The sequence below is a fragment of the Bombina bombina genome, chromosome 4 (assembly GCF_027579735.1).
Source record: "Bombina bombina isolate aBomBom1 chromosome 4, aBomBom1.pri, whole genome shotgun sequence".
In the NCBI taxonomy this organism is placed as follows: Eukaryota; Metazoa; Chordata; class Amphibia; order Anura; family Bombinatoridae; genus Bombina; species Bombina bombina.
Window position 1 is genome coordinate 5,187,103 of NC_069502.1, and position 72,089 is coordinate 5,259,191.

Sequence of the window (72,089 nt, forward strand, 5' to 3'; positions counted from 1 at the left end):
AGCTCACCGCTATTCTAATAAATTGATTAACCCCTAAAGCTAAGTCTAACCCTAACACTAACACCCCCCTAAGTTAAATATAATTTTTATCTAACGAAATAAATTAACTCTTATTAAATAAATGATTCCTATTTAAAGCTAAATACTTACCTGTAAAATAAATCCTAATATAGCTACAATATAAATTATAATTATATTATAGCTATTTTAGGATTAATATTTATTTTACAGGCAACTTCAGAGGAGCCGTAGTTCTAGGAATAGAACGCTTTTTGTTTTTTGGACATTCAGGGCTACCATAGCCCCAGGAACAAGGATTTCCCATACACTGACAGTTCCGGTGAACAGCGGAAGGGAACGGACATTGGGAAAAAAAGAAAAAAAGACAACTAGGCTGTGAAAACAGACCGGAGCAGCTGAGTATTTGGATATTTTACCCTAAAGGAGAAAGCTGTGTTTTTAAACTGCTGTATTATTAATAAAACATTGTAAGTGCATAATTTTAAGAGCAGCAGCGTTTGTGTTATTTATTGCACTTGAGTCTCTCTTTGCGCTTTTTTCTTTTTCAGAGTGAAAGTTTTTGCCCTACTTCATTTGGTGTGAAGGATCCATTTGGTAAACAAGCAGCAGAGGACTATAGTGATTTATAGACTGACATCTTTTGGAAAGTGGTAAAACGTTTTTGTTATTCCATTTGTTTTAATATTGATTTGTGTGTATTCTGTTTTGATTACCCTATAATTGCATACAGGGATTTGATTTATTTATCTAACATTTGTTGGATACCACACATGTTTGTTGTAAAAATTGATAAACAGAATTGACATTAGCGATTTTATTATAATTTTAAGAGGGAGTTAGCGCCACTTTTATTTATTTTTTGGTGGGTTTGTAATTATTTTAACCAGGTACAATAGCTATTAAATAGTTAAGAACTATTTAATAGTTACCTAGTTAAAATAATAACAAATTTACCTGTAAAATAAATCCTAACCTAAGATATAATTAAACCTAACACTACCCTATCAATAAAATAATTAAATAAACTACCTACAATTACCTACAATTAACCTAACACTACACTATCAATAAATTAATTAAACACAATGCCTACAAATAACAACAATTAAATAAACTAGCTAAAGTACAAAAAATAAAAAAGAACTAAGTTACAGAAAATAAAAAAATATTTACAAACATAAGAAAAATATTACAACAATTTTAAACTAATTACACCTACTCTAAGCCCCCTAATAAAATAACAAAGCCCCCCAAAATAAAAAATTCCCTACCCTATTCTAAATTAAAAAAGTTACAAGCTCTTTTACCTTACCAGCCCTGAACAGGGCCCTTTGCGGGGCATGCCCCAAGAATTTCAGCTCTTTTGCCTGTAAAAGAATAAATACAATACCCCCCCCCAACATTACAACCCACCACCCACATACCCCTAATCTAACCCAAACCCCCCTTAAATAAACCTAACACTAAGCCCCTGAAGATCTTCCTACCTTGTCTTCACCATACCAGGTTCACCGATCCGTCCTGAAGAGCTCCTCCGATGTCCTGATCCAAGCCCAAGCGGGGGCTGAAGAGGTCCATGATCCGGTCAAAGTCTTCATCCAAGCGGGGCAGAAGAGGATCTTCCATCCGATTGAAGTCATCATCCAGGCGGCATCTTCTATGGTCTTCCATCCGGAGCGAAGCGGCAGGATCCTGAAGACCTCCAGCGCGGAACATCCATCCGGACCGACGACTGAACGACGAATGACTGTTCCTTTAAGGGACGTCATCCAAGATGGCGTCCCTCGAATTCCGATTGGCTGATAGGATTCTATCAGCCAATCGGAATTAAGGTAGGAATTTTCTGATTGGCTGATGGAATCAGCCAATCAGAATCAAGTTCAATCCAATTGGCTGATCCAATCAGCCAATCAGATTGAGCTCGCATTCTATTGGCTGTTCCGATCAGCCAATAGAATGCGAGCTCAATCTGATTGGCTGATTGGATCGGCCAATCGGATTGAACTAGATTCTGATTGGCTGATTCCATCAGCCAATCAGAAAATTCCTACCTTAATTCCGATTGGCTGATAGAATCCTATCAGCCAATCGGAATTCGAGGGACGCCATCTTGGATGACGTCCCTTAAAGGAACAGTCATTCGTCGTTCAGTCGTCGGTCCGGATGGATGTTCCGCGCTGGAGGTCTTCAGGATCCTGCCGCTTTGCTCCGGATGGAAGACCATAGAAGATGCCGCCTGGATGATGACTTCAATCGGATGGAAGATCCTCTTCTGCCCCGCTTGGATGAAGACTTTGACCGGATCATGGACCTCTTCAGCCCCCGCTTGGGCTTGGATCAGGACATCGGAGGAGCTCTTCAGGACGGATCGGTGAACCTGGTATGGTGAAGACAAGGTAGGAAGATCTTCAGGGGCTTAGTGTTAGGTTTATTTAAGGGGGGTTTGGGTTAGATTAGGGGTATGTGGGTGGTGGGTTGTAATGTTGGGGGGGGGGTATTGTATTTATTCTTTTACAGGCAAAAGAGCTGAAATTCTTGGGGCATGCCCCGCAAAGGGCCCTGTTCAGGGCTGGTAAGGTAAAAGAGCTTGTAACTTTTTTAATTTAGAATAGGGTAGGGAATTTTTTATTTTGGGGGGCTTTGTTATTTTATTAGGGGGCTTAGAGTAGGTGTAATTAGTTTAAAATTGTTGTAATATTTTTCTTATGTTTGTAAATATTTTTTTATTTTCTGTAACTTAGTTCTTTTTTATTTTTTGTACTTTAGCTAGTTTATTTAATTGTATTTATTTGTAGGAATTGTGTTTAATTAATTTATTGATAGTGTAGTGTTAGGTTAATTGTAGGTAATTGTAGGTAGTTTATTTAATTATTTTATTGATAGGGTAGTGTTAGGTTTAATTATATCTTAGGTTAGGATTTATTTTACAGGTAAATTTGTTATTATTTTAACTAGGTAACTATTAAATAGTTCTTAACTATTTAATAGCTATTGTACCTGGTTAAAATAATTACAAAGTTGCCTGTAAAATAAATATTAATCCTAAAATAGCTATAATATAATTATAATTTATATTGTAGCTATATTAGGATTTATTTTACAGGTAAGTATTTAGCTTTAAATAGGAATAAGTTATTTAATACGAGTTAATTTATTTCGTTAGATTAAAATTATATTTAACTTAGGGGGGTGTTAGTGTTAGGGTTAGACTTAGCTTTAGGGGTTAATCAATTTATTAGAATAGCGGTGAGCTCCGGTCGTCAGATTAGGGGTTAATAATTGAAGTTAGGTGTCGGCGATGTTAGGGAGGGCAGATTAGGGGTTAATACTATTTATGATAGGGTTAGTGAGGCGGGTTAGGGGTTCATAACTTTATTATAGTAGCGCTCAGGTCCGCTCGGCAGATTAGGGGTTAATAAGTGTAGGCAGGTGTCGGCGACGTTGAGGGGGGCAGATTAGGGGTTAATAAATATAATATAGGGGTCGGCGATGTTAGGGCAGCAGATTAGGGGTACATAAGGATAAAGTAGGTGGCGGCGGTTTACGGAGCGGCAGATTAGGGGTTAAAAAAAATATGCAGGGGTCAGCGATAGCGGGGGCGGCAGATTAGGGGTTAATAAGTGTAAGGTTAGGGGTGTTTAGACTCGGGGTACATGTTAGAGTGTTAGGTGCAGACGTAGGAAGTGTTTCCCCATAGGAAACAATGGGGCTGCGTTAGGAGCTGAACGCTGCTTTTTTGCAGGTGTTAGGTTTTTTTCCAGCTCAAACAGCCCCATTGTTTCCTATGGGGATATCGTGCACGAGCACGTTTTTGAGGCCGGCCGCGTCCGTAAGCAACTCTGGTATCGAGAGTTGCATTTGCGGTAAAAATGCTCTACGCTCCTTTTTTGGAGCCTAACGCAGCCTTTGTTTGAACTCTCGATACCAGAGTTAATTTTATGGTGCGGCCAGAAAAAAGCCCGCGGATCGTTAACAGCCCTTCTACCGCCAAACTCCAAATCTAGGCCTTAGGGTTTATTTTATAGGTATTTAGATTTAAATAGAAATATTTTAATTAATAATATTAATATTAATTAGATTTATTTTAATAAGAATTTAGTTAGGGATGTTAGAGTTAGATAGGGTTATTATACTATATATATATATATATATATATATATATATATATATATATATATATATATATATAATAACGATATTAACTATATTAACCTTAATATTATTAGGATTAATATAGTTAATATATATAATATAATAACTATATTAACCCTAATATAATTAGGGTTAATATAGTTAATATAGCTGGCGCGGTGTAGGGGGATTAGATTAGGGGTTAATCTATTTAATATAGGTGGCGGCGGTGTAGGGGGATTAGATTAGGGGTTAATACATTTATTATAGGTGGCAGCGGTGTAGGGGGATTAGATTAGGGGGTAATACATTTATTATAGGTGGCGGCGGTGTAGGGGAATTTAGATTATAGGCAAAAGAGCTGATTTCTTTGTGACAATGCCCCACAAAAAGCCCTTTTAAGGGCTGGTAATAGAGCTGTTACTTTGGGGCAATGTCACGCAAAAGGCCCTTTTAAGGGCTGGTAATAGAGGTGATTACTTTAGGGGGATTAGATTAGGAGTTAATTAATTTAATATAGCTGGCGGCGGTGTAGGGGGATTAGATTAGGAGTTAATACATTTAATATAGCTGGCAGCGGGGCAGGAGCTCCCATTAGGGGGTAGTTTAATGTAGCTGGCGGCGGTGTAAGGGGCTCACATTAGGGGGTAGTTTAATGTAGCTGGCGGCAGTGTAAGGGGCTCACATTAGGGGGTAGTTTAATGTAGCTGGCGGTGGTGTAAGGGGCTCACATTAGGGGGTAGTTTAATGTAGCTGGCGGCAGTGTAAGGGGCTCACATTAGGGGGTAGTTTAATGTAGCTGGCGGTGGTGTAAGGGGCTCACATTAGGGGGTAGTTTAATGTAGCTGGCCGTGGTGTAAGGGGCTCACATTAGGGGGTAGTTTAATGTAGCTCGCAGCGGTGTAAGGGGCTCACATTAGGGGGTAGTTTAATGTAGCTGGCGGCGGTGTAAGGGGCTCACATTAGGGGTTGTTTAATGTAGCTGGCGGCGGTGTAAGGGGCTCACATTAGGGGGTAGTTTAATATAGCTGGCGGCGGGGTAGGAGCTCACATTAGGGGGTATGTAATGTAGCTGGTGACAGTGTAGGGGATCACATTAGGGGGTTATACTTTTAATGTAGGTGGCAGCGGGGTCCGGGAGCGTCGGTTTAGGGGTTAAATACTTTATTAGGGATTGCAGCGGGGATTGCGGTGACATTGCGCATGCGTTAGGTGTTAGGTTTTATTTAGTAGTTCGCGGTTGACAGGTAAATAGACATTGCGCATGCGTTAAGTGTTAGGTTTTATTTAGCAGCTAGTTTAGGGAGTTACTGGGCTCCAATAGACAGCGTAAGGCTTACTACGGCTGCATTTTGTGGCGAGATGAAAATGGAGTAAGATTTCTCCATTTTCACCACGTAAGTCCTTACGCTGTATATTGGATACCAAACTGCGCCAGTTTGGTATACCTGCCTATGGCCCAAAAAACTACGGCCGAAGGCAGAAATATACGAGCGTAACTTCTAGGTTACGCCGTATATAGGATACCAAACCCGCGCAAATTTTGGCGTCGCCGGCTTCTGCGGGCGACGCTGTATATCAGATTGAGGCCTAGATGTTTACTCCTGGAGTATATAATGGGTTTGGATATTATATAGAAATGCTTAAATAATGCATTACACTTTAACTAAACTCCTTAGGTTTTAGTTAACAAATATCTACCGGAGATTAAGTCGACTAAAACTAGACTAAAACTAAAACAATTCAGGGCCTCGATCCGATATACAGCGTCGCCCGCAGAAGCCGGCGACGCCAAAATTTGCGCGGGTTTGGTATCCTATATACGGCGTAACCTAGAAGTTACGCTCGTATATTTCTGCCTTCGGCCGTAGTTTTTTGGGCCATAGGCAGGTATACCAAACCTGCGCAGTTTGGTATCCAATATACATTTCAAAGGTAGTGTTCAAATGTCTCCAAATAAAACAAGAAAAATATCAAAAACCTGTGGATAAAAAAATATCAAAAACCTGTGGATAAAAAAATGTGTGGATATTTTTTTTTTTTTTTATCCACAGGTTTTTGATATTTTTCTTGTTTTATTTGGAGACATTTGAACACTACCTTTGAAGATTTGTTTTGAACTCATTTGGATTACAGTCTCTAATTCATTATCCACTATGACTGTGTCATTTTTTACCACTTTTTCCACATTTTTTCATTGTTTCCTTTTTTTTGGACGTTTTTTATATATTTTTTTTTGGTTGCCGTTATTATATCACCACAAATTTTTGTCACCATATTTTTTCACCATTTTTTCATCAATTGTTTTCATCTGTAATTCATCTAACATCACTCACACTGACTTTTATCACAGACACACTAAGATATCCATACTTAGGAGTGCATATTTGGACTTCCCTCTGCTTGGCCTTGCTGGTTTAACAATATGTTAGCCACTATCTCAAGATTTTATACTATTGTTTTATTGTGAATGTATGATGTTCTAATTTTTGTTACATGGATCCATGATATTATATTTTATTGTATTTTTTTTATTGCATTTTTATTGAATCTTTGTATTAAACCATACCTTTTATACACACCATCTTACATATTTTAGTCTAATAATCCGCCACCTCAGCCTTTTTTGGCGCTCGCCTGTCCACTATATCAAACGTTTTATCATTGGGTCCACTAGGGGACCTCTTGAGGGGAGCTTGAGGTGCATTATAAAATAGCGCAGGGTTCACAAACTTGATACATCCTTTATTAGAGAGATATTAACAGAATATATTTTGAATATAAAATCGGAATCTATTGTTGTATCCTTGCTTGGGGGCATAATATTAATAAGGGCACCAATAATAATTAGTGGATATACAGTGGGGAAAAAAAGTATTTAGTCAGCCACCAATTGTGCAAGTTCTCCCACTTAAGAAGATGAGAGAGGCCTGTAATTTTCATCATAGGTATACCTCAACTATGAGAGACAAAATGTGGAAACAAATCCAGACAATCACATTGTCTGATTTGGAAAGAATTTATTTGCAAATTATGGTGGAAAATAAGTATTTGGTCACCTGCAAACAAGCAAGATTTCTGGCTCTCACAGACCTGTATCTTCTTCTTTAAGAGGCTCCTATGTCCTCCACTCATTACCTGTATTAATGGCACCTGTTTGAACTTGTTATCAGTATAAAAGACACCTGTCCACAACCTCAAACAGTCACACTCCAAACTCCACTATGGTGAAGACCAAAGAGCTGTCGAAGGACACCAGAAACAAAATTGTAGACCTGCACCAGGCTGGGAAGACTGAATCTGCAATAGGCAAGCAGCTTGGTGTGAAGAAATCAACTGTGGGAGCAATAATTAGAAAATGGAAGACATACAAGACCACTGATAATCTCCCTCAATCTGGGGCTCCACGCAAGATCTCATGATGTGGGGTCAAAATGATCATGAACGGTGAGCAAACATCCCAGAACCACACGGGGGGCCTAGTGAATGACCTGCAGAGAGCTGGACCAATGTAACAGAGGCTACCATCAGTAACACACTACGCTGCCAGGGACTCAGATCCTGCAGTGCCAGACGTGTCCCCCTGCTTAAGCCAGTACATGTCCGGGCCCGTCTGAAGTATGCTAGAGAGCATTTGGATGATCCAGAATCAGATTGGGAGAATGTCATATGGTCAGATGAAACCAAAGTAGAACTGTTTGGTAGAAACACAACTTGTCGTGTTTGGAGGAGAGAGAACACCATACCTACTGTGAAGCATGGGGGTGGCAACATCATGCTTTGGGGCTGTTTCTCTGCAAAGGGAACAGGACGACTGATCCGTGTACATGACAGCCCCAAAACATCACTGCTCTAGAGGAGATCTGTATGCAGGAATGGGCCAACATACCAGCAGCAGTGTGTGACAACCTTGTGAAGACTTACAGAAAACGTTTGACCTCTGTCATTGCCAACAAAGGATATATAACAAAGTATTGAGATGAACTTTTGATATTGACCAAATACTTATTTTCCATCATAATTTGCAAATAAATTATTTCCAATTTGGACAATGTGATTGTCTGGATTTCTTTCCACATTTTGTCTCTCATAGTTTAGGTATACCTATGATGAAAATTACAGGCCTCTCTCATCTTCTTAAAAGGGAGAACTTGCACAATTGGTGGCTGACTAAATACTTTTTTTCCCCACTGTATATGGAAGTATTTTGTAAAGAATTAAAATCTTTATGTGTCTCATTATTACTAAATATCATCTCATATTTACTTAATTATTATGATTTTTAATCGATTCGTCTGGACTATAACTAAAAACGATAATTTTAAAAATGAAAAACTTTTGCAATGTTACGAGATATATTCCACCTATTGCTATAGATAATAATTTCATATCATTGCATTATTCTGTACACAAGCTTTAAATTGTGCATAATAACGTCTATAAAATATTATATATCGCAGTATGTGCCATATCTTAGCTTCCATCTCAGCCACTTATCGTTTTTATTTTTATGCAGTTGGATAATTATTCAGCTCACTTTTTCAACATGAATTATTTTCCTTTATAAAATGAAATTGTGTATAATAAAGTTTCGAAAATATTATTTTTAGCAGTATGTGCAATATGTCTGCTTCCATCTTAGCCACTTATCCTTATTATTTTTATGCAGTTGGATAATCATTCAGTTCATTTTTCATATATGAATTCTGCTCCTTTGCAAAATTTAATTTTGCATAATAACGAGTGTAAAATATATATAGCAGTATGTGCTATATCTCAGCTTCCATCTCAGCCACTTATCCTTATTATTTTTAGGCAGTTGGATAATCATTCAGCTCACTTTTTCTACAAGAATTATGCTCCTTTTCAAAATTAAATTGTGTATAATAATGTTTTTTAAATATTATTTAAAGGAGTATGTGCTATATCTCTGCTTCCATATCAGTCATTTATCCTTATTATTTTTATGCAGTTGTATAATCATTCAGCTCATTCTTCATATATGAATTCTGCTCCTTTCAAAAATTTAAATTTGCATAATAACAAGTCTAAAATATCTATAGCAGTATGTGCCATATCTCTGCTTCCATGTCAACCACTTATCCTTATGATTTTTATGCAGTTGGATACTCATTAACCTTTTTTTTTATATAAGAATTATGCATGTTTCCCTAGTGCTTGTCTTATATCAACATTTTAACTAGTATAAAAAATAATATATCTTATTATAAATGATAGAATGGAGCTTGTTGACAAGCACTATGGAAAAGATCTTAATTCCTATATAAAAAATTAGCTGAATAAGAATCCGACTAATTAAAAATAAAAAATATAAGTCTGCAAAATTAAAAAGATTATGATGGATGCAGGGATATGTCACAAACTGCTATATATAATATTTCAAAAACGGTATTTTGCACAAATGATTTGTTAATATCATATTTAATTGTGCCTAATAACGTATATTAAATATTATGGATATCAGTATTTTACATATCCATGCTTAGTTTTGGACACTTATCGTTTTTTTCTTTCATGTAATTGGCAAGAGTCCATGAGCTAGTGACATATGGGATATACAATCATACCAGGAGGGGCAAAGTTTCCCAAACCTCAAAATGCCTATAAATACACCCCTCACCACACCCACCATTCAGTTTTACAAACTTTGCCTCCTATGGTGGTGGTGAATTAAATTTGTGCTAGATTTCTACGTTGATATGCGCTTCTCAGCATGTTGAAGCCCGATTCCTCTCAGGAACTTCAGTGAATTTCAGAGGGATGTGAAGGGAGTATCACCTATTGAATACAATGGTCTTCCTAACAAGGATCTATTTCATAGGTTCTCTGTTATCGGTCATAGAGATTCATCTCCTACCTCCATTTTCAGATCGACGATATACTCTTATATACCATTACCACTACTGATTTTCGTTTCAGTACTGGTTTGGCTATCTGCTATATGTGGATGGGTGTCTTTTGGTAAGTATGTCTCATTTACTTAAGACACTCTCAGCTATGGTTTGGCACTTTATATATAAAGTTCTAAATATATGTTTGTACTTATATTTGCCATGATTCAGGTTTATCACTATATTTCCTTTTTTGCAGACTGTCAGTTTCATATCTGTGAAATGCTTTAAAAAAAAAAAAATTCTTATCTGAGGTTTTGAAATTGACTCTTTCTAAATTGCGGGCTGTGTTAGGCTCGCGATAGCGCAAAATGCTATAATTTATTGCGTCATTCTTGGCACGAAAATTACGTTTGTTGACGCATATTCATCGTTTTCTGCGTCTTAGTTGGTGCCGAGTCTTTTTACGAGGTTGCGTCATCTATGACGCTCAAGTTTCGTTCTGGAGTTTTTGGCGCCAAAAATGTTTTTCAGTTTGTGGTGCGTCATACTTGACGCCAAACATTTTTTCATGATTTTAGAACTCATTCCTTTTGCCTCTGGTCTTTTTTTTCTATGTCAGAGGCCTATTCTGTTTGCATTTTTTCCCATTCCTGAAACTGTCATATAAGGAAATTAATAATTTTGCTTTATATGTTGTTTTTTATTTTACATACTGCAAGATGTCTCAATCTGATCCTGTCTCAGAATCTACTACTGGAATCCTGCTGCCTGTTATCGGTTCTACCAAAGCTAAGTGCATTTGTTGTAAACTTGTGGTAAATGTTCCTCCAGCTGTGGTTTGTAATAGTTGGCATGATAAACTTTTACATGCAGAGAATGTTTCCATCAGTAGTAATCATTACATGTTGCTGGTCCATCAACATCTAATGCTCAGGATATTCCTGTAAATTTAAGATAATTTATTTCTGATTCCATTCAGAAGGCTTTGTCTGCCATTCCGCCTTCTAATAAACATAAAAGGTCTTTTAAAGCTTCTCATAGAGTTGATTAATTTTCTAATGACCGACAACATACTGATTTATCTATCTCTGATGAGGATCTGTCAGATTCAGAGGATCCTGCCTCAGATATTGACACTGACAAATACTCTTATTTATTTAAAATGGAGTATATTCGTTCTTTATTAAAAGAAGTGTTGATTGCATTAGATATGCAGGAGACTAGTCCTCTTGATACTAAAACTAGTAAACGTTTAAATTCGGTTTATAAACCTCATGTAGTTATTCCAAAGGTTTTCCCAGTTCCTGATGCTATTTCAGATATGATTTCTAAGGAATGGAATAGACTGGGTACTTCTTTTACTCCTTCTTCAAGGTTTAAAAAATTGTATCCTTTGCCTACTGATAGATTGGAGTTTTGGGAAAAAATCCCCAAAGTTGATGGGGCCATTTCTACTCTTGCTAAACGTACTACTATTCCTACGGAAGATAATACTTCTTTTAAAGATCCTTTAGATAGGAAGCTTGAATCTTATCTAAGGAAAGCTTATTTATGTTCAGACCATCTTTTTAGGCCTGCTATTTCTTTGGCTGATGTTGCAGCTGCCTCAACTTTTTGGTTGGAAACTTTAGCGCAACAAGTATCAGATCATAATGTGTATAGCATTGTTAAATTAATTCAACATGCTAATAATTTCATTTGTGATGCCATTTTTTATATCCTCAGAATTGATGTTAGATATATGTCTTTAGCTATTTTAGCTAGAAGAGCTTTATGGCTTAAATCTTGGAATGCCGATATGACTTCTAAATCAACATTGCTATCTCTTTCTTTGAAAGGTAATAAATTATTTGGTCCTCAGTTGGATTCTATAATATCAACTGTCACTGGGGGGAAGGGAGCTTTTTTGCCTCAGGATAAAAAATCTAAGGGTAAATTTAAAGCTTCTAACCGTTTTCATTCCTTTTGACATGGGGTAATCGTGGGGTCTGGGGTTTTATTCAAATCTGTTCATTGTCCCAAAGAAAGAAAATTCATTCAGACCAGTTCTGGATCTAAAAGTCTCGAATTGTTATGTAAGAGTACCAACATTCAAAATGGTGACTATAAGGACTATTCTGCCTTTTGTTCAGCAAGGGCATTATATGTCCACAATAGACTTACAAGATGCATATCTTCATATTCCGATTCATCCAGATCACTATCAGTTCCTGATATTCTCTTTTCTAGACAAGCATTACCAATTTCTTGCTCTTCCTTTTGGCCTAGCGACAGCTCCAAGGATCTTTTCAAAGGTTCTCGGTGCCATACTCTCTGTAATCAGAGAGCGGGGTATTGTGGTGTTTACTTATTTGTACGATATCTTGGTACTTGGTATTTACGTTCTGCAGAATCTCACACGAATCAACTAGTGTTGTTTCTTCAAAGACATGGTTGGAGGATCAATTTACCAAAAAGCTATTTGATTCCTCAGACAAGGGTAACCTTTTTAGGTTTCCAAATAGATTCAGTATCCATGACTTTGTCTCTTACAGACAAGAGGTGTCTGAAATTGGTTGCAGCCTGTCGGAACCTTCAGTCTCAGTCATTCCCTACAGTAGCTATGTGCATGGAGGTTTTAGGTCTCATGACTGCAGCATCGGAGGCGATCCCCTTTGCTCGTTTTCACATGAGATCTCTTCAGCTTTGTATGCTGAACCAATGGTGCAGGGATTATACAAGGATATCACAATTAATATACTTAAATCCCAATGTTCGACTATCTCTGACTTGGTGGTTAGTATAAGTCCTACTATAAATAAGTTTAAATAATCAACTATTAATCCTTGTACCCATCTTACATAGTTCAGTGGTTCCTTTGAAGTCTATCTTTTATACAGGGTTTTACTTTTATCTTTCATTTATCATCAGGCAACTATAGCGTTGCTGTAAAAGGGGATAGTTTTTTCTTTCCTTTACATAACACTCTCCCCTTACCTAATATGGGATTTGTATATCTTGCAGAATGATACACTGTACCCTTGGACAGCAATGCTGTTATCTCATTGAGGTGGGGAGAGAGTGATATGTATTTAGGTTTCCGATTCTTGGTGTTATACTCGCTAAGTAACAATAATACGGTATCTACTATTATTATATTTCTTCTCCTTAACGGTTTATCGTTAAAATAATGTAAATAGGGTCTGAGTATCTTTGTGGCATAAATGAACTATAGAGTATCTGATAATTGATCATTTAGTTGGTATTTGCATTTGAACCTTTGACTCGTTAGCATGACCTCTTTTTTCCTCTAAAAACTGACAGACATATATCTGCAGTTTCTTATTGCAATGTTAATAGTAACATATAATTGTCTACTTGAACCTGTTTGTTCACTTATTCTAACGAATTTGAACTATATTATGGTCTTAGTACAATTTAGTGTATGTTCACGCAATTATAATATAAAATTATGCCCATTAGCTTTTGATCTTTATTTTTTGTACATATTAGGGACAGATAAAATATTACTTTGTTCACTTAAGTTTATGAGTTTCAATGTGTATCCACTAACAAGCGTATATAGCTTGTATAACAGAATGTTAGCGTGTTAAGAATTTAACACAGATAATGAGAGACAGGTGGAGTTTGTATGAGATAGAATATAAGAGAGAGTAGAACATTTCTCAGTGATATTTGAGTACGGGGCAACCCAAAACGCGTCCTACAGTCTGAGAGGATGTGTGCTATTTTGCATTGTTTTTAATTTCTCTCTATTTTTATTTTTTGTGTATGTTAACTCTTAAACCCTCGTTGGTGAACCTTGTCACTTTTACAATTGGATTTCAATAAAGGATCTTTTCTATAGCCTTCCTAGCAATCACATTTTTTTGCCTGCATAACTGAACCGAGACAGCTATTTGGCTAAAGAAGATCCGCTGGGATTGAAACATGTTTACTATGTCCGTGAACCGGAAGTTCAGCGAAGAATAGGTACACACTCATGATCGCAACTGAACAGACAGCACAGCGGATGGAGCAAAACACAGGTGGTGTAGGGGCGGAGCTAGCCAGCCAAGGAAATGGCCGCGGCTTGAAACTGCTCCTGTGCCCTATCTGGCTGAGAAGTGTAAATCTGCCATAATCGGAAATATAATTTAGCCCAAAGTTGTTATATAGCCCAAGAGAAGAGAGGGCTATCAGATGTGAGTCGGGGGCGCACTCGGTAACCCGGCTACAACAGCAGTTGATGTGCGTGATTTGCTGGGCCTACACGCACCGGAACCCCATGCTAAGCACAGACGCGACTTACACCCATAGCGGCAGCTGAAAACAAGGTAATCTGAGTGTATGGGACATCACCTAGAATAAGAGCTGTCGGCTAGCACACATAATACAGGTCCGAGCGCAATTATTCTGAGACACCTGCAAGTTTAAAACGTTGCGCAGTAATGGGCCACTACTGAGTGAGAGTATAGCTTAGACGCACGTGGATGTGTGAGACATGGATGGTCGAGATTAACATCGGTGAAACCTGTTTATGCAGACCTGCAATATTTGTGACATGCCTATATGTCAGAGAGGCACTATAGGAAGCAACATTTAAGGGAAAATGCTATGCTCAAGACAAGTATGACCGAGTTTAAGGGACTTTACATATCCTCATAATATGCCTCTGAATGAAGGGAACATCTATCTGTGACTACACATATCTGCATGCAAATTGAAGGTGATAATCCTTACAGCACAAGGGGTAAAGTTTTCCACTTTCTTTTATATTCCATTGAAGATAAAGCCTACTTCACAGCCTGACGTTTAAAAAGGAACTTACACATGTCTATCATTTGCAAAGCAGCAATACTCAGGTACTAGGCCCAATCCACAAGAAATACACAGTGGACAGTGATTTATATTGCAGCTCCTAAGCCATAATGAGTAACATAGCTCTGTAAACGTCTGATCAAAATACCTTCATTAGGCACAAACCTTACTGTACAACCCATTAATGTGCTGAGTCCTGACTTGATTTTAACCTGTGCCAAGATTATCTTTTAAAACACAGACTGGGACATTGAACAAGGCAAGCATGTCTCCTAAAAAAATCAACAAAAAAGGGTCTATACCGAAACAAAGCAGTCAGACTACTCCCTCAGTTAATAACTTTTTCAAATCGGTAGAGGTCAAATCTACAAGCTTAAACCCCAATGAAGATCAAGACTCTGCTGCAGCATATTCATCTTCAGAATCGGACTCTGAAACTATAACAGATACCATCACAGTGCCTAAAGCTTTATTTGCATCACTTCCCTCAAAAAAAGATTTCTCGACCTTAGCCCTGCAAGTTAAACAATGCATTAAAGAGGAAATCAATGACCTAAAGAAAGAAATGTCAGAAATAGGGCATAGAGTGGAAGTGGTGGAAACCACACTGGATACGCATAATACGGCAATATCTGACCTACATACCACTATCCACAAACAAAATGAAGTCATACTGGGCCTGGAAGAAAAAATTGATGATGCCGAAAATAGAAGCAGAAGGCATAATATCAGAATCAGAGGTGTCCCTGAATCTATACCGTCTCCAGGCCTGGAGCAATACCTACAAGATCTCTTTAACTTTTTGAAACAAACAGAGTCCCCAGTAAAGATTGAGATAGACAGACCCCATAGGGCACTCTGCCGTAAACCATTAGATACACAACCACCCAGAGACATAATTGTACGATTAACAAATTACCAGGTTAAAGAAGAGCTTATGAAGCTGGCTCGTGAAAAACAACCTATCAAGTATGAAAATGCTGATCTTCAATTTTACACCGACCTGTCGCAGAGGACTCTTTTCAAGAGAAAAGAACTTAAACCTTTTACTATGCTTCTCAGAAAACAAAATATCCCCTACAGGTGGGGGTTTCCGTTCCAGTTAATTATCCCCTGGCAAGGAAAGAGATTCATATGCACTACACCAGGAGACATCAAACAGATCTGCAAGGCCCTAGATATCATACCACCCGTGATTGAAGAGAGAGAAGAAGCACAAAACCAACACAAACTGGGTCCTAGTACTAACCCGCTACCTCAGAGGCGGGAATGGCAGCAGGTACAACAGAGAAGAACACGCAGACTGAACGCAGGCAATCAAAATAACCTGCAGGAGAATGGAGACCCCTGAACCGGATAAGCTATATCCTTTTAAATATGTTCAATGGAACAATAATATTGTCACACTATCTTGCATGTTTTCTTTTTCTTTTCTAGGAAATTTCTGTGAAGGACTCCCTTGTGATAAAGGACAATTCTTACATAGGTAGTCCTGGTAATGTTAAAAATAGGAGTTTGAACACCCAGAGACTTTTACTTGCTAGCAATATATTATGCTAATAGCTATGTTATACAGGTCCTATGTTAACCCTTTATCTTCTTTTCAGAGGCCGTCAGGCTGGTACAAATCAGTTTAGTATTTCAATTCAGAATTGTTTACTGCATTGTTATTGCTTTCTCCTCTCCCTGTTACAATGGGACAACTGTCTTACTTTTACTCTCAGCCAGTTGGGAGATATAATCTCCTATAGTTAGGATAATGTATTGTACCCTTTCAGTTAAGAAAGGGGTAGAATGTTTTGTCACTTACTTTTTTATAATTTTTTCTCTTTTTTTTAAGGTTACTACTATGTTACTTATGTATAATCAGCTGTGCTCGGAGTACTTCAGAGGGAGGTATGTGAGGGCATCATCCAAACACCGGGTCATATAGTACAAAAACAGGCACAATGAATAGAAACACCCCACAGGCTTTTACAATCATATCTCAAAATACAAAAGGGCTAAACTGTCCGAATAAGCGTAGGATGGCACTGTTGGATCTCCATAAGAAAGGGGGCCAGATCCTCATGCTACAGGAGACACACTTTAAAACCAAACACATACCCAAATTCTTTTCATCTAATTATCCACAGCACTTTCACAGTTCGCACCCAGCCAAGAAAATTAATGGTGTCAGTATACTATTCCACAAATCACTTGCCTTTAGCAAAATACATGTAGATCAGGACAAAGAGGGCAGATACCTATGTGTCACTGGCCTCCTTTTTGGCAAACCCATCACGTTGGTGAACCTGTATGCACCCAATAGACGTCAGAGCAAATTTATTAATGCAACCACTAACTCAATATTAGCTCAGACCAAAGGCTCCTTGATCATAGCAGGCGACCTTAATGTCCCTTTAGACCCCCAGATTGATTGCTCCAACCCCAAAACCAGACAAAAAATCCCAAACATGCAAAACATCTGGAAAAATCTTAAATTGCTAGGGGTACACGACACATGGAGATATTCCAATCCTCAAAAAAAAGACTTCACATTTTTCTCGATCCCCAATCGTTGCTATTCTAGATTAGATTACATTTTTGTGGATCACTTGACTCTTTCATACCTGAAAACAGCTGAAATCAGACACACCACCTGGTCAGACCACTCGCTGGCATCATGTGAGATAGCGTGGCCCTCAGCTCCGCTGAGACAATACCAATGGAGACTAGATGAATCACTCCTCAAGGGGAAGCAGCAAGTGAAGAGACTAGCCAAACATATTAAATCATATTTCACAACCAACAACACCCCAGATGTACATTTTACAACAATATGGGAGGCACACAAAAGTACAATCAGAGGCGAACTCATTAAACTTAAAGCATATATAACGAGAAAGAGGAGAGAAGAATATACCACCCTAGCTAAAGAAATGGCAGATTTAGATTATCTACACAAACAATCCCCTGACAACAATCTTGTTTTAGATAACCTTAATTCAAAACGTGCACAACTAAACAACCTTCTCCAGATAGATGCCCAAAGACAACTATTGTCCTTCCAACAGACATTCTATAGGGAGGGTAACAAAGCAGGGAAATGGCTAGCAAGAGCTTTAAAACACAGACAACAAAAAACATACATTCACTCAATTAAAAATGAGTCAGGAAAAAGACTAGAAGACACGCATAAAATAGCTGAAGTATTTAAATCTTTTTATCATAAACTTTATAATCTATTCCCGGATAGAGAAGACACAGCCCACAGTCGCGCATGCCACCAATACCTTTCTAGCATACAAATACCACAACTAAGCAGCGAGCAAAGAGAGTCTTTGAACCAACCCTTCTCCATTAAAGAAGTATTAGACGCTATACGTACCCTAAAATCTAACAAAGCGCCGGGACCAGATGGTTTCTCAGGCCTGTACTATAAAACCTTTTCAAAATATCTTGCCCCACATTTAACCTCCTTATTTAATCACATAGCGGAAGACTATAGATTTCCCGATACCATGTTACAAGCTCATATCTCAGTACTGGAAAAACCGGGCAGGGTGCCTGATGTCCCTGCTAACTTTAGACCAATATCCCTTCTTAACACAGACTTGAAACTATATGCAAAAATTTTGGCCTCCCGAATAAATAAATTTCTCCCAGAACTAATTCATCAGGATCAAGCAGGTTTCGTACCTAATAGGGAAGCGAAAGATAACACCGTGAAAGTACTTAATCTTATAGACCTTGTTTCCAAGACTAATACCCCAGCCCTTTTCCTATCCACTGACGCCGAAAAGGCATTTGACAGACTTGACTGGACTTATTTACAAGCGACTCTTAGTAGATTTAATTTCCCCGACCAGTTTATCCAAAAAATTATGGCCCTATATTCTAACCCAACAGCACAGGTGAGAGTGAACGGGACGCTCTCTGAACCCTTTGAAATCAGAAACGGGTCGAGACAGGGTTGCCCTCTTTCCCCATTGTTATTTATTTTATCACTAGAACCACTAGCAATTAGAATCAGAGAGAACCCGCACATTACAGGAATTACAGCAGGGACTAGACAGCATAAAATAGCAATATACGCGGACGACCTCCTTCTGACAATAACCGACCCACTTAGATCTATCACACATGCAATGACTGAGCTCTCCTCTTTCGGCAGGGTATCTAATTTTCTAGTTAACATGACAAAGTCGGAATTCTTACCGTTAGGGATCCCCCAACAGACGCTAGAGGACATCAGAGCACTCTGCCCGTTAAAAGTACAAACCAACCGTCTTAAATATTTGGGAGTCTTTTTGACTACAAACAGTCAATCAACACGCAAATACAACTATGGGGAACTAATTAATGAGTTTCAGTCCCTGACCTCCTCCTGGCTTCTAAAAAATATTACGTGGTTGGGTAGAATCCAAGCAGCTAAGATGGTACTACTACCTAAAGCATTATATATCTTACAGACCGTACCGGTCCAGCACATTTCCAGGGAAGTAGATATCTTGCAAAAAATTCTGAATGATTATATATGGAGACGCAGGCCACCACGTATTAATAAAAGCACGATTTATAAAGTTCCTGAGCAAGGAGGCCTGGGAGTTCCCCACCTTAACTCATATAAACTTGCGATCTCTCTTCAGCGTGTCCTGGAGTGGTGCAATCATGAGGGAGATAGATCTAAGGGTTGGGTACAAATAGAAACAAACATGGCAGACACATCCCACTTAGGAAACAAATGCTGGAATATCCAGGCACTAGGAATCCCCACTATATCCCAGTCCTCCACGTCTAATAAGACCTGGAGAGACTGGCTATATGTCCTCAAAACATATCCAAAAATCTCTTCAAAATATTCCCCACTTACAAGCTTGATACTTAATCCAGAGTTTCCCCCGGGGCTGATTCAAGAGAGGAACACAGGTGCCACCCAAATCCCCCCAATTCAGATACACACCTTATTAGAAAACAACAAGGTAAAATCCAAGCAACAAATAGACTCACTATCAATTCCCTTTTTTGCCTCCTGGTTCAATTACCATCAGGCGAGACATTTTCTACTCACACACAAAAGTAAAGCGGATTTTATGAGACCTCTGACAAAATTTGAGCAAGCATGCTTGAGTGACTTGAAAGGTCCCAGATCAATTTCTACACTATACAAACTGGTTTTGGAAAATAGATTCCCGAACCTGCCTTCATACACTGCAGGGTGGGATAGAGAGCTTGAAACGAATACACTCACTAAAGACTGGCAGTTAAGATTTGAGAATTTATCACATTCAGCCCATTCGGCAAGAGCGAAAGAAACAAACATTAAAGTCTGTATGCGATGGTACATGACCCCAGCCAAAATAAAGCGCATTTTTAAGGGGAGCTCAGGCCACTGCTGGAGGGGTTGCGACCTACCAGGACATATGACACATATATGGTGGGATTGTGAACCTATTAGAAATTTTTGGTCAGCAATTTTCCAAGAAATTAATGCAGTTCTACACACGCAAATTAACCCGAGCATAGAGTTAGCACTTCTCCATAATGATCCCCCCATAACATGCAAAATACGCAAACAACTGTTCTATATTATGCTAAATACGGCAAAACAAATGATACCCAGATGCTGGAAAACAACCAAAATACCTACCGTTAGTGAATGGGTGAAATTAGTTAACTCAGATATGATATTAGAAAGATTCCATTATCTCCAAATAGGAGGTTTGACCTTTTTTGAAGACATGCTACTCCTATGGGAGTCATATAAATATAAGCCCAAGTAGGACTGACATAAAAGATCAAAGTCACATATGCTATTTAATAGCCTCTCATAGAAGGATCACATTACTTCCCTACAAGCGCTAACCTAGATGTAATGTAGCATTTTCTCTGATACCCGAGCACATGCAACTCCATCTTTAATATTGTAACCTATCATGTTAGTTGTTTTTATTTTTGTTTTGTTTTCTTGTTTTTTGTTCTTTCTTTTTTTCTGTTCTCTTTCTTTCCATTCGCTACCGATGAAGTTTAGTATTGATGCGTAGTGGTTTTGTTAATTTGAGGTTTCATCATATGCACTAAGATTTTTGTAATACTCTTATGTAACAGTCCTGTATTCAAGATCGTAAGCAAACAAAAAATAAGTGAACTAATGGAGTTATATTTCTTCGGTTTGCCAAAGACATTAGCCCGGATGAATAGACTCAAACTCACATGGACTGGCTACTTGAATATGGATGCCTAGGAGGTTTACCTTCTGCCTCTCTAGCCTAAGTACTGTACAACTGCACCATGCTGATCTTTATTGTTGGAATAATATCTTTGTTATAATTTATGCATATAATTTAATAAAAAATAAATATATAAAAAAAAAAAAAAACACAGGTGGTGTAATCCTAATTAGGTTTCCTGGCTGACTAAAAGAGCAAAAGTTGTTACATCGTGTCAAGATAAGTGAGTTGTTTCCTATTTCTTGTATTGACTGTTCATATTTGCTACCAATATTGGGGAACTGGTTATGTCCATGGCTTTACACTAGTGCTACCACTTTGAACCAGTGTTTGATTGGTGGTTAGATCACCATCGTATAGTTCAAGGGGCCTCTTTTGTTTGTCCAACCTGGACTGTGATCACAACAGATGCGAGTCTTTCAGGTTGGGGAGCTGTCTGGGGATCTCTGACAGCACAAGGGGTTTGGAAATCTCAAGAGGCGAGATTACCTATCAATATTTTGGAACTCCGTGTGATTCTTAGAGCTCTTCAGTTTTGGCCTCTATTGAAGAGAGAGATGTTTATTTGTTTTCAGACAGACAATGTCACAACTGTGGTATATGTCAATCATCAGGGTGGGACTCACAGTCCTCAGGCTATGAAAGAAGTTTCCCGGATACTTGTTTGGGCAGAATCGAGCTCTTGTCTAATTTCTGCAGTCCATATCCCAGGTATAGACAATTGGGAAGCGGATTATCTCAGTCATCAAGCTTTACATCCGGGAGAGTGTTCTCTTCACCCAGATGTGTTTTTTCAAATTGTTCAGATGTGGAGGCTTCCAGAAATAGATCTGATTGCATCTCATCTAAACAAGAAACTTCCCAGGTACCTGTCCAGGTCCAGGGATCCTCAGGTGGAAGCAATGGATGCACTGACACTTCCTTGGAGTTATCAACCTGCCTATATTTTTCCGCCTCTAGTTCTTCTTCCAAGAGTGATTTCCAAGATCATCATGGAGCAATCATTTGTGCTGCTGGTGGTTCCAGCGTGGGCTCACAGGTTTTGGTATGTGGATCTTGTTCAGATGTCCAGTTGCCAACCATGGCCACTTCCACTAAGGCCAGACCTTCTATCTCAAGGTTTGTTTTTCCATCAGGATCTCAAATCATTAAATTTGACAGTATGGAAATTGAACGCTTAGTGCTTAGTCATAGAGGTTTCTCTGACCCAGTGATTAATACTATGTTGCAGGCTCGTAAATCTGTTTCTAGAAAGATTTATTATCTAGTTTGGAAGACTTACATTTCATGGTGTTCTTCTCATAAATTCTCTTGGCATTCTTTTAGAATTCCTAGAATTTTACAGTTCTTCAGAATGGATTGGATAAGGTTTTGTCTGTTAGTTCCTTAAAAGGACAAATCTCTGATCTTTCTGTTTTATTCCACAGAAAAATTGCTAAACTCCCTTATATTCATTGTTTTGTACAGGCTTTGGTTTGTATCAAGCCTGTCATTAAATCAATCTCTCCTCCTTGGAATATTAATTTGGTTTTGAAGGCTTTGCAGGCTCCTCCTTTTGAGCCTATGCATTATTTGGACATTAACCCCTTAACGACTGAGGACGTGCAGGGTACGTCCTCAGAAAAAAGGCAGTTAATGCCTGAGAACGTACCCTGCACGTCCTCAGTGTGGAAAGCAGCTGGAAGCGATCCTGCTCGCTTCCAGCTGCTTTCCGGTTATTGCAGTGATGCCTCGATATGGAGGCATCCTGCAATAACCTTTTTAAGTAATCCGGTGCAGAGAGAGCCACTCTGTGGCCCTCTCTGCACCGGAGATCGGTGGCTACCTGCGTTGGTGGGTGGGAGCCGGACCGGGAGGCGTGTGGCGGCCATCGATGGCCATGTGGATGTGAAGGGGGGCGGGATCGTGGGCGGGGGTGGCTGGGGGCGCGCACGGGCGCGCGCGTGCACGGGAGGGTGGGGGCGGGCGCGTGCATGGGGAGGGAGCGGGTGGGAACCGCTACACTGCAGAAAATTTGAAAATAAAAAGATAAAAAATATCGAAAATTGTAATAATCAGCAAGGTGGTGGGGGTTTGTCTGTGGGGGGTGGGGGGGGGGGAAGCTACACTACAGAAAAAAAAAACCAAAGACAAAAAAAGCACTTTTTATTGTAAACTGGGTACTGGCAGACAGCTGCCAGTACCCAAGATGGCCCCCAATAAGGCAGAGGGGAGGGTTAGAGAGCGGTTTTGGGGGGGATCAGGGAGGTTGGGGGCTAAGGGGGGGATCCTACACAGTAGCATATGTAAATATGCTAAAAAAAAATTCATTTTTTTTTTAAAACCCTTTTATTTTAGTACTGGCAGACTTTCTGCCAGTACTTAAGATGGCGGGGACAATTGTGGGGTGGGGGAGGGAAGGGAGCTGTTTGGGAGGGATCAGGGGGTGGGATGTGTCAGATGGGAGGCTGATCTCTACACTAAAGCTAAAATTAACCCTGCAAGCTCACTACAAACTCCCTAATTAACCCTTTCACTGCTAGCCATAATACACGTGTGAGGCGCAACAGGATTTAGTGGCCTTCTAATTACCAGAAAGCAACGCCAAAGTCATATATGTCTGCTATTTCTGAACAAAGGGGATCCCAGACAAGCATTTACAACCATTTGTGCCATAATTGCACAAGCTGTTTGTAAATGATTTCAGTGAGAAACCTAAAATTGTGAAAAATTTTACGCATTTGGCGGTGAAATGGTGGCATGAAATATACCAAAATGTGCCTAGATCAATACTTGGGGTTGTCTACTACACTACACTAAAGCTAAAATTAACCCTACAAGTTCCCTAAAAGCTCCCTAATTAACCCCTTCACTGCTGGGTATGATACACTTGTGGTGCGCAGTGGCATTTAGCGGCCTTCTAATTACCAAAAAGCAACGCCAAAGCCATATATGTGTGCTATTTCTGAACAAAGGGGATCCCAGAGAAGAATTTACAACCATTTATGCCATAATTGCACAAGCTGTTTGTAAATGATTTCAGTGAGAAACCTAAAGTTTGTGAAAAAATTTGTGAAAAAGTGAACAATTTTTTGTATTTGATCGCATTTGGCGGTGAAATGGTGGTATGAAATATACCAAAATTGGCCTAGATCAATACTTTGGGATGTCTACTAAAAAAAAATATATACATGTCAAGGGATATTCAGGGATTCCTGAAAGATATCAGTGTTCTAATGTAACTAGCGCTAATTTTGAAAAAAAGTGGTTTGGAAATAGCAAAGTACTACTTGTATTTATGGCCCTATAACTTGCAAAAAAAGCAAAGAACATGTAAACATTGGGTATTTCTAAACTCAGGACAAAATTTAGAAACTATTTAGCATGGGTGTTTTTTGGTGGTTTTAGATATGTAACAGATTTTGGGGGTCAAAGTTAGAAAAAGTGTTTTTTTTTCAATTTTTCCTCATATTTTATCATTTTTTTTATAGTAAATTATAAGATATGATGAAAATAATGGTATCTTTAGAAATTCCATTTAATGGCGAGAAAAACGGTATATAATATGTGTGGGTACAGTAAATGAGTAAGAAGAAAATTACAGCTAAACACAAACACCGCAAAAATGTAAAAATAGCCTTAGTCCCAAACGGACAGAAAATGGAAAAGTGCTCTGGTCACTAAGGGGTTAAATTGCTTTCTTGGAAAGTGTTGTTTCTTTTGGACATCTCTTCTGCTAGAAGAGTTTCTGAATTATCTGCTTTTTCTTGTGAGTCTCCTTTTCTGATTTTTCATCAGGATAAGGCAGTTTTGCGGACTTCATTTAAATTCTTACCTAAAGTTGTGAATTCCAACAATATTAGTAGGGAAATTGTTGTCCCTTCTTTGTGTCCCCATCCTAAGAATTCTTTGGAAAGATCTTTACATTCTTTGGCTGTGGTGAGAGCTTTGAAATATTATGTTGAAGCTACTAAAGTTTTCAGGAAGACGTCTAGTCTATTTGTTGTCTTTTCTGGTTCTAGGAAAGGTAAGAAGGCTTCTGCCATTTCTTTGGCATCTTGGTTAAAGCTTTTGATTCATCACACTTATTTGGAGTCGGGTAAATCCCCGCCTCAGAGAATTACAGCTCATTCTACTAGGCCAGTTTCCACTTCCTGGACTTTTAAGAATAAAGCTTCAGTTGATCAGATTTGCAAAGCAGCAACTTGGTCTTCTTTGCATACATTTACTAAATTCTACCATTTTGATGTTTTTTCTCCTTCAGAAGCAGTTTTTGGTAGAAAAGTTCTTCAGGCAGCTGTTTCAGTTTGATTCTTCTGCTTATAATTTCAGTTTTTTTTTATTTTCATTATAAGATTAAAATTTATGATTTGGGTTGTGGATTAATTTCTTCAGTGGAATTTGTTGTCCTTATTTTTTATCCCTCCCTCTCTAGTGACTCTTGCGTGGAGTTCCACATCTTGGGTATTGCTATCCCATACATAACTAGCTCAAGGACTCTTGCCAATTACATGAAAGAAAACATCATTTATGTAAGAATTTACCTATTTCATATTGGCAAGAGTCCATGAGGCCCACACTTTTTATGGTGGTTATGTAATTTTTGTATAAAGCACAATTATTCCAATTCCTTTGTTTATGCTTTTTTACACCTTTCTTTATCACCCCACTTCTTGGCTACTCATTAAACTGAATTGTGGGTGTGGTGAGGGGTGTATTTAAAAGGCATTTTGAGGTTTGGGAAACTTTGCCCCTCCTGGTAGGATTGTATATCCCATACGTCACTAGCTCATGGACTCTTGTCAATACGAAAGAAATGAATTTATCAGGTAAATTCTTACATAAATTATGTTATTTTCCAGCAGTATGATACTCGTTCATCTCATTTTTTTATATTAATCTCCTTTCCGTAGTGTTTGTCAGCCAGCAACATTTTACTTACGGCTAGATTTAGAGTTTTGCGGCTGAAGGGGTGCGTAAGCTACGCATGTTTTTTTCCCCCCGCACATTTTAAATACCGCTGGTATTGAGAGTTCTCTGAAGGGCTGCTTTAGGCTACAAAAAGGGAGCGTAGAGCATAATTTACCGCCACTTCAACTCTCAATACCAGCATTGCTTACGGTAGCGGCCAGCTTGAAAAACGTGCTCGTGCACGATTTCCCCGTAGGAAACAATGGGGAAGTTTGAGCTGAAAAAAAACCTAACACCTGCAAAAAAGCAGCGTTCAGCTCCTAACGCAGCCCCATTGTTTCCTATGGGGAAACACTTTCTAAGTCTGCAGCTAACCGCCTAACATGAACCCAGAGTCTAAACACCCCTAACCTTACAATTATTAACCCCTATTCTGCCGCCCCCGCTATCGCCGACCCCTGCATTATATTATTAACCCCTAATCTGCCGCTCCGGACACCGCCACAACCCTATGTTATCCCTATGAACCCCTAATCTGCTGCCCCCAACATCGCCGACACCTACATTATAATTATTAAACCCTAATCTGCCCCCCCCAATGTCGCCCCTACCTTACCTACACTTATTAACCCCTAATCTGCCGACCGGACCTCGCCGTCACTATAATAAATGTATTAACCCCTAAACCGCTGCACTCCCGCCTCGCAAACCCTATAATAAATAGTATTAACCCCTAATCTGCCCTCCCTAACATCGTCGACACCTAACTTCAAGTATTAACCCCTAATCTGCCGACCGGACCTCGCCGCTACTCTAATAAATGTATTAACCCCTAAAGCTAAGTCTAACCCTAATACTAACACCCCCCTAAGTTAAATATAATTTTTATCTAACGAAATAAATTAACTCTTATTAAATAAATTATTCCTATTTAAAGCTAAATATTTACCTGTAAAATAAACCCTAATATAGCTACAATATAAAAAATAATTATACTGTAGCTATTTTAGGATTTATATTTATTTTACAGGCAACTTTGTATTTATTTTAACTAGGTACAATAGCTGTTAAATAGTTAATAACTATTTAATAGCTACCTATTTAAAATAATTACAAAATTACCTGTAAAATAAATCCTAACCTAAGTTACAATTAAACCTAACACTACACTATCAATAAATAAATTAACTAAACTACCTACAATTACCTACAATTTAATCAACTAAACTAAATTACAAAAAAACAAACACTAAATTACAAAAAATAAAAAAAGAATACGAGAATTTTATACTAATTACACCTACTCTAAGCCCCCTAAAAAAATAACAAAGCCCCCCAAAATAAAAAAAATGCCCTACCCTATTCTAAAATAAAAAGTTAACAGCTCTATTACCTTACCAGCCCTTAAAATGGCCTTTTGCGGGGCATGCCCCAAAGAAAACAGCTCTTTTGTCTGTAAATAAACCATACAATACCCCCCGCAACATTACAACCCACCACCCACATACCCCTAATCTAACCCACCCAAACTCCCCTTAAAAAACCTAACACTAAGCCCCTGAAGATCTTCCTACCTTATCTTCACCCAGCCGGGTATCACTGATCCGTCCAGAAGAGGGTCCGAAGTCTTCATCCTATCCGGGCAGAAGAGCGTCCGAAGTCTTCATCCTATCCGGGCAGAAGAGGACATCCAGACTGGCAGACATCTTCATCCAGGCGGCATCTTCTATCTTCTTCCATCCGGCACAGAGCGGGACCATCTTGAAGCAGCCGACGCGGAGCCATCCTTCTTCACCGACGGACTAACGACGAATGAAGGTTCCTTTAAATGACGTCATCCAAGATGGCATCCCTAGAATTCCGATTGGCTGATAGGATTCTATCAGCCAATCGGAATTAAGGTAGGAAAAATCTGATTGGCTGATTGAATCAGCCAATCAGATTCAAGTTCAATCCGATTGGCTGATCCAATCAGCCAATCAGATTGAGCTTGCATTCTATTGGCTGATCGGAACAGCCAATAGAATGCGAGCTCAATCTGATTGGCTGATTGGATCAGCTAATCGGATTGAACTTGAATCTGATTGGCTGATTCAATCAGCCAATCAGATTTTTCCTACCTTAATTCCGATTGGCTGATAGAATCCTATCAGCTAATCGGAATTCGAGGGACGCCATCTTGGATTACGTCATTTAAGCCCCCTAAAAAATTAATTTAGTTTAGTTTTTAGGGGGCTTAGAGTAGGTGCAATTAGTTTAAAATTCTTGTATTCTTTTTTTTATTTTTTGTAATTTAGTGTTTTTTTTTTTTGTAATTTAGTTTAGTTGATTTAATTGTAGGTAATTGTAGGTAGTTTAGTTAATTTATTTATTGATAGTGTAGTGTTAGGTTTAATTGTAACTTAGATTAGGATTTATTTTACAGGTAATTTTGTAATTATATTAACTATGTAGCTATTAAATAGTTATTAACTTTTTAATAGCTATTGTACCTAATTAAAATAAATACAAAGTTGCCTGTAAAATAAATATAAATCCTAAAATAGCTACAATATAATTATTCGTTATATTGTAGCTATATTAGGGTTTATTTTACAGGTAAGTATTTAGCTTTAAATAGGAATCATTTATTTAATAAGAGTTAATTTATTTTGTTAGATAAAAATTATATTTAACTTAGGGGGGTGTTCGTGTTAGGGTTAGACTTAGCTTTAGGGGTTAATACATTTATTAGAGTAGCGGCGAGGTCCGGTCGGCAGATTAGGGGTTAATAAGTGTAGGTAAGGTTGGGGGGGCAGATTAGGGGTTAATAAATATTATGTAGGTGTCTGCAATATTAGGGGCAGCAGAATAGGGGTACATAGGGATAATGTAGGTGGCGGCGGTGTGCGGTCGGCAGGTTAGGGGTTAAAATTTTTTATTATAGTGGCGGTGATGTGGGGGGACCTCGGTTTAGGGGTACATAGGTAGTTTATGGGTGTTAGTGGACTTTAGAGCACAGTAGTTAAGAGCTTTATGAACCGGCATTAGCCCATAAAGCTCTTAACTCCTGACTTTTTCTGCGGCTGGAGTTTTGTCGTTAGAGTTGTAACGCTCACTTCAGCCAAGACTCTAAATACCGGCGTAAGGAAGATCCGATTGAAAAGATAGGATACGCAATTGGCGTAAGGGGATCTGCGGTATGGAAAAGTCGCAGCTGGAAAGTGACCCTTTCCTGACTGACTCTAAATATCAGCGGGCGGCCAAAACCAGCGGTAGGACCCCTTAACGCTGGTTTTGACGGCTATCGCAGAACTCTAAATCTAGGCGATTGTCTAAATACTAATATACTGTATTGTAAATGATAGTATGAGGCTTTTACAAAGCTCTATGGAAAGGAGCATAATTCATAGTGAACAAGTCAGCATAATGAGTATACAAATGCATAACTTTATTAACGATAATTGGAGAAAATTATATCTATTGACATGGATGCAGGGATATGGCACATACTGGTCTAGATAATATTTTTTTTTAAAAAACTTGATTATGCACAACAAGATAACAAAAAACAATTGTGCATAATACCGTTTATAAAATGCTCAAAAAGATAATAAAAAATAAAGTGTGCACAAAAAAATTTAGAAAATATTATCGATAGCAGTATTTGACATATCCCTGCTTCCATCTCAATAATTGTAATTTTTGGACACTGATCTTTTTTAGTTTTCTAAAGTTGGATACTCATTCAGCTCCCTTGTTCGATATGAATTATGAAACTTTAAGTAGTGCTTGTCAGCAAGCAACTTTTTATTTTGACTTAAGATTAATATATCTTATTATAAATGATAGAACGGTGCTAGATGACAAGCACCACGGAAAGGAGCATAATTCATATAAAAAAAAAATCAGCTCAATGAGTATCCAACTGAAGAACAATAAGAACTATTATTCTCAAAAATGTCTAAGATGGAAGCAGGGATATATTGCATATTATTATTAGTGATGTCGCAAATAGTTCGCCGGCGAATAGTTCCCGGCGAATATAGCTTGTTCGCGTTCGCCGCGGCGGGCGAACATATGCGATATTCGATCCGCCCCCTATTTGTCATCATTGAGTAAACTTTGACCCTGTATCTCACAGTCTGCAGACACATTTCAGCCAATCAGCAGCAGACCCTCCCTCCCAGACCCTCCCAGCTCCTGAACAGCAGCCATTTTAGATTCATTCTGATCCTGCATTCTTAGTGAGAGGAGGGATAGTGTAGCTGATGCTGATTTAATAGGGAAATTGATAGCTAGGCTAGTGTATTCAGTGTCCACTACAGTCCTGAAGGACTCATCTGATCTCTGCTGTAAGGACAGCACCCCAAAAAGCCCTTTTTAGGGCTAGAACATCAGTCTTTTTTTTTGCCTGTGTAATTTTGACTGTGAAATATCAGTCTGCTAGTGTAATCTAATTGCAGTTGCCTGCCTGCAGTGCCACCACTCATATCTGTTGTAACAGTAGTGTACATTTTGTAAAAAAAAACTTTTTTGACTGTGAAACATCAGTCTGCTAGTGTAATATAATTGCAGTTGCCTGCCTGCCAGCGTGTGTGCCAGGCCCACTTGCCAACTAGTGCCACCACTCATATCTGTTGTAACAGTAGTGGAAATTTTGTAAAAAAAACTTTTTTCACTGTGAAACATCAGTCTGCTAGTGTAATCTAATTGTAGTTGCCTGCCTGCCAGCGTGTGTGCCAGGCCCACTTGCCAACTAGTGCCACCACTCATATATGTTGTAAAAGTAGTGTAAATTAAAAAAAAAAAACTTTTTTGACTGTGAAACATCAGTCTGCTAGTGTAATCTAATTGTAGTTGCCTGCCTGCCAGCGTGTGTGCCAGGCCCACTTGCCCAGTGCCACCACTCATATCTGGTGTAACAGTAGTGTAAATAATTAAAAAAAAAAAAAAACTTTTTTGACTGTGAAAAATCAGTCTGCTAGTGTAATCTAATTGCAGTTGCCTGCCTGCCAGCGTGTGTGCCAGGCCAACTTGCCCAGTGCCACCACTCATATCTGGTGTAACAGTAGTGTAAATAATTAAAAAAAAAACTTTTTTGACTGTGAAACATCAGTTTGCTAGTGTAATCTAATTGCAGTTGCCTGCCTGCTAGCATGTGTGCCAGGCCAACTTGCCCAGTGCCACCACTCATATCTGGTGTAACAGTAGTGTAAATAATTAAAAAAAAAATTGACTGTGAAGCATCAGTCTGCTAGTGTAATCTAATTGCAGTTGCCTGCCTGCTAGCGTGTGTGCCAGCCAGGCCCACTTGCCCAGTGCCACCACTCATATCTGGTGTAACAGTAGTGTAAATAATTTAAAAATAAAAAACTTTTTTGACTGTAAAACATCAGTCTGCTAGTGTAATCTAATTGTAGTTGCCTGCCAGCGTGTGTACCAGGCTCACTTGCCAACTAGTGCCACCACACTCATATCTGGTGTATCAGTAGTGTAAATAATTAAAAAAAAACAAAAACGTTTTTGACTGTGAAAAATCAGTGTGCTAGTGTAATCTAATTGCAGTTGCCTGCCTGCTAGCATGTGTGCCAGGCCCACTTGCCCAGTGCCACGACTCATATCTGATGTAACAGTAGTGTAAATAATTTAAAAAAAAAGTTTTTTGACTGTGAAACATCAGTCTGCTAGTGTAATCTAATTGCAGTTGCCTGCCTGCCAGCGTGTGTGCCAGGCCCACTTGCCCAGTGCCACCACTCATATCTGGTGTAACAGTAGTGTAAATAATAAAAAAAAAAACTTTTTGACTGTGAAACATCAGTCTGCTAGTGTAATCTAATTGCAGTTGCTTGCCTGCTAGTGTGTGTGCCCGGCCCACTTGCCCAGTGCCACCACTCATATCTGGTGTAACAGTAGTGTAAATAATTAAAAAAAAAAAAAACTTTTTTGACTGTGAAACATCAGTCTGCTAGTGTAATCTAATTGCAGTTGCCTGCCTGCTAGCGTGTGTGCCAGGCCCACTTGCCCAGTGCCACCACTCATATCTGGTGTAACAGTAGTGTAAATAATTAAAAAAAAATTGACTGTGAAACATCAGTCTGCTAGTGTAATCTAATTGCAGTTGCCTGTCTGCTAACATGTGTGCTAGCCAGGCCCACTTGCCCAGTGTCACCACTCATATCTGGTGTAACAGTAGTGTAAATAATTTAAAAATAAAAAACTTTTTTGACTGTGAAACATCAGTCTGCTAGTGTAATCTAATTGCAGTTGCCTGCCTGCCAGCGTGTGTGCCAGGCCCACTTGCCAACTAGTGCCACCACACATATCTGGTGTAACAGTAGTGTAAATTAAAAAAAAAAAAAAAACTTTTTTGACTGTGAAACATCAGTCTGCTAGTGTAATCTAATTGTAGTTGCCTGCCTGCCAGCATGTGTGCCAGGCTCACTTGCCCAGTGCCACCACTCATATCTGGTGTAACAGCAGTGTAAATAATTTAAAAAAAAAACTTTTTTTGACTGTGAAACATCAGTCTGCTAGTGTAATCTAATTGCAGTTGCCTGCCTGCTAGCGTGTGTCCCAGGCCCACTTGCCTAATGCCACCACTCATATCTGGTGTAACAGTAGTGTATATAATTTAAAAATAAAAAACGTTTTTGACTGTGAAACATCAGTCTGCTAGTGTAATCTAATTGCAGTTGCCTGCCTGCCAACGTGTGTGCCCTGCCCACTTGCCCAGTGCCACCACTCATATCTGGTGTAACAATAGTGTAAATAATTTAAAAATAAAAAACGTTTTTGACTGTGAAACATCAGTCTGCTAGTGTAATCTAATTGTAGTTGCCTGCCTGCCAGTGTCTGTACCAGGCTCACTTGCCAACTAGTGCCACCACACATATCTGTTGTAACAGTAGTGTAAATTTAAAAAAAAAAACTTTTTTGACTGTGAAACATCAGTCTGCTAGTGTAATCTAATTGTAGTTGCCTGCCTGCCAGCGTGTGTGCCAGGCTTACTTGCCCAGTGCCACCACTCATATCTGGTGTATCAGTAATGTAAATAATTAAAAAAAAAACTTTTTTGACTGTGAAAAATCAGTCTGCTAGTGTAATCTAATTGCAGTTGCATGCCTGCTAGCATGTGTGCCAGGCCCACTTGCCCAGTGCCACCACTCATATCTGGTGTAACAGTAGTGTAAATAATTTAAAAAAAAAAGTTTTTTGACTGTGAAACATCAGTCTGCTAGTGTAATCTAATTGCAGTTGCCTGCCTGCCAGCATGTGTGCCAGGTTCACTTGCCCAGTGCCACCACTCATATCTGGTGTAACAGTAGTGTAATTAATTAAAAAAACAGACTTTTTGACTGTGAAACATCAGTCTGCTAGTGTAATCTAATTGCAGTTGCCTGCCTGCTAGCGTGTGTGCCAGGCCCACTTGCCCAGTGCCACCACTCATATCTGGTGTAACAGTAGTGTAAATAATTAAAAAAAAAAAAATTGACTGTGAAATATCAGTCTGCTAGTGTAATGTAATTGCAGTTGCCTGCCTGCTACTATGTGTTCCAGCCAGGCCCACTTGCCCAGGGCGACCACTCATATCTGGTGTAACAGTAGTGTAAATAATTTAAAAATAAAAAACTTTTTTAACTGTGAAACATCAGTTTGCTAGTGTAATCTAATTGCAGTTGCCTGCCTGCCTGCCAGCATGTGTGCCAGGCCCACTTGCCAACTAGTGCCACCACACATATCTGGTGTAACAGTAGTGTAAATAATTTAAAAATAAAAAATGTTTTTGACTGTGAAACATCAGTCTGCTAGTGTAATCTAATTGCAGTTGCCTGCCTGCCAACGTGTGTGCCCTGCCCACTTGCCCAGTGCCACCACTCATATCTGGTGTAACAGTAGTGTAAATAATAAAAAAAAATCTTTTTTGACTGTGAAACATCAGTCTGCTAGTGTAATCGAATTGCAGTTGCCTGCCTGCCTGCTAGCGTGTGTGCCAGGCCCATTTGCCCAGTGCCACCACTCATATCTGGTGTAACAGTAGTGTAAATAATTAAAAAAAAAACTTTTTTGACTGTGAAACATCAGTTTGCTAGTGTAATCTAATTGCAATTGCCTGCCTGCTAGCATGTGTGCCAGGCCAACTTGCCCAGTGCCACCACTCGTATCTGGTGTAACAGTAGTGTAAATAATTAAAAAAAAAATTGACTGTGAAGCATCAGTCTGCTAGTGTAATCTAATTGCAGTTGCCTGCCTGCCAGCGTGTGTGCCAGGCCCACTTGCCCAGGGCGACCACTCATATCTGGTGTAACAGTAGTGTAAATAATTTAAAAATAAAAAACTTTTTTGACTGTGAAACATCAGTCTGCTAGTGTAATCTAATTGCAGTTGCCTGCCTGCCAGTGTGTGTGCCAGGCCCACTTGCCAACTAGTGCCACCACATATATCTGGTGTAACAGTAGTGTAAATAATTTAAAAAAAAAAAAACTTTTTTTGACTGTGAAACCTCAGTCTGCTAGTGTAATCTAATTGCAATTGCCTGTCTGCTAGCATGTGTCCCAGGCCCACTTGTCTAACGCCACCACTCATATCTGGTGTAACAGTAGTGTAAATAATTTAAAAATAAAAAATGTTTTTGACTGTGAAACATCAGTCTGCTAGTGTAATCTAATTGCAGTTGCCTGCCTGCCAACGTGTGTGCCCTGCCCACTTGCCCAGTTCCACCACTCATATCTGGTGTAACAGTAGTGTAAATAATAAAAAAAAAAAAACTTTTTTGACTGTGAAACATCAGTCTGCTAGTGTAATCGAATTGCAGTTGCCTGCCTGCCTGCCTGCTAGCATGTGTGCCAGGCCCATTTGCCCAGTGCCACCACTCATATCTGGTGTACCAGTAGTGTAAATAATTAAAAAAAAACATTTGACAGTGAAACATCAGTCTGCTAGTGTAATCTAATTGCAGTTGCCTGCCTGCTAGCGTGTGTGCCAGCCATGCCCACTTGCCCAGTGCCACCACTCATATCTGGTGTAACAGTAGTGTAAATAATTTAAAAATAAAAAACTTTTTTGACTGTGAATCATCAGTCTGCTAGTGTAATCTAATTGCAGTTGCCTGCCTGCTAGCGTGTGTGCCAGCCATGCCCACTTGCCCACTCATATCTGGTGTAACAGTAGTGTAAATAATTTAAAAATAAAAAACTTTTTTGACTGTGAATCATCAGTCTGCTAGTGTAATCTAATTGCAGTTGCCTGCCTGCCAGCGTGTGTGCCAGGCCCACTTGCCCAGTGCCACCACTCATATCTGGTGTAACAGTAGTGTAAATTTAAAAAAAAAAAAAAAACTTTTTTGACTGTGAAACATCAGTCTGCTAGTGTAATCTAATTGTAGTTGCCTGCCTGCCTGCCAGCATGTGTGCCAGGCCCACTTGCCCAGTGCCACCACACATATCTGGTGTAACAGTAGTGTAAATTTAAAAAAAAAAAAAACTTTTTTGACTGTGAAACATCAGTCTGCTAGTGTAATCTAATTGCAGTTGCCTGTCTGCTAGCATGTGTCCCAGGCCCACTTGTCTAACGCCACCACTCATATCTGGTGTAACAGTAGTGTAAATAATTTAAAAATAAAAAATGTTTTTGACTGTGAAACATCAGTCTGCTAGTGTAATCTAATTGCAGTTGCCTGCCTGCCAACGTGTGTGCCCTGCCCACTTGCCCAGTTCCACCACTCATATCTGGTGTAACAGTAGTGTAAATAATAATAAAAAAAAAACTTTTTTGACTGTGAAACATCAGTCTGCTAGTGTAATCGAATTGCAGTTGCCTGCCTGCCTGCCTGCTAGCGTGTGTGCCAGGCCCATTTGCCCAGTGCCACCACTCATATCTGGTGTACCAGTAGTGTAAATAATTAAAAAAAAACATTTGACAGTGAAACATCAGTCTGCTAGTGTAATCTAATTGCAGTTGCCTGCCTGCTAGCGTGTGTGCCAGCCATGCCCACTTGCCCAGTGCCACCACTCATATCTGGTGTAACAGTAGTGTAAATAATTTAAAAATAAAAAACTTTTTTGACTGTGAATCATCAGTCTGCTAGTGTAATCTAATTGCAGTTGCCTGCCTGCTAGCGTGTGTGCCAGCCATGCCCACTTGCCCACTCATATCTGGTGTAACAGTAGTGTAAATAATTTAAAAATAAAAAACTTTTTTGACTGTGAATCATCAGTCTGCTAGTGTAATCTAATTGCAGTTGCCTGCCTGCCAGCGTGTGTGCCAGGCCCACTTGCCCAGTGCCACCACTCATATCTGGTGTAACAGTAGTGTAAATTTAAAAAAAAAAAAAAAACTTTTTTGACTGTGAAACATCAGTCTGCTAGTGTAATCTAATTGTAGTTGCCTGCCTGCCAGCATGTGTGCCAGGCCCACTTGCCCAGTGCCACCACACATATCTGGTGTAACAGTAGTGTAAATTTAAAAAAAAAAAAAAACTTTTTTGACTGTGAAACATCAGTCTGCTAGTGTAATCTAATTGCAGTTGCCTGCCTGCTAGCGTGTGTCCCAGGCCCACTTGCCTAATGCCACCACTCATATCTGGTGTAACAGTAGTGTATATAATTTAAAAATAAAAACGTTTTTGACTGTGAAACATCAGTCTGCTAGTGTAATCTAATTGCAGTTGCCTGCATGCCGGCATGTGTGCCAGGCTCACAGCGTATACTGTGCCCACTTGCCCAGTGGCACCACTCATATCTTGTTTAATAGTAGTGTAAGTGTACATTTAAAAAAATAAAAACTTTTTGGACTGTCAAACATCAGTCTGCTTTTTTGTGTCAGGCTCACAGCGTATACTGTGCCCACTTGCTCAGTGCCACCACTCATATCTTGTTTAATAGTAGTGTAAGTGTACATTTAAAAAAAATGACAGGCAGAGGCAGCCCACTCCGCAGGTGCCATCGTGGTTGTGGTGCTGTGATTCCCTTTGGCCATAGAATAATGCCCAGTGTTCAGAGGCCACGTCCCATGAACTCGAAAAGTTCTGAGGAGGATATAGTTGACTTTTTAACACAGGACACCCAATCTTCTATAGCATCCGCTCCGAACCTTGACGCACCATCCTCCTCCAGCTTATCTTCGGGCACCTCTCAAGTTACCACAACTCGCCCGCCTGACACCACCACCAACACTAGCACCACAGCCGCTTCACTTGATCTGTCAGAGGAGTTTTTTACACATCAGTTGGAAGAAATGAGTGATGCGCAACCATTATTGACAGAGGATGTAGATAACAGTGATATGTCACAGTCAGGCAGCATTACAGACATGGACGTACGGTGTGATGATGATGATGTTGTACCCGCTGCTGCTTCCTTTGTTGATTTGTCAGATACAAGTGAAGCGATTGATGATGACAATGCGTCCGTGGATGTCACGTGGGTGCCTGCTAGAAGAGAAGAAGAACAGGGGGAAAGTTCAGATGGGGAGACAGAGAGGAGGAGGAGACGAGTTGGAAGCAGGGGGAGGTCGTTGCAAGGAGCTAGTGGCACAGTCAGACAGCATGCATCGGCACACAGGGTCAGCCAGACAGCACGCCAATCAACGCATGCTGTTGCCACCACCAGAATGCCATCATCGCAGAGCACAGAAGTGTGGCATTTTTTTTGTGGGTCTGCCTCTGACAACAGCGATGCCATTTGCAACCTGTGCCAAGAGAAACTGAGTTGTGGGAAGTGCAACACCCACCTAGGTACAACTGCTTTGCGAAGGCACATGATCGCACATCACAAACGCCTATGGGATCAACATATGAGTAGAAAAAGCACACAAAATCAAAGCCGCACACAAAATCAAAGCCGCCATCCTCCTCCTGGTCCAGCATCTTCAGCCACGTCAACCACTGCTGTCCTCCTTGCCCCCTCTCAACCATCCGACACTCCGTTTCTCGCCTTGAGCAGTTCCTGCTCATCTGCCCACAGTCAGGTGTCTGTCAAGGACATGTTTGAGCGTAAGAAGCCAATATCACAAAGACACCCCCTTGCCCGGCTTCTGACAGCTGGCTTGTCTGAACTCTTAGCCCGTCAGCTTTTACCATACAAGCTGGTGGAGTCTGAGGTGTTCCAAAAATTTGTAGCTATTGGGACACCGCAGTGGAAGGTACCCGGCCGAAATTTATTTGCACAAAAGGCAATCCCCAACCTGTACTCGATTGTGCAAAAGGAAGTAATGGCATGTCTGGCACACAGTGTTGGGGCAAGGGTCCATATGACCACTGATAGCAGGTCTGCAAAGCATGGTCAGGGTAGGTATATCACCTACACTGCACATTGGGTAAACCTGCTGACGGCTGCCAAGCATGGAATGCATGGCTCTGCAGAGGAGTTGGTGACACCGCCATGACTTGCAGGCAGGCCTGCTGCCACCTCCTCTACTCCTCCTACTCCATCCTCTTCCATAACCTCCTCGGCTGAGTCCTCTTCTGCTGCTGCATCTTGCTCCACATCAACAGCACCCCCCAGCTCCGCAGGTACTATTCCACATCCCGAATACGGCAGTGTCACGCCGTCTTGGGGTTTACTTGCCTGAAACCAGAGAGTCACACCGGACCAACACTCCTGTCTGCCCTGAATGCACAGGTGGATCAGTGGCTGACTCCGCACCAACTGGAGATCGGCAAAGTGGTTTCTGACAACAGAAGTAATTTGGTGGCGGCATTGAAATTGGGCAAGTTGACACATGTGCCGTGCATGGCACATGTGTGTAATCTGATCGTGCAACGCTTTGTGCATATGTACCCAGGCTTACAGGACGTCCTGGAGCAGACCAGGAAGGTGTGTGGCCATTTGAGGCATTCCTACACGGCCATGGCGCACTTTTCCGATATCGAGTGGTGAAACAACATGCCAGTGAGGCGCTTGATTTGCGACAGCCCGACACGTTGGAATTCAACACTCCTAATATTCGACCGCCTGCTCCAACAAGAAAAAGACGTTAACGAGTATTTGTATGACCGGGGTGCTAGGACAGCCTCTGCGGAGCTGGGAATTGTTTTGCTACGTTACTGGGCGCTCATGTGCAATGCCTGTAGGCTCATGTGTCCTTTTGACAAGGTGACAAACCTAGTCAGTTGCACCGAAGGCACCATCAGCGACATCATACCATTTGTTTTCTTCCTGGAGCGTGCCCTGCGAAGAGTGCTGGATCAAGCAGTAGATGAGTGTGAAGAGGAAGAGTTGTGGTCACCATCACCACCAGAAACGGCCTTATCAGCATCACTTGCTGGACCTGCGGCAACGCTGGAAGAGGATTGTGAGGAAGAGGAGTCAGAGGAGGAATGTGGCTTTGAGGAGGAGGAGGAAGACCAAGCACAACAGGCATCCCAGGGTGCTCATTGTCACCTATCTGGCACCCGTGGTGTTGTACGTGGCTGGGGGGAAGAAGATACCTTCAGTGACATCACTGAGGACGAGGAACGGGGCATGAGTAGCTCGGCATCCAACCTTGTGCAAATGGGGTCTTTCATGCTGTCGTGCCTGTTGAGGGACCCTCTTATAAAAAATCTGAAGGAGAACGACCTGTACTGGGTGTCCACGCTAATAGACCCCCGGTATAAGCATAAAGTGTCAGAAATGTTACCAAATTACAACAAGTCGGAAAGGATGCAGCATTTCCAAAATAAATTAAAAAGTCTGCTTTACACAGCCTATAAGGGTGATGTCACAGCACAACGTGAATCTAACAGGGGAAGAGCTGAAAGTAATCCTCCGACTCCCACGACCACGCCAGCAAGGACAGGATGCTTTACAGATGTGTTGTTGATGGAGGACATGCAGACCTTTTTAACTCCTATGCATCGCCACAGCCCTTCGGGGTCCACCCTCAGAGAATGACTCGACCAACAGGTAGCAGACTACCTCGCCTTAACTGCAGATCTCGACACTTAACTACTGGGTGTGCCAGCTTGACCTGTGGCCTGAGCTATCCTAATTTGCAATAGAACTTCTGGCCTGCCCCGCTTCAAGTGTCCTGTCAGAAAGGACCTTCAGTGCAGCAGGAGGTATTGTCACTGAGAAGAGAAGTCGCCTAGGTCAAAAAAGTCTAGATTACCTCACCTTTATTAAGATGAATGAGGGATGGATCCCGAAGGGACTGACATTGGGCGATACATTCGAGTAAAAAAGGCCTGATGAGATGAGCTGCCTTGGGCTAAAAATGGTCCACACGCTGCTGTATTTTATCTTCAAATGCCAGATGACTTGCGTGACTTATCCGCCACCAACTAGTGTTCAAGCCGCAATGTTTTAGGGCACTTTCTGCCTGGGAAACAAACATCTAATTTTTCAGGCATTTGTACATGCCAAATTTTTCTGGCCTCTGGTGCTGCACTGTGGCTTCAAAAACAAAACAAAAAAAAGACACTTAACAGGATTAAACTGATAGGAATAGTACTACTTAACACACCACTCCTATCTGGTGGCACATTAGATTGCACACGCAGTGCCCCAAATTTGAAGTAGGAGGACCGACCAAGCATCTTTTTCCATCTCCCGGTTCCTAAAATCCATGCCATATACACATCCCCTGGCGCCGCAACTGCCTCTGGGAACCTTACCATGGGTCCCAGACTGCACGTCGTGTAATTCTCTGTCTGGGAAATTATATATCTATCAAATCTATCTATCTATCTATCGTATCTATCAAATGTATATTTCATCTATTGATCTATCTATCTAATCTATGTATCTATGTATCTATCAAATCTATCTATCTCGTGGTTGTGCAAATGGACTGTTTGCGGTTGTTTGTGGTGCATTAAACGGGGAGTTTGGTCTGTCACTGTGAAGCGGGCGTAACCCTTACACTACCTGATCGATACAACATCATACCTGATGTTTTAAATCACGTTATTCCAAACAATTTAGGAATGTTAGGTGATTTATGCCCTTTATAGATTTAAACCAGACTCTGCATCAACTATGTAATTTTCCGTGGGAGTTTTGCCATGGATCCCCCTCCGGCATGCCACAGTCCAGGTGTTAGTCCCCTTGAAACAACTTTCCCATCACTATTGTCGCCAGAAAGAGTCCCTGTGAGTTTTAAAATTCGCCTGCCTATTGAAGTCAATGGCGGTTCGCCCGTTCGCAAACTGTTGCGGAAGTTCGAGTCCGACATTTGCGAACAGAAAATTTTCAGTTTGCGACATCACTAATTACTATATATAATATTTTATTATAATTATAATGCCCAATTGTATTCACTTGTACACAACCTATTAACTTTTCAATTATTGATAATAACGTTATGTAAATATTATGTATAGCAATATCTTTCATATTCCTGCTTCCATCTCTAAATTTTCAATTTTTTAAAATTATCCAAATTTAGTTCAATTTTATTTTAGCATAAAAATGTATGCTCTACTCGAATATTAAAATAAAATAATTATGTTTAATGTTTTTTTTTTTAAATGATTAATATATTTAAACAATGCTATCTATATAGCAATTGACATATACCTAGTGTTTCACCAATAAAATAAATAGTGATGTATTATAATTATTTACTATATTATTCAATTTTTACCAGTTAAAACAGTTTAAATGTAGACAATGATACCTAAATAGCATTCCTTTAATCTATCAATTATCATTTAGTTAAAGGGACTGTCAACACCAGAATTGTTGTTGTTTAAAAAAATAGATAATCCCTTTATTACCCATTCCCCAGTTTTGCAAAACCAACACTGTTATATTAATGTACTTTTTACTTCTGTGACTAACTGGTATCTAAGCATCTTCTGACCGCCCCTAATCACATGACTTTTAGTTATTATATAGTGACTTACATTATAGTCAATTAGCGCAACTAGAATACCAAGAGAACAAAAAAAAATTGTTGATAAAAGTAAATTGGAAAGTTATTTAAAATTGCATGCCCTATTTGAAAAATGTAAGTTTTTTTTGGACTTGACTGTCCCTTTAAATATTTTTTTTTCTAAACTGTCTTTATTCATAAATTAAATTTTTGGCATCAATTGTTTTAGATATCTATGTTTGGATGTGCATATGTTTCTATATTAACGCTTGTGTTTTGTGTATATGTATGAAAAATGTTTGCATTTTAATAAAAAATTATTTAAATCATGTGTTTGTGTATATATATATATATATATTATAAATATATTAATAATATATATATAGTGCAAGATAGTTACATCTATCTATCTATCCCTATATATGTGTATATATATATATATATATATATATATATATATTCATATGTATGCTAGTTTCTCTGTATGTGTGTGTGTGTGTGTATATGTCTTTTTTATTGTGTGTGTATATATATATATATATATATATTATTTGCATGTGTGTGTGTGTGTCTCTAATTATATTTTAATGTGCGTGTGATAATATAATTTATGTAAGAACTTACTTGATAAATTCATTTCTTTCATATTGGCAAGAGTCCATGAGCTAGTGACGTATGGGATATACAATCCTACCAGGAGGGGCAAAGTTTCCCAAACCTCAAAATGCCTATAAATATACCCCTCACCACACCCACAATTTAGTTTAATGAATAGCCAAGTAGTGGGGTGATAAAGAAAGGAGTAAAAAGCATCAACAAAGGAATCTGGAAATAATTGTGCTTTATACAAAAAAATCATAACCACCATAAAAAAAGGGTGGGCCTCATGGATTCTTGCCAATATGAAAGAAATTAATTTATCAGGTAAGTTCTTACATAAATTATGCTTTCTTTCATGTAATTGTCAAGAGTCCATGAGCAAGTGAGATATGGGATATCAAATACCCAAGATGTGGAACTCCACGCAAGAGTCACTAGAGAGGGAGGGATAAAAATAAACAGCCATATGCTGAAAAATTAATCCACAACCCAAATATAAGTTATTCTCATGAAGAAAAGAAAAATTAAAACATCGGCAGAAGAATCAAACTGAAACAGCTGCCTGAAGAACTTTTCTACCAAAAACTGCTTCTGAAGAAGCAAATACATCAAAATGGTAGAATTTAGTAAATGTATGCAAAGAGGACCAAGTTGCTGCTTTGCAAATCTGATCAACTGAAGCTTCATTCTTAAAAGCCCACGAAGTGGAGACTGATCTAGTAGAATGAGCTGTAGTCCTCTGAGGCGGGGCCTGACCCGACTCTAGATAAGCTTGATGAATCAAAAGCTTTAACCAAGAAGCCAAGAAAAAAGCAGAAGCCTTCTGACCTTTCCTAGAACCAGAGAATATAACAAATAGACTTAAGTCTTTCTGAAATCTTTAGTAGCTTCAACATATTTCAAAGCACTCACCACATCAAAAGAATGTAAGTATTTTTCCAAAGAATTCTTAGAATTAGGACACAAGGAAGGGACAACAATTTCTCAACTAATGTTGTTAGAATTCACAACCTTAGGTAAGAACTTAAATTAAGTCCACAAAACCGCCTTACCCTGATGAAAAATCAGAAAAAGAGATTCACAAGAAAGAGCAGAAAGCTCAGAAACTCTTCTAGCAGAAGAGATGGCCAAAAGGAACAACACTTTCCAAGAAAGTAGTTTAATGTCCAAAGAGTGCATAGGCTCAAATGGAGGAGCCTGTAACGCCCTTAAAACCAAATTAAGACTCCAAGGAGGAGAAATTGATTTAATGACTGGCTTAATACGAACTAAAGCCTGTACAAAACAGTGAAATTCAGGAAGAGAAGCAATCTTTCTGTGAAATACAACAGAAAGAGCAGAGATTTGTCCCTTCAAAGTACTTGCAGACAAACCTTTATCCAAACCATCCTGAAGAAACTTTAAAATTCTAGGAATTCTAAAAGAATGCCAAGAGAATTTATGAGAAGAACACCATAAAATGTAAGTCTTCCAAACTCGATAATAAATATTCCTAGAGACAGATTTATGAGCTTGAACATAGTATTAATTACTGAGTCAGAGAAACCTCTTTTTCTTAGCACTAAGTGTTCAATTTCCATACCTTCGAATTTAATGATTTGAGATCCTGATGGAAAAATGGACCTTGAGACAGTAGGTCCGACCTTAACGGAAGTGGCCAAGGTTGGCAACTGGACATCCGAACAAGATCCGCATACCAAAACCTGTGGGGCCATGCTGGAGCCACCAGCAACACAAATGATTGTTCCATGATGATTTTGGAGATCACTCTTGGAAGACGAACTAGAGGCGGGAAGATATAAGCAGGTTTATAACACCAAGGAAGTGTCAGCGCATCCACTGCTTCTGCCTGCGAATCCCTGGAGCTGGAAAGGTATCTGGGAAGTTTCTTGTTTAGCTGAGAAGCCATCAGATCTATTTCTGGAAGACCCCACATCTGAACAATCTGAGAAAACACATCCGGATGGAGAGACCACTCCCCTGGATGTAAAGTCTGATAATCCGCCTCCCAATTGTCTACACCTGGGATATGAACCACAGAAATTAGACAGGAGATTGATTCCACCCAAACAAGTATCCGAGATACTTCTTTCATAGCTTAGGGACTGTAATTCCCACCCTGATGATTGACATATGCTATCGTTGTAATATTGTCTGTCTGAAAACAAATGAATGGTTCTCTCTTCAACAGAGGCCAAAACTGAAGAGCTCTGAGAATTGCACGGAGTTCTAAAATATTGATTGGTAATCTCGTCTCTTGAGATTTCCAAACCTCTTGTGCTGTCAGAGATCCCCAGACAGCTCCCCAACCTGAAAGACTCGCATCTGTTGTGATCACAGTCCAGGTTGGCCGAACAAAAGAGGCCCCTTGAACTAAATGCTGGTGATTTAACCACCACGTCAGAGAGTGTTGAACATTGGGATTTAAGGATATTAATTGTGATATCTTTGTATAATCCCGGCACCATTGATTCAGCATACAAAGCTGGAGAGGTCTCATGTGAAAACGAACAAAAGGAATCGCGTCCGATGCTGCAGTCATGAGGCTTAAAACTTTCATGCACATAGCCACTGAAGGGAATGACTGAGACTGAAGGTGCCGACATGCTGCAACCAATTTCAAACGTCTCTTGTCTGTTAGAGACAGAATCATGGACACTGAATCTATCTGTAAATCTAAAAAGGTGACCCTTGTCTGAGGAATCATGAAACATTTTGGTAAATTGATCCTCCAACCATGTTTTCGAAGAAACAACACTAGTTGATTTGTGTGAGATTCTGCAGAACGTAAAGACTGTGCTAGTACCAAGATATTGTCCAAATAAGGAAACACCACAATACCCTGTTCTCTGATTACAGAGAGAAGACCACCCAGAACCTTTGCAAAGATTCTTGGAGCTGTTGCTAGGCCAAATGGAAGAACAACAAATTGGTAATGCTTGTCTAGAAAAGAGAATCTCAGGAACTGGTAATGTTTTGGATGAATCGGAATGTGAAGGTAAGCATCCTGCAAGTCTATTGTAGACATATAATGTCCTTGCTGAACAAAAGGCAGAATCGTCCTTATAGTCACCATCTTGAAAGTTGGTACTCTTACATAACGATTCAAAATTTTCAGATCCAGAACTGGTCTGAATGAATTTTCTTTCTTTGGGACAATGAATAGATTTGAATAAAACCCCAGACGTTGTTCCTTATTTTGACGAAAGGAACAAAAACAATTAGAAGCCTTAGATTTACCCTTAGGTTTTTTATCCTGAGGCAAAAAAACTCCCTTCCCTCCAGTAACAGTTGAAATAATAGAATTCAACTGAGAACCAAATAAATTATTAACTTGGAAAGAAAGAGATAGTAATCTAGATTTAGAATTTAGATGTCATATCAGCATTCCAATATTTAAGCCACAGAGCTCTTCTAGCTAAAATAGCTAAAGACATGGATCTAACATCAATTTTGATACTATCAAAAATTGCATCACAAATAAAAATGATTAGCATGTTGTAGTAAACGAACAATGCTATATAAGTCAGAATCCAATACTTGCTGCGCTAAATTCTCCAACCAAAAAGTTGAAGCAGCTGCAACATCAGCCAAAGAAATTGCAGGCCTAAGAAGATTACCTGAATATAAATAGGCTTTCCTTAGATAAGATTCAAGCTTCCTATCTAAAGGATATTTAAAGGAAGTACTATCTTCCATAGGAATAGTGGTTTGTTTAGCAAGAGTAGAAATAGCCCCATTAACTTTGGGGATCTTTTCCAAAACTCTATTGAAATTGCTGGTAAAGGATACATTTTTTTAAACCTTGCAGAAGGATTAAAAGGAGTACCTGGCTTATTCCATTCCTTAGAAATTAAATCAGAAATAGCATCAGGAATAGGAAAAACCTCTGGAGTAACCACAGGAGGTTTGAAAACAGAATTTAAACGTTTACTGGTTTTAATATCAAGAGGACTAGCTTCCTCAATATCCAAAGTAATTTACACTTCTTTTAACCCCTTAACGACTGAGGACGTGCAGGGTACGTCCTCAAAAAAAAGGCAGTTAACGCCTGTGGACGTACCCTGCACGTCCTCGGTGTGGAAAGCAGCTGGAAGCGATCCTGCTCGCTTCCAGCTGCTTTCCGGTTATTGCAGTGATGCCTCGATATGGAGGCATCCTGCAATAACCTTTTTAAGCCATCCGGTGCAGAGAGAGCCACTCTGTGGCCCTCTCTGCACCGGAGATCGGTGGATCACTGCGGTGGTGGGTGGGAGCCAGACCGGGAGGCGGTTGGCGGCCATCGATGGCCCTGGTGATGTGGAGGGGGGCGGCATTGTGGGCGGGGATGGCCGGGGGCATGCACGGATGTGCACGGGAGGGCGGGGGCGGGCGCGTGCACGGGGAGGGAGCTGGTGGGAACCGCTACACTACAGAAAATGCTATAATAAAAAATGTTAAAAAATGTCTAAAGTAAAAAAAAAATAACGATCAGCAAGGTGGGGGTTTGTCTGTGTGTGGAGGGGGGGGAAGCTACACTACAGAAAAAAGACAGCTGCCAGTACCCAAGATGGCCCCCAATAAGGCAGAGGGGAGGGTTAGAGAGCGGTTTTGGGGGGATCAGGGAAGTTGGGGGCTAAGGGGGGATCCTACACAGTAGCATATGTAAATATGCTAATTGTTTTTTTTTTTTTTTGTTTTTTTTTTTAAAAACCCTTTTATTTTAGTACTGGCAGACTTTCTGCCAGTACTTAAGATGGCGGGGACAATTGTGGGGTGGGGGAGGGAAGGGAGCTGTTTGGGAGGGATCAGGGGGTGGTATGTGTCAGGTAGGAGGCTGATCTCTACACTAAAGCTAAAATTAACCCTGCAAGCTCCCTACAAACTCCCTAATTAACCCCTTCACTGCTAGCCATAATACATGTGTGAGGCGCAGCAGGATTTAGCGGCCTTCTAATTACCAGAAAGCAACGCCAAAGTCATATATGTCTGCTATTTCTGAACAAAGGGGATCCCAGACAAGCATTTGCAACCATTTGTGCCATAATTGCACAAGCTGTTTGTAAATGATTTCAGTGAGAAACCTAAAATTGTAAATTTTTTTTTTTTTTTTTTAATTTGATCGCATTTGGCGGTGAAATGGTGGCATGAAATATATCAAAATGTGCCTAGATCAATACTTGGGGTTGTCTACTACACTACACTAAAGCTAAAATTAACCCTACAAGCTCCCTAAAAGCTCCCTAATTAACCCCTTAACTGCTGGGCATAATACACTTGTGGTGCGCAGTGGCATTTAGCGGCCTTCTAATTACCAAAAAGCAACGCCAAAGCCATATATGTCTGCTATTTCTGAACAAAGGGGATCCCAGAGAAGAATTTACAACTATGTATGCCATAATTGCACAAGTTGTTTGTAAATAATTTCAGTGAGAAACCGAAAGTTTGTGAAAAAATTTGTGAAAAAGTGACCGATTTTTTGTATTTGATCGCATTTGGTGGTGAAATGGTGGTATGAAATATACCAAAATTGGCCTAGATCAATACTTTGGGATGTCTACTAAAAAAAAAATATATACATGTGAAGGGATATTCAGGGATTCCTGAAATATTTTAGTGTTCTAATGTAACTAGCGCTAATTTTGGAAAAAAGTGGTTTGGAAATTGCAAAGTGCTACTTGTATTTATGGCCCTATAACTTGCAAAAAAAGCAAAGAACATCTAAACATTGGGTATTTCTAAACTCAGGACAAAATTTAGAAACTATTTAGCATGGGTGTTTTTTGGTGGTTGTAGATATGTAACAGATTTTGGGGGTCAAAGTTAGAAAAAGTGTGTTTTTTATCATTTTTCCTCATATTTTATATTTTCTTTTTATAGTAAATTATAAGATATGATAAAAATAATGGTATCTTTAGAAAGTCCATTTAGTGGCGAGAAAAACGGTATATAATATGTGTGGGTACAGTAAATGAGTAAGAAGAAAATTACAACTAAACACAAACACCGCAAAAATGTAAAAATAGCCTTGGTCCCAAACGGACAGAAAATGGAAAAGTGCTGTGGTCATTAAGGGGTTAACAAAGAACGCATATACTCCATTTTAAATAAATAAGTAGATTTGTCAGTGTCAATATCTGAGGAAGAATCTTCTGAATCAGATATATCCTCATCAGAGGTGGTTAATTCCTTATGTTGTCGGTCATTTGAAATTTCATCAACTTATGAGAAGTTTTAAAAGACCTCTTACGCTTATTAGAAGGTGGAAATGCAGACAAAGCCTTCTGAATAGAATCAGTAGCAAATTCTTTAAAATTCATAGGTATATCATGTACATTAGAAGTTGAAGGAACTGCAACCGGCAATGTACTATTACTGATGGACACACTATCTGCATGTAAAAGTTTATCATGGCAACTAATACAAATGACATTAGGAGAAATAATCTCCACAATTTTACAACAAAAGCACTTAGCTTTGGTAGAACCGATGTCAGGCAGCAAAGTTCCAACAGATACTTCTGAGGCAAGATCAGATTGAGCCAGATACTTAAGACAAAAGGCACACAAAAAATACATCATGCAGATCAGAGATAACAACGGCCTTCCTTGGAATTCAACCAAGCAAATTACACATACCTTCAAAACATTCTTTCACAATCTATACAACATTCAAAACCCACAAAACAGCCACCCAGACCAAGATGAGACCAGAGCCCAACTAATAGAGGAATACCTTAGGAAACTCCAACTACCACAACTAACAGACTCTCAAAAAGAACAATTAGAAGATCCTGTTTCCCTGACTGAATTAAAATTAGCCTTAAAGAACCTACTGGTAAAGCACCAGGCCCTGATGGCTTCAGTCATAAATACTACACACTGTTCCAAGACATTCTCAACCCTTATATGTTAAATTATTTTCAATCTATCGATGAAAGCAAGTCCTTCCCCCCCAGAGTGTTAGAAGCCCACATAATACTAATCCCCAAACCTAACAAACCACAAGACTTCCCCAACAACTACCGTCATATTTAGTTGTTAAATACCGATATCAAACTTTACGCTAGAATATTGGCACATAGATTGAATAAAATTCTCCCAGACATAGTTCATCTCAACCAAGTAGGTTTTGTACCTGGGAGAGAAGCGAAGGACAACACGGTCAGGGCCTTAAATCTAATTCATTATGTTAAATCTAAAAATATTCCTTCCATCCTATTATCCACGGACGCAGAAAAGGCCTTGGACCGTGTTGCATGGGACTTTATGCGGGACACCCTAACCCATATGGGACTGGGAACGAAAATTTTTACCAGGATTTTTTCTTTATATTCCCACTCCACCGCAAGAATTCTAGTCAATGGAACCCTCTCCTCCCAATTCCCCATTACCAACGGGACTCGCCAGGGATGCCCCTTGTCCCCACTCTTCTTTGCCTGTGTCATCAAAATCCACACAGTAAAAATTAGACAGAACCTTCAAATAACTGGCATCAACATAGATGAACGGAGATACGTAGTGTCCCTGTTCGCAGACGACATGCTTTTTACCCTCACCAACCCGGAAAACTCAATTCCTTACCTCCTAACTGAATTCGACACTTTCCAATCGTCAAATTTTGACGTTAATATGGCTAAATCAGAATTATTAAACATAAATCTGTCTGGCCCACCTTTACTAGCCACCCAAAAAGTAACCTTATTCACTTGGTGCTCCCACTCTCTGAAATATCTCGGAATACATCTCACGCCCTCACTGGATGATATATTTCACCAGAATTACACACATATCAAACACACTTTAGTAAGAGACCTTTCATTGTTGGGCTCATAAAAATTGTCATGGTTAGGAAGCATAGAAGTTATCAAAATTAATTTATTCCCCAGAATTCTCTACCTCCTTCAAACCCTCCCGATCCCTTTACCTAGAGCTTATTTACCTTCGCTACAAAAGGCATTTAGCAACTTCATATGGCGTAGAAGCCACCTAGAATAAATAAACTAATAATGCAAACATCTAAAACACAGGGGGGTCTGGGAGTGCCAAACCTCTCTGCTTATTGTCAGGCTATCTTTCTTCAGAGACTGGTAGACTGGAATATCCACTTTGAACACAAAAGGTGGGTCCCACTGAAACACCTAATAATAATGAAACCACATTTGGGGAGATTATGCTGGGATGACCCAAGTCTTCTTAAAAAAAAACAGGACAACCCAATGATCTAGTAGACTTTCCAGATATGGGAAAACACCATAAACACAACACACTGTATATCATCAGTCCCTTCACCACTGACATCTCTGATCGAAAATGGGGAATTCATGGCAAGGCCCTTTTCCCACTGGGACACAGTGAACACGCCCAATAGGGTCTTAACAATCAATGCATTGACTAGCAATGAATCTATACTTTCTCAAACAGAACTAATCTCAAAAAGCCATGACTGTTTCAACAATTGGTTCACCTACCAACAAACGACACACTTTATAATGACACACAAAGGTCACAACAATATGATTAGACCACTAACCACCTTTGAATCCCTCTGTGTCCAAACTCCCCCTTTGAGGCACACATTATCAATCATATATAAAATCTTAATGCACACCCCACCGGGGCACATACCACCATATTTAGAGAGTTGGGAATGGGACCTAGGAGTTATAATACTGCCCCAAACTAGCGCAATGATGTTCCAGGGCACAATGAGATCCTCTATCTCATCTTCTATACTGGAAATTAACTACAAGTTACTACATAGATGTTACCTCACCCAGAGGAAACTTCATTGTTTATTCCACACTCAAAGTAATAAATGCTGGTGTTGTGGCCATGTAAATAGCGACACATGTGGTGGTGGTGTAACGCTATCCAAAATTGTTGGAGAGATGTTGTTACGGAGGTGGAGAACGTATTGGAAACCTCATTACCACTTGAATCTCTGGTGTGGCTACTACATAAACTTCCCTTAGCAATTAAATATAAACTATATACCCAATTGTTTAACATTCTGACCAACGGAGCTAAGACCTTGATTGCCAAAAACTGGAGAAGTAGGGAAGCACCATCCATAGATATGTGGGTCCAGAAGGTCTCTGAAATTATTGACTTAGAAGAATATTACTATCTTAAATAAGATAAAATGGACGCTTACGCTGAGTTCTCACAACTCTAGTCTAACTATGTTTAACATAGGACCGATAGAAATTATTAACACCATAAACTTTGTGCAGCAAGATATGGGAGTGGGAGATTAAAGAGGGTAATATGGTTATTTTCGACTGGGGCACGGACGGACCAGGACCTATTGTTTTCTGTTTATTTATTTGCTATAACGCACTATATCAGGCGAGAACTTTGTATTTACTCATCAGCATGCCTTTCTCTGAGAAGTATTTGACCTCCGAGCAGACTTTTAATTGAATTATTCAACCACTAACGAAGTTCTAGTCAGTTCTGGACGTCACCTTTTACTGCTTAATTTAACATAACACTGGGAATAGGCAGTTGCTAGTTAGTACTGAAGAGCCTTGGGTTCTAATATTGTTACTCATAAAACTTACAGCTATTGTACTTTTGTTATCAGAGCTGCGTCTCCAACCATTTGTAAATTAATTTTATTTGCACAATAAAGCTGTTTAAAAAAAAAAAAAAAAAAAAAAGATTGAGACATCTTGCAGAATGTAAAAGAAAAAACAACATATAAAGCAAAATTATCAATTTCCTTATATGACAGTTTTAGGAATGGGAAAAAATGCAAATAGCATAGCCCTCTGACATAGAAAAAAGGCAAGAGGCAAACAGCAATGGGGCAAATACATAATGAAAAAAGTTTGGCGGCAAATATGACGCACTAACGGCTAGATTTAGAGTTCTGCGGCCAAAGGGGTGCGTTAGCTACGCATGCTTTTTTCCCCCCGCACCTTTTAAATACCGCTGGTATTTAGAGTTCACAGAATGGCTGGGTTTTAAGTGCGTTAGGCTCCAAAAAGAGAGCGTAGAGCATAATTTAACGCCACTGCAACTCTCGATACCAGCGGTGCTTACGGACGCGGCCAGCTTCAAAAACGTGCTCGTGCACGATTCCCCCATAGAAAACAATGGGGCAGTTTGAGCTGAAAAAAACCTAACACCTGCAAAAAAGCAGCGTTCAGCTCCTAACGCAGCCCCATTGTTTTCTATGGGGAAACACTTCCTATGTCTGCACCTAACACTCTAACATGAACCCCGAGTCTAAACACACCTAACCTTACACTTATTAACCCCTAATCTGCCACCCCCGCTATCACTGACACCTCAATATTATTATTAACCCCTAATCTGCCGCTCCGTACACCCCCGCAACATACATTATAGTTATGTACCCCTAATCTGCTGCCCCTAACACCGCCGACCCCTATATTATATTTATTAACCCCTAATCTGCCCCCCACAATGTCGCCGCCAGCTACCTACAATAATTAACCCCTAATCTACCGATCGGAGCTCACCGCTACAATAATAAATGTATTAACCCCTAAAGCTAAGTCTAACCCTAACACTAACACCCCCCTAAGTTAAATATAATTTTTATCTAACGAAATAAATTAACTCTTATTAAATAAATTATTCCTATTTAAAGCTAAATACTTACCTGTAAAATAAACCCTAATATAGCTACAATATAAATAATAATTATATTGTAGCTATTTTAGGATTAATATTTATTTTACAAAAAAAAAAAGTACAAAAAATAAAAAAGCTAAGTTACAAAAAATAAAAAAATATTTACAAACATTAGAAAAATATTACAACAATTTTAAACTAATTACACCTATTCTAAGCCCCCTAATAAAATAACAAAGGCCCCAAAATAAAAAAATGCCCTACCCTATTCTAAATTAAAAAAGTTCAAAGCTCTTTTACCTTACCAGCCCTGAAAAGGGCCATTTGCGGGGCATGCCCCAAAGAATTCAGCTCTTTTGCCTGTAAAAAAAAACCATACAATACCCCCCCCAACATTACAACCCACCACCCACATACCCCTAATCTAACCCAAACCCCCCTTAAATAAACCTAACACTAAGCCCCTGAAGATCTTCCTACCTTATCTTCACCATGCCAGGTTCACCGATCTGTCCTCGGAAGTCTTGATCCAAGCTTCGGAAGTGTTGATCCAAGCCCAAGCGGGGGCTGAAGAGTGACGTCCATCCTCCGGCTGAAGTCTTGATCCAAGCGGGCAGAAGAGGACATCCGGACAGGCAAACATCTTCTTCCAAGCCGCATCTTCTATGTTCCTCAATCCGATGACGACCGGCTGATCTTCAAGACCTCCAGCGCGGATCCATCCATCTTCACCAACGACTTCCCGACGAATGACGGTTCCTTTAAGGGACGTCATCCAAGATGGCGTCCCTCGAATTCTGATTGGCTGATAGGATTCTATCAGCCAATCGGAATTAAGGTAGGAAAATTCTGATTGGCTGATGCAATCAGCCAATCAGAATCAAGTTCAATCCGATTGGCTGATCCAATCAGCCAATCGGATTGAGCTCGCATTCTATTGGCTGATCTGAACTATTTTAGCTATTAAATAGTTATTAACTATTTAATAGCTATTGTACCTGATTAAAATAAATACAAAGTTGCCTGTAAAATAAATATTAATCCTAAAATAGCTACAATATAATTATTATTTATATTGTAGCTATATTAGGGTTTATTTTACAGGTAAGTATTTAGCTTTAAATAGGAATAATTTATATAATAAGAGTTAATTTATTTCGTTAGATTTAAATTATATTTAACTTAGGAGGGTGTTAGTGTTAGGGTTAGACTTAGCTTTAGGGGTTAAAAAATGTATTAGAATAGCGGTGAGCTCCAGTCGGCAGATTAGGGGTTAATGTTTGAAGTTAGGTGTCGGCGATGTTAGGGAGGGCAGATTAGGGGTTAATACTATTTATTATAGGGTTATTGAGGCGGGAGTGAGGTGGATTAGGGGTTAATAACTTTATTATAGTAGCGGTGCGGTCCGCTCGGCAGATTAGGGGTTAATAAGTGTAGGTAGGTGGCGGCGACGTTGGGGGGGGCAGATTAGGGGTTAATAAATATAATATAGGGGTCGGCGGTATTAGGGGCAGCAGATTAGGGGTTAAACTGATAGGAATAGTACTACTTAACACACCACTCCTATCTGGTGGGATAATAGATTGCACACGCAGTGCCCCAAATTTAAAGTAGGAGGTCCGACCAAGCATCTTTTTCCATCTCCCGGTTCCTAAAATCAATGCCATATACACGTCCCCTGATAGGGGACGTAACAGGGATTAAACTGATAAGAATAGAACTACTTAAGCCCTGTAAGAGGGAGAAACGCGTTGATGATAAGAGCCACAGCTCTCCTATGTTTACATTATACTCTCAGAAGAACACCGATATTACGCTGAGAAAGAGCGTGTCCCTGATATGATTTGGACATTGAAGTACAGAGCCTAATACCAGCCAGAGAAATCCGGAACTCCTGAAATAAGTTCAAAGCTTTCACAAGGCTGTGGCAAGGCATATACAAGACAAGTTTATCCTGCGTGCATACTTGCACTAAGAGCGAATACCTTAGCACTTTTCTTCTTTTACAATATAGCGGCCACTATTTTCTATACTCAGACGATCCTGACCAATTGGATTCCAGCCTGGGGACAGCGCCCACGTTCTGTGACATCACTAGCTACATACGCGCCTTCACGGAGGTGGAAGTTTGTAAGCCGTTTGTACCAAAGACAGCTCTTTGGAAGGAAGGTAACACATATATATAGTCCTATCAAGAATCTGGATCTAATATCTATAGACTCTCTTTGGGGGCCCCTTTCTTTATTTCCAGAACTTTAACAGAGACTTTGATCTCCTATGGTGGCAACATAATATTGTGTTTTATTTTGGTTTTATCTCAATATATATATCAGAGACGTCCGATTTTTACGCAGTTATCTGATGTTTGTGTTTTATTATATTTGAATATATATATTTTTTTTTTTAAACTTTTTATTTTTGTTGAGGAGAGAATAGCATATACAAACAGTCAGTACAGACATGTAACAATTTTCCAGTGTCAGAGAAAAACAGCAAACAAAAAAATAAATAAATAAAGGAATAACAGTGCAAAACATTCTATGTAGACGTCCACACATAAATATCTAACCTGACATGTTAATCCAGGTACCTCATTTTTTATAGGTTTATAACGTCCTCGAGACATACAGGTCCACTCATGGAACCAGACACAGCTGTGACCCAATGAGGACATGTGAATAGAGCTGATAGCAAGAGACCAGTTGCAGTGTACATAATTATTAACAAGATTATCAGTTTAACTGAACATAAGCAATGTGCCAACATAGGACCTGACCACGGGTGGGTTCAATTCCTTCATTGGGTAGAAAAGAGCGTATGTAAAGACATTGCAATTTAAGACACACAGAAAAAACTTAAGATAAATCTCACTTTAAACAAACTTTAGGTTAAGGTTCAAGTAAAAGGGAAATACCACAACTGGCAAACTTTATGTAACCAATAGTGCATATGTAAACACAGCTAATCTATCCGAAATAGGGCCCAGAGAGCAACCAAGACTCTCTGGACAGGGCAGAGACTGCTTAACTCTGCCAAAAGGGAATCAATGGGGGGGGGGGGGGTAATGCAAGTAGTATTATACTTAAATTTTGCCACACTAGAACTATGGATGTCTGGTCACTTAATCTTTAATGTTTTCTGAGGAAGTGGAATAGGGCAGCAATATTAGGAGCCTCCTTAGAAATTAGGTACTAATGAGATGCGTACATGATAGGCTTATATAGATAGAAGGGCCACTCTTAGACCTTTGACCAAAAATATCAACATTCTTAGTTATGACTCATCCTCCCCGATATCAGAAGTCTCTCTGGGGCCTCAGCAACACAAACAGAATAGTTAGACGGGGGGGGATGATTATGGTTCTGTCACAGAGAGAAGCAAGATTTATGTTTCTTAGTGAGAGTAGTGCCCTAAATTGCAGTTTCACCGCTAGTTTAAACAATAGTGGGCTTAGGGATATTATTAAGTAAAATATGGGGCTCCTCCAGATATATTGAACACCCACATACTTTATATTGATGATAGGCCCGTATTATAAGTCAGGCTGTTCAGCATGGAGACGGTCATTGATGCTTGTGTTACAAACAGTTAAATTACAGCAGAATATACAATAAAATTCACAACACAACTAAACAATTACATTTCAAAGTAAAATGCAATCTAAAGCTTGCCCACTGGACATATATCGCAATCAAAAAATAATAAATACTAAGATGTTATGAGGGGCACCTAGGATTGTCCATGAAACCAGGGCAAACTAATATATAGGAAGTATAAGTTTTAGAACTAGTAAGAGGGGAATCTCCCGCTATAAAATTGTACATGGACTGTTACATAGGAGCTTCAGGCATGGACATAAGCTTCTAGACTAATATACATAGTTAAATGCGAGGATACAGGCAATAGGGTTACATAATATTTTTACATACCCAGAAAAGTAAACCTCGTTATGGCTTAAACTAGAAAATAATAGTTTAGGAACATGTCTAATGGCACTTATAATCCCTAAAACTAAAAGTTTTATATAGGCAGCACTAACCATATCAGGGAATTATAATGTTCCTTCGTTAAGGGTGATGCTAGGAATGTAAGCAGGGGGGATTTACATCGATATTAGCCCAATACTAAACTCTCAGCCAGTGTGCCGCGGCCTACTAAACAAATAAAAAGTTTCCATTTTTTTTAGTCCTTCATTATAGAGTATGCTCATCCGATAGCTTTCACAGGGGCATTACTCCAAGGCATACCGTGATATATCCGGACACATTGATGTGTAAAGGGCAGCAACTCCACCAAGCTAGAACGAAATAAAACTGCCTAAAACGTTCAAGCCTGGTATAAGTGTCTCTGCTCCTATCCGATGCCCACTCGCCGATATAGGGACACCTCACTGCTACCTCTGTGTAAATCCCGTGGGTCAAAGCCGACATCTCTGCATGGGCTCCTCAGGACTTCTTCATCCATTAGCCGCACAGCCCCAGGGACCGCAGCGTAGCGCCCCAAAGCCACAGAGCTGCACACTCGGGAACCGGCCACTCTCCCCTGCACAGCCACATAGTATCCATCAAGAGGGCAGTCGTTAGGTACCTGGTAAGTGTCAGCCCCCTGGGCATTTCCAATAGGGCAACCTTCATGGGCCTCTGCAATTTCTTGTGTGGCGGTAATAGCCACCACCGCCACAGCTGCTTCCATTTTCGGCGGGCCCAGTACTCCAGGAGATTTCAGGCCACCAACATCAGTGGTTCCGGTGAGTGTGCAGACTTCCCACAGCCGCAGACCTCCATTCGTAGTGTTTGGAGCTGTCATTTTAACCATACTGATCTCACAAGGCTGTGTCATAGGGGCCTCCATTAGCTTCATGAGCCGGTCAAATCTGCGGTGCATCTGCCGCTCAGACTCAGCAAATAGAGCCTGGATTTGAAAGTAAAAGTCCTCCTCCATGTTGCACTCAGTGGGCTTAACGACCCTATATTGGTCAAATGAAATCTTATACGTAGAAATATTAATTTTTAGCTGATTTTGTATAATTATGGTAGGAGCTCTGGTCTCACACGTCTGCCCTGAAAGCTAGCTGGCTCCGCCTCCATTTGAATATATTTTATTAAATCTGGCATAGCCATTTTCATTTTTTGATATTTTCTGTTGATTTATGCACCTTCAGCTTTTAGCGCTTCTCCTTAAACATTTCTTTTATCTTTTGCACATTAGATTGCATGCGCAGTGTCCCAAATGTGAAGTAGGAGGACCGACCAAGCATCTTTTTCCATCTCCCGATTCCTAAAATCGATGCCATATACACATCCCCTGATAGGGGACGTAACAGGGATTAAACTGATAGGAATAGTACTACTTAACACACCTTATAATAGTGCAGAGAGAGGCAATGCAGAGAGAGGAGTCTGAAGAAGAGGAGTCAGAGGAGGAAGGTGGCTTTGAGGAGGTGGAAGACCAAACACAGCAGGCGTCCCAGGGGGCTTGTTGTCACCTTTTGGGGACCCTTGGTGTTGTATGTGACTGGGTGGAGAAAGAGACCTTCAATGACATCAGTGAGGACAAGGAACAGGACATGGCTAGCTTGGTATCCAACCTTGTGCAAATGGGGAGTTTGCGGTTGTGCAAATTGACTGTTTGCGGTTGTTTGCATTGCGTTAAACGGGGAGTTTGGTCTGTCACTGTGAAGCGGGCATAACCCTTACACTACCTGATCGATACAACATCATACCTGATGTTTTAAAGCACGTTATTCCAAACAATTTAGGAATTTTAGGTGATTTATGCGCTTTATGGATTAAAACCAGACTCTGCATCAACTATGTAATTTTCCATGGGAGTTTTGCCATGGATCCCCCTCCGGCATGCCACAGTCCAGGTGTTAGTCCCCTTTAAACAACTTTTCCATCACTATTGTGGCCAGAAAGAGTCCCTGTGGGTTTTAAAATTGAAGTCAATGGCGGTTCGCCCGGTTCGCCCGTTCGCGGACATTTGCGGAAGTTCGCGTTCGCCGTTCGCAAACGCAAAATTTTAGGTTCGCGACATCACTAGTCTTAAGTAGTAAAAACATACTTACCCCAAGACACCCATCCACATATAGCAGATAGCCAAACCAGTACTGAAACAGTTATCAGTAGAGGTAATGGTATATGAGAGTATATCGTCGATCTGAAAAGGGAGGTAGGAGATAAATCTCTACGGCAGATAACAGAGAACCTATGAAAAAGACCCCTGTTAGGAAAATCATTGCATCCAATAGGTGACACTCTCCACGTCCCTCTGACATTCGCTGTACTCTGAGAGGAATCGGGCTTCAAAATGCTGAGAAGCGCATGTCAACGTAAAAATCTTAGCACAAACTTACTTCATCACCTCCATAGGAGGCAAAGTTTGCAAAACTGAATTGTGGATGTGGTGAGGGGTGTATTTATAGGCATTTTGAGGTTTGGGAAACTTTGCCCCTCCTGGTAGGATTGTTTATCCCATACGCCACTAGCTCATGGACTCTTGCCAATTACATGAAAAAAAATTGTTTATGTATATTCTTTTAATAGTGTGTATATGCATTTCTGTATATCTATTCCAGTGTGTGTGTTTTATGTATTGTTTTAGGTGTGTCTATATCTAAGCTTGTACAGTATATGTCTTTATTTACATCCGATTATATATGTAATTGTGTGTTTGTGTGTCTCTATGTTTGTCTGTATATTAGTATGTTTTTTGGTATATCTGTTTTTGAATGTTGATGTTTGTATACTAAGTTTTATGTGTGTATGTATGTATTGATACAATGTATTGTGTATTATAATTTTTTTGTGTATGTGTATATATGTATGTTTGTTTGTGTGTGTTTAATTTATTTATTAAAATATATGTTTGTGCATAGATTTATATGCATGCTTTTGGGTTTATTTTATTTTTATGCTTGAATGTGTTTGCTTCTGTTTTTATGTATGTATACATATCAATTTCAATTTTGTAGTTTACATATATAATTGTGTATGCATGTGTATATATTTATTTAATTTCTTGGATGCTAGTTGTTTATGTATGTTTGTATGTATCAGTATATATGTGTTTTTGTTTAGTTTTTTTAAATTAGCTTTTGTTTAGATGTATACTTTTGTGTTTATGTATGTGTTTGTATAGATGTATGCTTATGTGTGTATAGTTCTATTTTTAAGGTTGCAATTGTTTTTTTTTTGTTTTTTTTTAAAGTTTTATCAAATTTTGGTATGTGTGTGCATGTCCTTATATGTATGCTTTTGTCATTATGTTAACATATTTATTTTTTATTAATCTATGTATCTGTGTCTATGGACTAGATTTAGAGTTGGGCGGTAGCCGTCAAAACCAGCGTTAGAGGCTCCTAACTCTGTTTTTTACCACCCTCTGGTATTTGGAGCCAGTCATTAAAGGGTCTAACGCTCACTTTCCAGCCGCAACTTTTCCATACCGCAGATCCCCTTACATCAATTGCGTATCCTATCTTTTCAATGGGATCTTTCTAACGCCGGTATTTAGAGTCGTGGCTCAAGTGAGCGTTAGAACTCTAACGACCAAACTCCAGCCGCAGAAAAAAAACAGTAGTTAAGAGCTTTCTGGGCTAACGCCGGTTTATAAAGCTCTTAACTACTGTGCTCTAAAGTACACTAACACCCATAAACTACCTATGTACCCCTAAACCGAGGTCCCCCCACATCGCCGCCACTCTATTAAAATGTTTTAACCCCTAATCTGCCGTCCGCACGCCGCCGCAAGGTACGTTATACTTATGTACCCCTAATCTGCTGCCCCTAACACCGCCGACCCCTATATTATATTTATTAAACCCTAATCTGCCCCCCTCAACGTCGCCTCCACCTGCCTACACTTATTAACCCCTAATCTGCCGACCGGACCGCGTCGCTATTATAATAAAGTTATTAACCCCTAATCTGCCTCACTCCCGCCTCAATAACCCTATAATAAATAGTATTAACCCCTAATCTGCCCTCCCTAACATCGCCGACACCTAACTTCAAACATTAACCCCTAATCTGCCGACCGGAGCTCACCGCTATTCTAATAAATTTTTTAACCCCTAAAGCTAAGTCTAACCCTAACCCTAACACCCCCCTAAATTAAATATAATTTAAATCTAACAAAATAAATTAACTATTATTAAATAAATTATTCCTATTTAGAGCTAAATACTTACCTGTAAAATAAACCCTAATATAGCTACAATATAAATTATAATTATATTGTAGCTATTTTAGGATTTATATTTATTTTACAGGTAACTTTGTAATTATTTTAACCAGGTACAATAGCTATTAAATAGTTAATAACTATTTAATAGTTACCTAGTTAAAATAATTACAAAATTACCTGTAAAATAAATCCTAACCTAAGTTACAATTAAACCTAACACTACGCTATCAAGAAATAAATTAAATAAACTACCTACAATTATCTACAATTAAACCTAACACTACACTATCAATAAATTAATTAAATACAATGCCTACAAATAAATACATTTAAATAAACTAACTAAAGTACAAACAATAAAAAAGAACTAAGTTACAAAAAATCAAAAAATATTTACAAACATAAGAAAAATATTACAACAATTTTAAACTAATTACACCTACTCTAAGCCGCCTAATAAAATAACAAAGCCCCCCAAAATAAAAAAATGCCCTACCCTATTCTAAATTAAAAAAGTTCAAAGCTCTTTTACCTTACCAGCCCTTAAAAGGACATTTTGTGGGGCATGCCCCAAAGAATTCAGCTATTTTGCCTGTAAAAAAAACACATACAATACCCCCCCAACATTAAAACCCACCACCCACATACCCCTAATCTAACCGAAACCCCCCTTAAATAAACCTAACACTAAGCCCCTGAAGATCTTCCTACCTTATCTTCAACTCGCCGGGTATCACACTGATCCGTCCTGGCTCCGAAATCTTCATCCAAGCCCAAGTGGGGGCTGGCAATCCATAATCCGGTGGCTGAAGAGGTCCAGAAGAGGCTCCAAAGTCTTCATCCTATCCGGGAAGAAGAGGCGATCTGGACCGGCAACCATCTTGATCCAAGCGGCATCTTCTATCTTCATCCGATGACGACCGGCTCCATCTTGAAGACCTCCACCGCGGACCCATCTTCTTCTTCCGACGACATCCCGACGAATGACGGTTCCTTTAAGGGACGTCATCAAAGATGGCGTCCCTCGAATTCCGATTGGCTGATAGGATTCTATCAGCCAATCGGACTTAAGGTAGGAAAATTCTGATTGGCTGATGGAATCAGCCAATCAGAATCAAGTTCAATCCTTTTGGCTGATCCGATCAGCCAATCAGATTGAGCTTGCATTCTATTGGCTGTTCCGATCAGCCAATAGAATGCAAGCTCAATCTGATTGGCTGATTGAATCAGCCAATCAGATTGAACTTGATTCTGATTGGCTGATTCCATCAGCCAATCAGAATTTTCCTACCTTAATTCCGATTGGCTGATAGAATCCTATCAGCCAATCGGAATTCAAGGGACGCCATCTTGGATGACGTCCCTTAAAGGAACCGTCATTCATCGGGAAGTCGTCGGAAGAAGAAGATAGGTCCGCGGTGGAGGTCTTCAAGATGGAGCCGGTCGTCATCGGATAAAGATAGAAGATGCCGCTTGGATCAAGATGGTTGCCGGTCCGGATCGCCTCTTCTTCCCGGATAGGATGAAGACTTTGGAGCCTCTTCTGGACCTCTTCAGCCGCAGGATTATGGATCGCCAGCCCCCGCTTGGGCTTGGATGAAGATTTCGGAGCCTGGAACGATTAGTGATACCTGGCATGGTGAAGACAAGGTAGGAAGATCTTCAGGGGCTTAGTGTTAGGTTTATTTAAGGGGGGTTTGGGTTAGATTAGGGGTATGTGGGTGGTGGGTTGTAATGTTGGGGGGGTATTTTATGTTTTTTTTTACAGGCAAAAGAGCTGAATTCTTTGGGGCATGCCCCGCAAAGGGCCCTTTTAAGGGCTGGTAAGGTAAAAGAGCTTTGAACTTTTGTAATTTAGAATAGGGTAGGGCATTTTTTTATTTTGGCGGTCTTTGTTATTTTATTAGGGGGCTTAGAGTAGGTGTAATTAGTTTAAAATTTAATTTTTTTCTAATGTTGGTAAATATTTTTTTATTTTTTGTAACTTAGTTATTTTTTATTTTTTGTACTTTAGTTAGTTTATTTAATTGTATTTATTTGTAGGAATTGTATTTAATTTATTTATATATAGTGTAGTGTTAGGTTTAATTGTAACTTAGGTTAGGATTTATTTTACAGGTAATTTTATAATTATTTTAACTAGGTAGCTATTAAATAGTTCTTAACTATTTAATAGCTATTGTACCTGGTTAAAATAAATACAAAGTTGCCTGTAAAATAAATATTAATCTTAAAATAGCTACAATATAATTATAATTATATTGTAGCTATATTAGGGTTTATTTTACAGGTAAATATTTAGATTTAAATAGGAATAATTTATTTAATAAGAGTTAATTTATTTAGTTAGATAAAAATTATATTTAACTTAGGGGGGTGTTAGTGTTAGGGTTAGACTTAGCTTTAGGGGTTAATCCATTTATTAGACTAGCGGCGAGATCTGATCAGCAGATTAGGGGTTAATTATTGTAGGTAGCTGGCGGCGACGTTGTGGGGGCAGATTAGGGGTTAATAAGTATAATATAGGGGTCGGCGGTGTTAGGGGCAGCAGATTAGGGGTACATAGGGATAATGTAGGTAGCGGCAGTATACGGAGCGGCAGATTAGGGGTTAAAAAAATATGCAGGTGTCAGCGATAGCGGGGGCGGCAGATTAGGGGTTAATAAGTGTAACTTTAGGGGTGTTTAGACTCAGGGTACATGTAAGAGTGTTAGGTGCAGACATAGAAAGTGTTTCCCCATAGAAAACAATGGGGCTGCGTTAAGAGCTGAACGCTGCTTTTTTGCAGGTGTTAGGTTTTTTTTCAGTTCAAACTGCCCCATTGTTTTCTATGGGGATATCGTAAACGAGCACGTTTTTGAAGCTGGCCGTGTCCGTAAGCACCGCTGGTATCTAGAGTTGCAGTGGCGTTAAATTATGCTCTACGCTCCCTTTTTGGAGCCTAACGCACTGAAAACCCAGCCATTCTGTGAACTCTAAATACCAGCGGTATTTAAAAGGTGCGGGAGAAAAAAAGCATGCGTAGCTAACGCACCCCTTTGGCCGCCAAACTCTAAATCTAGCCGTATGTCTCTTTATTTTCTTTCAATGTCTTTTATTTTTTTTATTAAGCTTGAGTGTCTCTATCTGTATTTGTATGATAGTATGTGTCTTAATTATTTTAAGTATGTTTATTTTTTTTATTATATGTTTTCTATGTATCTATATCTATTATTGTATGTGTTTCAATTGATTTTTTGTCGTTGTATGATTGTGTGTTGTTACAAACTGCTATTTGTAACTGGCCCTTTAAATGGAAAATTGCCCTGCTCCACTGGATTGTGGAGAAGCCTATTTGCCAGCCTCCTTCCTCATGACTATGGCCCCTGGAAGATTGTGCCCCTGAAAATGTATTAACTTTTATTTGGTGTGTATGGCCCTTTAAGAACCATCTGGGGACATATTGTGACTTTGGTGAACAATGCCCCTTTAAGACTATGTCCCCAGACCTGTAAAATAACTTGTCCCTGGCTTTCTCCCACTTGGTTCAGTAAATAGGGCCAACCAAGTACCACACAGACCTAAATTCACATTACTAGGTACAGGAGGTGTTACAAAAGCATTAGTTTTCATTGTGTACCATTAAGTGCTATGTGACAGACCCTTCGGTCAGAACTGAAAGAGTTAACTTTGTTCAGCTTCAAGAAGCTATTTTCTAAATACAAGTTTGCTGGCATCAGCTCTAATTAAGTTTAGTGATAAACATTCCCATTGTCTAATCACCTCCAGAGTCAGACTGCTAGTTGATAAGATGGACTGCATTGTTTTCTTGTGTGTAACTTGTTATCTGCTGAAGTAATGTAATTCTATTGTGCCCTGTCAAAGGGCGTTGTCTCTCTATCTAAATATAGCAAATGTGTGATTGGGGATTTTATGCCTCCCCCTGAGAGTTTCCTTTTTGCATGTAACCTCAATAAAAACCAGGCTGGGTGTTCCAGCACCTCAGACCTCTTCTGACCCTCTAACTTGCAGCCTTGAATCATGTTTGTAGGGAACAGCTATAATCACTACAGGGATTGCTATGCTCTTCATACTCCCTTAGCTACTGAGCTCTTGTAAGAGCTCTTGTTCCTGATCCTGCTTCGCTCTACAGAAGGAAGAGGTTCACCTACTGGAGCCTGGTCGTAGGTCCAGGGCGCAGAGCAGACGGCGAGATACCAGCCCAGCAGCGGTGGTTCGTAGAGTCTGCATTACTTATGGTAGCTACGCAGTAGTTATGGTGTCTACGGTGCTGATGATCCTTTGGTGAGTGCTAGGAGCATCCTTTTCTACGGTCCAACTTCCAGCCAGCCTGCAGGCCACCGTAACATTTGGCGGCAGCGGTGGGATGGCGTCCTAGCGCAAGGAGCAGCACCCCAACAGCACTGGTATCGTATGAGAGTTATTGAGGGCAACGCTAGCCACTGTGCAGCGTCCCTACCTACAGCAGCATGGAGCTGACAAGACACTGGTCAGAACACTGTGAAGAGCACCTCAACCTGATCCGTCGCTATGAGGGCGCTGATTTCGTTCCACAGGTAAAGAGGCGGCTAGTCCGATATGGTCCAGACCCTGCGCAGGAGGTAGTCAGTCGAATCATCCAGGAATTGGATACTGAGAACGAAGTGGCACGAGCCTTTGAGCGCCAACTGTGGAGTTTGGGGGTATGGACACCTGGTCTCCAGCGAGAAATTGAGTTACAGGGAGCGGAGAGCAATGACCTCCCTCGCCAGCGGTAGCCTGAGTTACAGGGAGAGGAGAGCAGCGACCTCCCTCCCCAGCGGCAGTATACCGTGCAGAGGGAAGAGACAAATGGTCTCCTTCCCCAACCCCAACCAGAGATACCCGAGGCAGCAGGCCTCAACGACTGGTCCTGGGAGGACCCCCAGCAGGCAGGTGGAGATGGGACCGCAGTCTCTCTACCGGCCCTACAGGGATGCTGGGCAGGCGGCGCAGATCCCCAGCGACAGACCCAGCTACAGGGAGGGGAGAGCATCGACCTCCCTCCCCATCCGGAGTGTGCCTTCCAGGGAGAGGAGACAACCGGTCTCTCTCCCCAGCCGCAGCATGTTCCACAGAGAGCGGAGAGCATCGACCTCCCTTCGCAACGGCCGCCGGAGATTTAGGAGGAGGAGGTAAGCCAATCTCCCCCTCCCCAGCTAACTCCTAACTTGGGCCCAGGGTTAACAGTAGAGATGTTAACCCCCACTGACCCCCACGTTCCCTTTGCCACCAGGCAGGACTATGCCCCAATTCCCCCAGCAGAAGAGCTGGCATCAGGACAGAGCGCTGCTGGCCTCTGCCCTACAGGCCCCCTTGTTACAGTACTTGCCTGCAAACCCCTCACCCCAGCAGAAGTGCTGGCACCAGGGCAGAGTGCCGCTGGCCTCTGCCCCCCAAGTACCACCAGCTATTTGCCCAGCTGCGCCAGGAAGGCCGAGGATGCTACACTTTCATCCTACAACCTGAAACCTACAGGCCAGTACTACTTATTGTGGGGGGGCTACTTTGCTGCTAATGTTTGTTTGTGGGTGGGTTGCGAGACTTACTTAGGCACTGACCGACAGAAGGTCAGGTGCCTGGTTAGTCTCCCTCCAAAAGGGGAGATATGTTACAAACTGCTATTTGTAACTGGCCCTTTAAATGGAAAATTGCCCTGCTTCCCTGGATTGTGGAGAAGCCTATTTGCCAGCCTCCTTCCTCATGACTATGGCCCCTGGAAGATTGTGCCCCTGAAAACGTATTAACTTTTATTTGGTGTGTATGGCCCTTTAAGAACCGTCTGGGGACATATTGTGACTTTGGTGAACAATGCCCCTTTAAGACTATGTCCCCAGACCTGTAAAATAACTTGTCCCTGGCTTTCTCCCACTTGGTTCAGTAAATAGGGCTTACTGAACCAAGTACCACACAGACCTAAACTCACATTACTAGGTACAGGAGGTGTTACAAAAGCATTAGTTTTCATTGTGTACCATTAAGTGCTATGTGACAGACCCTTCGGTCAGAACTGAAAGAGTTAACTTTGTTCAGCTTCAAGAAGCTATTTTCTTAATACAAGTTTGCTGACATCAGCTCTAATTAAGTTTAGTGATAAACATTCCCATTGTCTAATCACCTCCAGAGTCAGACTGCTAGTTGATAAGATGGACTGCATTGTTTTCTTGTGTGTAAGTTGTTATCTGCTGAAGTAATGTAATTCTATTGTGCCCTGTCAAAGGGCGTTGTCTCTCTATCTAAATGTACCAAATGTGTGATTGGGGATTTTATGCCTCCCCCTGAGAGTGTCCTTTTTGCATGTAACCTCAATAAAAACCAGGCTGGGTGTTCCAGCACCTCAGACCTCTTCTGACCCTCTAACTTGCAGCCTTGACTCATGTTTGTAGGGGACAGCTATAATCACTACAGGGATTGCTATGCTCTTCATACTCCCTTAGCTACTGAGCTCTTGTAAGAGCTCTTGTTCCTGATCCTGCTTTGCTCTACAGAAGGAAGAGGTTCACCTACTGGAGCCTGGTCGTAGGTCCAGGGTGCAGAGTAGACGGCGAGATACCAGCCCAGCAGCGGTGGTTCGTAGAGTCTGCATTACTTATGGTGGCTACGCAGTAGTTATGGTGTCTACGGTGCTGATGATCCTTTGGTGAGCGCTAGGAACATCCTTTTCTACGGTCCAACTTCCAGCCAGCCTGGAGGCAACCATTACATGTGTATTCTAATATCTGTCCTTATGTACATGTGTTTATATTGTTCATTGGTTGTATCTATTTCTGTGTGCATCTCTATATAACAATATTTTTATTATTTTTAATTATCTTGCATATGTATTTATACTTGTGTGTGTGTTTGTGTATGTATGTATGTATATGTCTCCATATGTATTCTTCTCTTTCTATCTTTTTATTAATTATTAATTAAAAATATTAATATTTTTTTTATTATTTTTTAATTACAGATACATCATTAAAATGCCTGACTGTATTGTTATTGGATGCTGGAGTTCAACTAGAAGAGGAAGGTGCCAACCAGACAGTAATTTTCATGTTTTCCCAAAAACTCATGAAAAAAATTGAATTTGGTTACAGCAAACCAATCAGTATACCAATGATCAGTTGGAACCAATGGTCCAATGTATTTTCGAAACCAATCGAACCATAAAATACCGGATGTGTTCCAAAAATTTCCTACCAGACTGCCATTACAGCTATGGGGTGAATAAAAAATTGAAGCCGGATGCAACCCCAACAATATTTCCATACAGAATTAGTCATTACACATCCACACCCTCAACTTCAGTTCCCGATGCATCTGGATCTGTGTTAACCTTTTTGGACTCAACTCCTTCCACATCATCGGCTTTTCTATTAGAAAAACAAGCCCGAATGTATGTCTGTCATGCTTGCAGGCAAAGGTGTAACATCACGAAGACAGATGCATTTACTAACACAGAGATTAAAGAGACAATTGATAAGTCAACCACTTTTAATACTTTCCATGGGACACTAAGCACTAGTGTTCAAACAACAAAAATTGTTAAAATCCTAGGGCTATGAATCACATGATAAATTATGGATTGCACACATTGATGGTTGCAATGGACAGACATCAAGATTAAGGAATATAAAACATAAATCATCAATTCAACATCTGGCATTACAGTAAAAGCCTAAAAAAGAAAATTATCAATATCAGCAAAAAGAAATTGTGTCATGAATTATCAAAATGGATGACATCAATAATTTATCAATAATCAATCTAATAATTTATGGGCAGGTAGTGTATCATGTAACGGAGATATAGAAATGATGGAGCGGATGTGGAAATCCTGCCTTTATCATGTTCTCAACATCCATTCATGGGTGGAGAATGGAGTGGAATATAAATGCGGACATGGAGAATTGAGTCTAGAGGGAGAGAGACCTAGGAAATGGCTGACTTATCAATCAGAGGCATTTCATGAACTGCAGAAAATCGTATCGAGCGAACAAATGCTGAAAGACTTTAAACACCTTAACTTGTTTAACCATACTGGTAAACTTGAAGTCTTCCATAGCTTCATTTTGAAATATTGTCCAAAACGAATACATTCCAAAATGGATGCTATGGAATCTAGAACAAAACTGGCAGCCATAGCAACTAACAAGAACTCACAACATGTGCAATCAACTGTTAAATTCCCAACTCCAACTAGCGGCAGTTATGGTTAATTGAAATTCAATACCTACTTCCCAAAAAGTAAAAAAGAGTGGTTGGTGAGACCAGTGTATGAAGAAATGGATTTGTCTCACATCCATCAAATGAGCACTGAAGTGCTAAAATTAGCAGAAGTAACACCTACTCATTCTAGGAAATAAAAAAACAATTAATTGCCAATGAACATTGCATCCACCCCAAGACCGGATAAAAAAAAAAACTGATAGCTCAACATATTTCAAGATTTGGACTTAATAAATAGTTTTTTTTGCTTTGTTTTATCAATCTTTAAAAGAAATTTAGATTTTAAATATTTTGAATTATTGATATATATCTTTTTTTTAAATCTTTATTGAAGTGAAAATATTATACAAAGTCCTGCTGCAATGAGCACAATATATCTCAACAGAAGATTCTATACAGCAATATTATATCAAGCAATCAATAATAATATAATACACTTCTAACTGTTTTACTCTTATTCTACTGACCAATGTCGAGAATGAGAATTTACAAGATATGGGTTTTTCCAAAATTTTGTAAAGAAGATAGAAAAAACAGGGTTTCCGGTTAGGGGGAGGAGTGAAACAACAGCACACTCCATGTCGGCGTGCTAATCCGACTAAGGAAAAACTTTTCCCCACTCATAGCCTCATAGCCCCGGCTCCAACGGGGTTCAGCTGGCTGAAGCGTGGCCCTGGGCCAGCGTGAGAAGGAAACCTATATTGCGGAGGAAGGCGCAGCGGCTAGACCGCTTACAACTTTTAACTTCTGTGACCAGTTATTGGAATGCTGAGTGAACACCTAAAACCCTAATTCCCTGGATTACAAGTGCCGGTGAGATTACCTGTCGATGACAACATAGACCGCACAGAAGGAGGCTCGGCAACGCTGCAGCGGGGGGCGCTGTTGATGTGCGGAGGGATCCGAGCGTCACGCTCTTCCCCAGCAGCGATTGAGCGATTGAGAGCAGTGTGTTGTCGTCAGACCAGAGACCGGTGACCGGCTGTGCAGAAGCCGCACGGGGGATGCTCGGATTATCTGGTAAAGTGCCTAAGTGAATCAGCAGACTTGCGGCTGGTGACAGCAGGGTGAGATTGCAAGTGTGCATTCCGACTGGTGAATCAGTTGTATTACCGAGGTCCCGCATCTAACCCCAGTAAAGTGGTAGTGGTTTCAAGCAACGGAGTGGCTGGGTATACTATATATTGGGGTTCAAATAGTTCCCAGGTAGTTGGCCCTTTGCAGGTACTTGTGATCATTTGTTGGCACGGAGTGATCAGTGATTGGGCCTTAGGGAGCTGAAATAAGCATATAAAGTATTTTTTTGATGCTGAACTGGCTAAGGAACTTTGTTACCCCAAATTACAAGTTTTTTGGCTAAGAACTTAAGCTCTTACTGGGAACTCAAAGGTTATCGTAATAAAGGCATCAGAGGATTGTTTTTTTCCTCCTCAGCTAAAGTGGACTTTGTTAATTAATTGTCCTGAATAGGAGGAACTCTTTTGTGATTTGTGTTTTTTTCACATATATTTTTCTTTATTTTTTCTTCTCTTGTTTTCCTTGATATCACTATGGTAAAAATTCTGACTGCAGGATAGTAGCAGTATTGAAAAAGTGCTAAGGGCTATTCTTTGCAATAATGTGGAAAAGGAAACCCCATATTGTGGTTTATTGTTGATTGCTTGTGTTACCTGCATATATCATGTTTTAATTTTGTTCCACTAAGCAAGATAGTTAAAAGATAGTTCTGTGTGTCTTTTTTGCTAAAGAATAGAGTATATTTAATAATTTTTCTGTTCGTTAGTAGGAAGTAATTTTCTAGTGTCAAAAAGCAACAAATTTCAGGCATCAGTAGAAGCCAGTAGAGGGCAGACTCACCCCTCTATCACTTTTAAGTTCAAAATTTGGCAGTTTAGCTGCTATAAGCACATGTAAAAGAATTAAGTACACACACCTATAAACACAATCATGATATTATTGGGAGCAGATCATAATTTTGATCTGTATAAGGTCCCATCTTCTTCTCAAAGGTTAAAGGGAATCACTTTAGTTTAAATTTGTTATTTCAATCACTATTTCACAAGATAGCAAGACACGGAGTATAAAGAAGGTGCTGGCTGGTTAATTGCTTTTGTTTTTTATTTTGTATTTATTTGTTGGAAAATTGGGATTTGTTTTTTTTGTTTTTGTTTTTGGGGTTTTTTATTTTTATCACATTGTATGGATAAGTTTGTTTCACAGGTTAGAGTCAGTTCTCCAAAGATGCCTGTAAAACTTAAGGAGAAAAAAGCCAAAATGGCTGACACTAGTATAGAGGTAGTCTCAGATGCTAGTCCTGCAGGATCTGATATGCAAGCCCTGATGGGTCAACTAAGTGCCCTTTTTTCTCCCCAGTTTGAGATGATTAAGAAGGAGTTAGGAGTTATAGTAACAGAAATAGGGGTACTCTCTTCTGAAGTTAAGCAATTTTCAGTCAGGATGTTAGAAGCAGAAAACAGAATCTCGCTATTAGAAGATCAGGTAAACTCTCAAGAGATTACATCCCAGAATCAGGAGGCCAGAATTAGTAGTATGCAATTGCGTCTGGAGGATCTTGAAGATTGCTCCAGATGCAATAACATCAGGGTTATTGGCCTTCCGGAGTCCGCTGAGTTTGATGATATTGGTAAATTTATGTCTATTACTCTACCACAAGCCCTGAGTATGTCACCCCAGTCTTTACCATTAGTAATTGAAAAGGCACACAGAGTTGGGTACAAGAGAACGGTAGAGTCTGGATCTGTTTGACCTAGAATGGTCATTTGTAAATTCTTGAAATT